The sequence below is a fragment of the Bubalus kerabau genome, chromosome 9, assembly GCF_029407905.1.
Source record: "Bubalus kerabau isolate K-KA32 ecotype Philippines breed swamp buffalo chromosome 9, PCC_UOA_SB_1v2, whole genome shotgun sequence".
NCBI classification, from domain to species: Eukaryota; Metazoa; Chordata; class Mammalia; order Artiodactyla; family Bovidae; genus Bubalus; species Bubalus kerabau.
In genome coordinates, this window is record NC_073632.1 from 29744180 (window position 1) to 29816268 (window position 72089).

Consider the following 72089-nt stretch of genomic DNA (forward strand, 5'->3'; position numbering starts at 1 on the left):
GGATTTACTCTTTGCTCTGTTAGATAAGGAATTGTTGTTTGTTTAAGTCTTTATTGAATGTGTTACAATATTACTTACATTTTATGTTTTGGGGTTTTTTTTTGGCCATGAGGCATATGGATCTCAGCTTCTCCACTAGGGATTCAACCAGCACCCCCTGCATTGGAAGGCAAAGTCTTAACCACTGGGCCACTAGGGATGTCCCAGGAGTTTTAAAATATTTGTGGCTTCACCAAAGGCTCAGCAGTAAATAATTTGCCTACAATGCAAGAGACACAGGAGATGCAGGTTTGATCTCTGCGTTGGGAAGATCCCCTAGAGGAGGAAATGGCAACCCACCCCAGTATTATTGCCTGGAGAGTCCCATAGACAGAAGAGCCTGGCGGGCTATAGTTCATGTGGGGTCACAACGTGTTGGATGTGACTGAGCATGCATGCACCTTGGATACACTGAAATAGAATTAGTTTTTCTGCTTTATTATCATTGAGGTATGGCAAGTAAAACAGATCAGATGATCAGCATGGAAAAAGTACTCGGTTATACACAGAGATGCCAAGAGAAGGGGGACATAACACAGCACTGGGGGCCACACAAGGAAGTTCCAGGTTGTTCAGAAGGTAGAGGGAAGGGGACGCTGTGGGCAGGAGCCCTTTATCGAGGTTTCTACAAGGAAGAACTGGTAAGGGAGAGTAAAGTGGCTTTCAATTGGCTAATCTGCGTAATTTTAGCAGACTCTGGAGCATAGTGGCTGTCCCTAGTTGTTGGTACCTGGTCCCGGGATAATCAGGACAGGTGGTGGTGGCCCAGAGTACAAGAGTTCATTGGAGAAGGTGACTGGGGGAGTGTGATTGGTTAGTTTACATTTGAAAGGTGTGCTCTCCTGGGTGAATTTTCATTATCTTAAGAACTGGCTGAACTCTGGGAAGGGGCAGTCCTTTCAGGGTCTCAGCAAGGCCCCAAGATGTCAAAGCATCAGAATAAAGGAAATAAAAGATATGGCTACTATATCTTCTGTTACTGATAACTTCAGTTCAGGCAGAGATTGTGCTAACTTGAGAGCAGGTTGAAGTTTTAGAAAGACCCAGTTCAGCTCTAGTTTGTTCCTATTCCTAATGTTCTTCTAGGCTTCCCTTTGGAAATTTAAGATGAGCTCAATGGTCTCCCATCCCACATGGGTTCATAGGTTGGCCATTCATGTGTGTGTAACAGACTATGTCCCTCTAGCAGGACTTGATCTCCTCAGTACTATGAAAGTCACTCAGTCATGTCCTACTCTTCATGACCCCATGGACTATACAGTCCATGGAATTCTCCAGGCCAGAATTCTGGAGTGGGTAGCCATTCCCTTCTCCAGGGGATCTTCCCAACCCAGGTCTCCTGCATTGCAGGCAGATTCTTTACCATCTAAGCCACCAGGGAAGCCCCTCAGTACTATGCTGCTGCTGCTGCTGCTAAGTCGCTTCAGTCATGTCTGACTCTGTGTGACCCCCATGGACAGCAGCCCACCAGGCTCCTCTGTCCACGGGATTCTCCAGGCAAGAATACTGGAGTGGGTTGTCATTTCCTTCTCCACCTCAGTACTGTAAGACAATGGAATACTTTGTTCTACCTGTCCAGCCAGCACTACAGACTCTTATATCACAACCAGAATTTTGCAAATAGTCTGTAGGGGAGACTAAGCTTGTATTCTGGCCTCCTCTCCTTTCCCATGTTACACCAGTCCCTTGCCAGCTTCTTTTTTCCTCAGTAAACCTTCTCTGCTAGGAAAAGCTTGGTCCTCAGTCCACCATGCAAGTTGTTGATGCTCCCAGGAACAAAGCTGCTAGCAGAAGAGCTTTTTGTTCTCTGGAATTTTATTTATCTAGTCCTCATTACTTTTATAGCTTTTCAGTACCATTAATATTAGTATTTTTGCAACTTATTTTAATTAGTTTCAATGAGAGAATAGCCTGTGACAGGCTACAATATCTCACCCAGACGCAGAAATAGGTGTAGATTATGTGTTTTTAAGGCTTCTATTGGAGAAGGCAATGGCACCCCACTCCAGTACTCTTGCCTGGAAAACCCCATGGACAGAGGAGCCTGGTAGGCTGCAGTCCATGGGGTCACTAAGAGTTGGACACGACTGAGTGACTTCACTTTCACTTTTTACTTTCATGCATTGGAGAAGGAAATGGCAACCCACTCCAGTGTTTTTGCCTGGAGAATCCCAGGGACGGGGAAGCCTGGTGGGCTGCCGTCTATGGGGTCACACAGAGTCGGATACGACTGAAGTGACTTAGCAGCAGTAGCAGCAGCAAGGCTTCTATTTCAAAGAAAGAATAAAAACAAACAAAGCAAAAAGAATAGATGAAAGTAAAGATGCAATACATTATAAGGTACATGAATTCAGAGTTATTGAGGAAAAACACACATGTTAACTAAATTTTTATTTTAATCAAATATATGTATAGGCTTTTCAAATAAGCATTCCTGGCTGTCTTACTTTGTTGGTTGAGTAACTCATGACCAACACTCTGATTTACATTCTTATCATCCTTAATTCTCATCCATGAGATAAAAGAGAAAGACTGTGAAGGACTACTGGCTTACTCCTAAGACAGAAACACAAAACTATTATCCATCTTTTCTTGGATATCATGTGGACTGTAGCAGCCATCTTACCATGAGTCAGAGGAGGAGGTCTTCAGGAGGCATGGCAGAGTGGAAATATAAAAAGAACCCAAGTCATGGGAAACTGATGGGCTACTAAGCCAAATTTGGTGTCTAACCCACCTCAGAACTTCCTGTTATATGAAGTATTTAAGCAATTGTTAAACCACTATGAAGCCCCATACTACAGTGAGTTCTAGTTAGGGGGTTCTTACAGGGATTTAAAAAAAAGTCAGTGGAAGGATGTTAGCTAAGGCGAGATAATAATCCATACTACATATTTTCATTGAATAAATTATTTTTAAGGCAGCACTAGGAGGACAGTAACTCAAGGTTATTGTCAGATTCAGATTTCACAACCTGTATTGCAATCAGTGCCATTTAAGTGACTAAAGCATTGAAATTCTGTTACTTTAGTAACTCTTCCATATAGAGTCATGGACTTGAAATCAAAACTTTTGGGTCCAAGATGAATGAGAAGAATAACAAGAAGCAATAATATTTACCACATTTATCAAATGCTTATCATGTAACAGATAATATGCTAAGCTTTGTGCATACATTATGTCACTTAATTCTTATAAGGTAGATATCATATAATGCCCATTTTTAAAAATAAAGAAATTGGCCGTTGAAAAGCTGGATTTTAGCCCCATATAAGGAACAAGCTGGATTTTGGGTAATGGAAGCATAAAGAATTTGAGCAATTCCTTCTGAAGATAACAATTATTTAAACTGGGAACAGTTATTAAAAATAACTAGTTCAGGGTTTGGAAAATTACCAAAGGTAGGCAGAAGCTTAAAAAGAATTTACTGTTGAGAAGTGTTACTGTACTGGGTAATAACTGAACTTGTGGCATCCTTACCTGGCGGGTGCTCCCCAATGACACATCCTCAAACCTGCACACAGAAAACTACACCTTGGCTAGAGTTGGCAGATGACAGAGTTAAGAGCAACAGAGTCTCTATACGTTTAAAAGTGTGTTAGTCGCTTAGTCGTGTCTGATTCTTTGTGACCCCCATGGACTGTAACCCTCTAGGCTCCTCTGTCCATGGAATTCTCCAGGCAAGAATACTGGAGTAGGTAGCCAGTTCCTTATCCAGGGGATCCTCCTGACCACATAGGTCGAACCTGGGTCTCCTGTATTATAGGCAGATTCTTTACCGTCTGAGCCACCAAGGAAGACCTCTATATATTTCAGGGGTCTATACATTTAAGGTGGAGAAGGCACTGGCACCCCACTCCAGTACTCTTGCCTGGAAAATCCCATGGATGGAGGAGCCTGGTAGTCTGCTGTCCTTGGGATTGCTAAGAGTCGGACACGACAGAGTGACTTCACTTTCACTTTTTACTTTCATGCATTGGAGAAGGAAATGGCAACCCACTCCAGTGTTCTTGCCTGGAGAATCCCAGGGGTCGGGGAGCCTGGTGGGCTGCCGTCTATGGGGTCGCACAGAGTCGGACATGACTGAAGTGACTTAGCAGCAGCAGCAGCATACATTTAAGGGGTCAATTTTGAAAGCATGAGAAAATCTATAGAAATGCTGCTATATAAATCTGCTCAAATTCATCTCTGGCTGGTAAATTATACAGGTGCAGAAGAGACATCAATGAAGACCATTCCAGACACATTTCTCCTCTAGCAACAAATACAAAGAAACTATATGAGACAAAATATAACTGTCTCCATACTGCAATTGGGGCAAACTCCGGACCCAAAAGATACAAAGAGACCAAAAAAACCCAATTGCCACTTTTGAGGCGCCTGGAGCAAATGCGCTACTGCACCTGCCCCTGCGTACACCACCACCTAAGAGGTGAGCAAAACACCTAAGCCACCCCTCCTTCCGGGACTCCTGGACACACCCCTACCCTCACCCCACTTAAGGAAAAGCTTGCCACCCCTTAGGGAGCGAGCCAAGAAGGGAACCTGTTGTTTGTTCTCACCCCCTCCCTCCCCAATAAAGTCTTGCCTGGATTTCTTGTCTGGCCTCTAGTCAGTTTCTATTGATTGGCCAAGGTCAACGATCCAGGGTAACATTACTACCCTCCTCTCAATATTAAGTATCTTTTATAAAGATGATTGAGTTTGAGCTTCCAGAAAAGGATTGCTTTGAAAGAGATATTGGGAGGGGAGCTTTGGTGTGTTTCCTGAAGAAGTAACCCAGCGATCTAACACAGAACCTGCAGCTCAAGAGCCGCCTGGGCCTGTGTCCTCAGCAAGAGTCCCTGGGGGCTGAATTAGCATGCAGCCCTCTCTGCTGCCTGTTTCCCTCTCATGTCTGCTGCTGCTGCTGCTAAGTCGCTTCAGTCATGTCCGACTCTGTGCGACCCCATAGACGGCCTCCTACCAGGCTCCGCCATCCCTGGGATTCTCCAGGCAAGAACACTGGAGTGGGTTGCCATTTCCTTCTCTAATGCATGAAAGTGAAAAGTGAAAGTGAAGTCGCTCAGTCATGTCAACTCTTAGCGACCTCATGGACTGCAACCTACCAGGCTCCTCCATCCATGGGATTTTCCAGGCAAGAGTACTGGAGTGGGGTGCCATTGCCTTCTCCGCCTCTCATGTCTAGACTCTTCAAAACCACATCCAGGAATCTATGGCTTTGGTCTTTATTGCAATATCAAGACACCTGCATGTTATGAATGATTTAACCAATAAAGTTATGTTCGGTTTAAGAGGGGGGGAAAAAAACCCACATCCAGAAAACTTGGGTTGAAAAATCTCGGGTTCTCTAGGAATTTGAAGCCCTGCAGGAGAACCAGGGCCAGGTTCCCTGCCCTGTGTAGGGCCCGCAGCCCAGCAGGAGACGCAAAACCTGCCAGGGGCTCCCACCCGCGCTGCTGTTCGCTTTAGAAGGTCCCCTGGGGAAGGAGCCGATGGTTAATTCGCTTCCATTCGTTACACGTGCTGATCCTGATCGCCTGTCTCGCTGCCTAGGGACGAGCTTCATGAGAGTCGGCCTTTTCCCAGGTGACGAGCTGCCTTTCCCTCCCTGCCTTCCTCGTGGTACCCGTGTCTGGATGTTGCGGGATCGTTCACACGTGGGCGAGCCAGACCGCCCCATCTGCCCCAGCACAGACAGCAAGTAGCCCCCGTGACTCCGAGGCTCAGCCAGGTTTTATTAATTGAACCTGAGCTTTCTCGAGAGGATTTCCTGGTTCCAGCATCCCGCGGAAGGCTGGCTCGGGACAGTCTACCCCCTACCCCTGCTCCGACCAGGGAATCCAGAGATGAGCGCCTTGGAGGGACCCCACAACCCCGTGGCAGCGACCTTCAGCATCCTGTCTTCGCCTGCGCAGCGCCCCCGGCCCGGGAGGTAGGTGTTTTTCTGTTTCCTTAATCTCGGCTGCCAGACATGACGGGGCCCAGGGCTGATGGTTTGCCCTCCGAGAGGACCTGCCAGAGAGAACCCAGAAGGGGGCGGCTCAGGCCTGGGGTGGGGCAGCCTCGGGTTTGTGGGGACCCCGCCCAGCTGGAGACAGCGGGTCATTTGTATTCCTCATGTGTTCGAGAAGGAGGCTGGCGTTTTTGGAAACACTCCCTGAGAATGTGTTCTTGAATTAAGTGCTGTCAGTTGCATGCTGGACTTTTCTACCTTACCTCCTGGCCAGCAGAGAAGTTCTTCAAGAGTGTGTGTGTTCAGTTAGAGATTTTTGGATGGGCCTCCCATCTTGGAGGCTCAGACGGTAAAGCGTCTGCCTGGAATGAGGGAGACCCGGGTTCCATGCCTGAGTTGGGAAGATCCCCTGGAGAAGGAAATGGCAACCCATTCCAGTATTCTTGCCTTGAAAATTCTTGCCTTAAAAAAAATAATTAAAAAAAAAGAAAAAAGAGAATTCTTGCCTTGAAAATGAGGAGCCTGGTGGGCTACAGTCCATGGGGTCGAAAAGAGTGGGACAGGACTAAGCGACTTCACTTTCACTTTCATCTTCAGTTCGGTCCCTTGAGATAGGTACCAGCATTATTCCTTTGGCTGAGAGAGTAGCCCTTGCTCCCACAGCCTCAGATGACCTGCCCTTGGGCAGAAAGTTGTGCTTTCTTTTGGAGAAAAGAAACTGGAAATGTAAGGTTGTTTGGGTGTTTGTGATCCTTATTTATCAGTCCTATAACATGGTGTCAACAACCTTCCATAGAACCATCTTGGGAAGGCCACTTGGGAGATGAGTGTCCTACACTCTTTCATCATTTCATTTAGTTAGAGTGGAATAGAATATAACAGAATTGTTGACTTGAATGGGTTCTTATTACCTGGAGCTTGCAGAATCAAGGAAAGAGCCTTGAATGGCTGGGCACAGAAACACCCCACGACTTGCAAGCGGCTCGCCAAAGTTGCCCGTGGCTGGTGACGCTCTGCTCACAGCTCTCAGCTGTTCTTGTAGGACCCAAGTGTTCAGGCTGGTTGTTTGGGAAATGCTCCTTATGGGAGGAAAGCTTGATCACTGCTGTCAAGCACCGTAGCACTCAGCTTGTCTGGGGTTTTCTTGTAAGAAGCGTGTGTGAGGAACTCTGTCCTAGCGTTTTCGCCCCTCTGGTGTTCCTGGTGAGCTGTTACTGCAGCCCGTAGGTCCACAGGTAAGCCGCCCTGAGCTGGCAGAGGCTCGTCTGCCCACCCTTGGTGGCCCCCATCTTCAGAATGCAGCAAAATTGATGTGGCCCTCCTGACTCTGCTCCGGCCCCACGAATATCCCGGGATGTCGGTTCACCGTGACCCGGGAGGGCAGGTGAGGCAGTCCATGGAAAAGTAGCGTAGGGGGTGGTGCTGGACCCTTGCAGGGGAGGCGTGGTTTGCAGTTAGAGTCCGTAAATGGGGCCAGGAGCACTGCAAGATACTCATGGTGCTCATCTGTCGTGGTCTCTTGTCTTCCTGGGCAGCTCAGGGGCGCCCTTCTGGGTGGTGAGTGGTTGGTGTCTAAGGGAAGCTTGCCCTGCTCCAGGCTACCATTTTTGCTCTTACTTTGAGGGACAGACGAAGTGAACTCGGGACTGGAAAATTGGTGATGTGCAGGGAATGGGTTACTGGAGCAATAAGCCCAGGTGGTCCCTGTGACCCAGTGATTATTGGGCCCAAGGTGCTGGCTTGAGAGAAGGGTGGGAGATGGAGGCTCCACTTCACTCATCTTCTGTCTTGCTGACTAAAACAGACCAAATTTTCAATGAAGTATCAGCCTTGGTTCGCCATGCCATTCCTGAGGATCCCAGGCTCTGGGATTTAGCAGGATGGCAAGAAGGGCTGGGCTGCGTGAACCTGGGCCAGGTGAGGCAGCCGTGGCCGTGCTGGCTGTGGCTGCAGGAGCTGCAGGAGCCACACCCGGACCTGCTGGGGACCTCAGAGGACCTCTCTGCACATTGACGGTCGCTACCTGCCCCCACGCCCAAGGGGACTGTGGTGGGCACTGGGGGGCCATGTCCTGGGTGCCTCTGCCTGGCCAAGTGGGAGTAGGAAAAAGGGGCCAGTGGATGTGGCCAGGGCCACCATGAAGGGAGAGAGTTGGCTGTGAGTTCAAAAGGCTTGGCCTGTGTTTACAGTCTCCTCTTGGCTTAAAGTTCCCCATGTGTGAAAGAGATGAGTTGGTGGGTATTGATTTTCCTGGCTAAGATTAGTCTTGTTTGCCTGTGGGCCTGCCTTTCAGGTGCAGTCAACTCCTGGGGTCAGGTAGGCAGCACCGGAGACGGTTGGCCATCTGTCTGTCTGTCTGTCTGTCATGTCTCACCTCCAGGGACCAGAAGTGCGGCACCCCTGTGTTTTATCCCCAAGTCAGTGACTCAGTTGTCCCTACTAGCATCTTTCAGAAAAGGCCACCAGAGACTCCTGATGCTAATTGTGCTGAAACATTTTCTGTATGTATGGAGTTCTGTAAATATGATGGGGTCACATCTAAAAAAGTCATTTTGATTTGGATATGATATTGATTTGCTGCACATGAAATGGGAATTTAGAAAAATCCAAGGACTCTAATGAATCGTAAAGACTTAATGATTCATACTGTATAGCGAGATAAACCACTGTAGCTTTTTACCATATATGCCTTTCCATCATATGACCAGTAGCTTCTGAAGAAAACCAGATGATTTCTTGCCTAAAAGAAGAGAGATCGTGAGCTCTGAGAATTACAACTGAATTCATATAAACGATCTTTGTGTATGTTCATATGAAAGCTGTCAACAGCAATGACAGCTGAACATCACAGGTGAGCTGAACACCTGTCTGGGGCCTGTGCAGGTAAGAGTGTAAAGCAAGGTTCTTGATCTCAGGACCTCATAATCTCGGTGCGCAATAAGGAAGATACGTATGAAAGTCCAACTGTAGATGAAGGTCTATACACTGTGCTGTCCTTAGTGTCTTACATCTTCATCTTGAACGCATGCATATATCTGAGCTAAAATATTCCAGTTTATTTGAAAAAATATTTGCCAGCTTCTACATCAATGAAATACCCCTGCTTTCTCTCCACCCTCCTCCTCTTCCTGAAATGTTTCTTTCTGGCTCAGGGAATTTTAATTGTCTGATTTCTTGACTAGATCTTTGTCTACTGTCTTTTTCTCTCCAACCACTTCCCCCTTTACTCCCTGCCCACACATGTGTCAGAAGATAAAATATATTTAGAAATAATAACACCTCCTCTTCAGAGAAGAGCGTAGTATGTTCTTCAAAATATATTCTTGTGTCCCAGGTTTGGTGTTGATTTTTAAATGCAGAATCATCAGCCAGCTTTCCAAAAAACCATTAGATGCTTCCATGCTTTCTTTTTTTAAATAAAACATAAATGCCATTGTGAATTGATAGCATAGCAGTTGTACATGGAAATTAGCTGTACCTGGAACTCTAAGAAGCCTGCAAGTTTAGACAAAAAGCACGTAGAGGATATCATTTCTAAATAGGCAGTTTTCAACATGGATAATTTAGACACTTCAGCATATGAAATGTGATGTAGAGAATTACTTAGACTAAACTGTAACCCAAATGCTAATCTATATCACATGACACAGTGGTATTCTGACCCAGAAGCCCATAATCCAGTTCTCTGTATCCTGGTCAACAACCAGTGCTTTATAAATTTGCATATGCATCAGAAATGGCTTTCTGTAAGTGGAAATAGTAGTCTGTTGACTAGTAAGATGAAAGTTAGAAATTAACTTCCTTGACGAAACTTCAAAATTGTGAAATGGCCAAAAATTATTTTAAAAGTGTTCTCTACCTTTAAATGACTCAGGTAAGAGAACCCAAGGAGGCCTGTGCCCTTTAGCCTTACAGATGAAAGTACTGCTGTGTCCAGCTGTGAATGCTGGAGAATTCTGTTTCCTGGAAGGCTGCAGTGGTCACAGGGACTGTTGGCCAAGTTTTCAGTAACCGGGTGATCTGTAAGGGTGGCAGAATCTTGCCTCTGGAATCTGGGCCTGCATCTTGAATGACCCTCCTTGAACTTTTCAGTGTCAAAGCACCTTTAAAAGGACTGAGAACTGAGATTTTCAGGAGCCCACAAATCAGGCTGGATGAAGTATTCCACTGACACTGGGGTCTTTCTTCTCGGCTTTAGTCACCGAGCGTGAAAGTATAGTTTGGTATGACATAATATAGTGTGGTAAATATTATTAATGATAGCTTGTACTCTGAAAGCACTCACTGTGTGCCAGGCACTGTACTATGCTGGGGTCAGCAAACTTTTTTTGTTTAAAAGGTCAGATAGTAAGTATTGTAGGCTTTATGGACCAACAGACAAAATTGAGGGTATTGTGTAGGCATTTATATAGCATTTTCCAATGCAATCATTTAAAAATGTAAAAAAGCCTTTAGCTCATGGATCATAAAAACAAACAAAAAAACAGGCTACTGGCTAGATTTGGCCCATGAACCATAGTTCACTGATCACTGTTCTAAGGGCTTTACATATATTAGCTCATTTAATCTTTTCAGCCACCTCTGAAATAGGTACTGTCATATTCCCCCCATTTTAGGGATAAATAGAAGCAAAGAGAAGTTTACTTTCTGGGATCAGTTACATTCTGTTAGTACAGTGTAAATAATAGAGCCTCAGTTCAGCTCAGTTGTGTCCGACCCTTTGCGACCCCATGAATCGCAGCACGCCAGGCCTCCCTGTCCATCACCAACTCCCAGAGTTCACTCAAACTCACGTCCATCAAGTTGGTGATGCCATCCAGCCATCTCATCCTCTGTCGTCCCCTTCTCCTCCTGCCCCCAATCCCTGCCAGCATCAGAGTCTTTTCCAATGAGTCAACTCTTCGCATGAGGTGGTCAAAGTACTGGAGTTTCAGCTGCAGCATCAGTCCTTCCAAAGAACACCCAGGACTGATCTCCTTTAGAATGGACTGGTTGGATCTCCTTGCAGTCCAAGGGACTCTCTAGAGTCTTCTCCAACACCACAGTTCAAAAGCATCAATTCTTCGGCACTCAGCCTTTTTCACAGTCCAACTCTCACATCTATACATGACCACAGGAAAAACCATAGCCTTGACTAGACGGACCTTTGTTGGCAAAGTATGTCTCTGCTTTTGAATATGCTATCTAGGTTGGTCATAAGTTTCCTTCCAAGGAGTAAGCGTCTTTTAATTTCATGGCTGCAATCACCATCTGTAGTGATTTTGGAGCCCAAAAAGATAAAGTCTGACACTGTTTCCACTGTTTCCCCATCTATTTGCCATGAAGTGATGGGACCAGATGCCGTGATCTTCGTTTTCTGAATGTTGAGCTTTAAGCCAACTTTTTCACTCTCCTCTTTCACTTTCATCAAGAGGCTTTTTAGTTCCTCTTCACTTTCTGCCATGAGGGTGGCGTCATCTGCATATCTGAGGTTATTGATATTTCTCCCGGCAATCTTGACTGCAGTTTGTGCTTCTTATAATGATTATTTTTCTCTATGTACATATTCTTCTTTGAAAAGCCCAAACACACTACAGAAAAAGACATTGATTGGGATGTCCCTCTAATGAAATAATCTGTTTCTGACACCAAAATGCCCAGTCATTGGCAAGTATGCGGGGGGCGGGGGCGGTGTCTGTTACCGGATGAAAGTTTGGACACAGAAGTCAAGCCTTTTCTCTACCTGTGCCCAGTCTTAAAAACCCTCTCCACCTCCTTACCTTCCCTAATCTTCTCAGCTGTACAAAGAGCCAAGGTCAGGCATTTGGTGACAATCAAGCCGCAGAAAACAAAGAGCGAAGAGCACAGTGTTCCCTGTCGCTGGTAGGCAGGAACTCTTACTCCCTCTGTAAAATAATGAAGCTTTTATCAAGGGCCTCCTAACACAAATAACAACTGAACATTTATGTCTCCGGATGGCACATTGCAGCCATTCATCTCTGCCTAACCTGCTGATTCATGCAGAGCGGTAGTTGAAGCTAAATTATCAGTTTGTCTTTCGACTTTGCTGATAATATCAGCCGGATACTTGGGACAACGGATGATACGCACTTATGCGTGGAAGAGAAGTTGAAGCTTGACTGTCTCTAAAAGGAAATGTCACAGATGGAAAAACGCAAAGATTGCTTTGGTCCTGAGCCTCTGGCACCAAAGAAACGCTCTTGCTGGCTAATGTTCTGAAAATGGTGGATGCTTTTACTGGCTAACGGGGCAATGATTCTCTGATACGGGTGTCATTTTTCCTGGCTCTTTAATCTGTAGCAAAGTCAAATGGAAATAGTTTTGTGTGTAGGCAGGAGTCATAGGGCCCTTACTTGAGTAATCATCACCCTGGGAACATTTCAAAACATTAATGGCTTAGAACTTTCCAATTTTCTGAGCATCCCTTATTTGGCAAGGCGAGGCAGTGAGGGTTCTGGCCAGATTATAAACGGCATTCTGGATATAAAAGGGAGTTACCACTTATTCCATATGAGGATTTCAAACTTAAACCATTTCAATTACTCAACGGCTAGTGGGACTTGAATGCCTCCGAGCAAAAAATATTAGGTATCATAACATAGCCAAAAATTCAATGTCATGTTTCTTGTCTATGAACATAATACTAAAATTACACTAAAATCATGGTTACCATCTGGGTTCAGCTGATCCACAAGATTAGCAAAAACAAAGTGTTATGTGGTAAAAGTATGTGAGTGCTAGAATCATGTTGTTGCTGTCCAGTTGCCCAGTCAAGTCTGACTCTCTGTGACCCCATGAGCTGCAGCATGCCAGGCCTCCCTGTTAGAATCATAAGAATCGTAATTTTTTAGGTCAGAAACAGCTGAATCTTGTTTAACCCACTATAAAGTAATAGATTTCTGGCTTAACATATGGAATGTTTACTATATTATTATTAAAATTAGTTTGGGAGGCTTTCTTGCATACTGCTTTTCTGTGAATTCCTTTTCTTTTTTGATTGGTTTACACTATTATATAAGTTTCAAGTGTACAACATAGTGATTAACAATTTTTAAAGGTTTTATTCCGTTTATAGTTATTGTAAAATACTGTCTGTATTCTCTGTGTTGTATAATATATCCTTGTAGTTTATTTTATACCTAAATAGTTTGCACCTCTTAATTCCTTATCCCCACCTCCCTCGCCCCACTGGTAGCCACCAGTATGTTCTCTATATCTGGGAGTCAGCTTCTTTCTATTATATTCACAAGTTTGTTGTATTTTTTTTAGATTCACATGTAAGTGATATCATATACTATTTGTCTTTCTCTAACTTATTTCACTTAGCATAATACCTTCAAAGTCCATCTGCATATGACAAAATCAGTTTCATTTTTATGGCTGAGTAGTATCCCATTGTGTGTGTGTGCATAGGTATTAGTCACTCAGTCATGTCCAACTCATTGCAACCCCATGGACTGTAGCCCACTAGGCTCCTCTGTCCATGGGATTCCCTAGGCAAGAATACTGGAGTGGGTTGCCATGCTCTCCTCCAGGAGATCTTCCTGACCCAGAGATTGAACTGGTATCTCTTATGTCTCATGCACTGGCAGGCAGATTCTTTACCACTAGCACCACCTGGGAAGCCATACACACACACACACACACACACACACACACACACACACACACATATACATATATATGTGGTAGCTCAGCTGGTAAAGAATTGGCCTGCAATGCAGGAGACCCCAGTTCAATTGCTGGGTAGGGAAGATCCCCTAGACAAGGGATAGGCTACCCAGTCCAGTATTCTTGGGCTTCCTTGGTGGCTCAGATGAATCCACCTGGATGCAGAAGACATAGGTTCAATCCCTGGGTTGGGAAGATCCCCTGGAGGAGGGCATGGCAACCCACTCCAGTGTCCTTGCCTGGAGAATTCCATGGACAGAGGAGCCCGGTGGGCTACAGTCCATGTGATTGCAAAGAGTTGGAGATGACTGATCAACTAAGTGCGCACACACACACATATATGCCAGCTTCTTCATCTGCTGATGAACACTGAGGTTGCTTCCATGCTTGGCAATTTTAACTTGAGTACTTTGACTGTAGATAGCACCCTACTGCCTAAAACGCTTAAGACCTGAAACCCCTAACACTTCTACAAGAAACCGTGCTCACTTTCTCAGTTCTGTGATATCCCTGATGTCCAGTGGCCATTTACACTGGGTTTACATACCCTCTGCTTGCTGCTGAGTAACGGGGCACGAATCACAGCTGGTGAAGGGGTAGGAATGTCTTTGCTGAGTGCCCCTGAGAGCCACAGAGACCCCATAGTCACATGGCTTCTGGAGGGAGAGTCTCTTGGACCCACAGCAGATGGAAACTTCCAGGTGGGAAGTCCACTCTACACTGTCCTGCCTGAGACATCTGTACAGAGGATGACAAAATGGGCACTAACATCTCACAATGCCGCATGCAGTTAAATGAGCTCAAGTACACTCTCATGCTAAATATGATATTGCTCAAATTATAAAGTTACATCGCTTCTTCCCTTCTGGTTGATAATAAGAACTTAAGCGAGAGTTTTAAAGTACCTACAAATGATTTTCATACCCTTTCACAACAAACAATTATTAGCTACTTCCTGTGTCCCAGACTCTGCCAGGTTCTCATATGTCATCTTTTCCTCTCCACAACTCAGTGTAAATAACAGGGCAGGGGTTAGAACCCAGGTTTTCTGAACTAGATCCAGGGGGACTCAGGTGCCACAGTGGCTTTCTGACCTTCTTTGGATGTCTTTCTCAGGGCCGTTTAGTAGACATTAGCTAATATGTTTTGTAAGAGGAACCGATTTGGTAACACAGAAAATGAGAACAGCTTGCTTTTAATTTCTTTGGGAGAGATTGTGTGAAATTAAAAGCTCCTACACCAGGCTCAATGACACTTTTCCCTTCGGCAGTTAGTGTAAGCAACCCTGAATGGGACTGTCCAGAGCGATTATTTTCTTGAGGAGGAGGAAACAAGACAAAGTTCATGATAACCCACTCCTGACAGGTCAAACTCAGCCACCCAGCTTGACTTCCCTGGGGAGAACCTGCGTCAAATTGAACACACATATTTACTTACTCAGACTTAAAGAGGAAGCAGAGCCTCCTTCCCGCAGGAGTTGCCGCCCTGCTCTGGAGAACTGGGCAATCACAACTCCAAAGCAGTGACCACAGGAGCAGTGTCATTCATTGGAATGGCAACTAGACGTTCTGATTTAGTATATTCTGATTTAATACTATGCTATAGTTTATTTGGGCTCCCCAGGTGGTGCAGTGGTCAAGAATCTGCCTGCCAGTGCCAGAGATGCAAGAGACATGGATTCAATCCCTGGGTCAGGAAGATCCCCTAGAGTAGGAAATGGCAACCCACTCCAGTATTCTTCCCTGGGAAATCCCATGGACAGAGGAGCCTGACAGGCTACAGTCCAGGAGGTTGCAAAAAGTCGGATGTGACTGAGTCCCCCAAACACACACACTATAGTTCATTTAACTGTATCATAGAAAATATGTGGAAAATAGGTCTAGAAACAGGACAGCAAATATTGCATTGATTTTTTAAAATTGGAGTATGGTTGCTTTACAATGTTTTATTTTCTGCTGTACAGCAAAGTGAATCAGCTATATGTATACATTGTTGTTGTTTTAGTTGCCAAGTCGTGTCTGACTCTTGTGACTCCATGAAACCCTCTAGGTTCCTTCTGTCCATAGGATTTCTCAGGCAAGAATACTGGAGTGGGTTGCCATGCCCTCCTCCAGGGGATCTTCCTGACCCAGCAATCGAGCCCAGGTCTCCTGCACTGCAGGCAGATTCTTTACCTTCTGAGCCACCATCTGCTACTTAACTCCCTCAGTCACACGTCAGTGAGAGCACAAGTGCAGACCTTCACCATGGTGGACTCCCAATCCCGCCCCCTCCCTGCAACTCAGCACATGGCGTTGCCTCCGACTGTCCTGGAACCTGCACCCAGCCCCACTGGAAGCCAGAAGAGATTAGTAGCCACTGGACCAAGGCAGGGGCATGGGCAGTGAAGAAACTGTCCTAGGGAAGCAGCGACATGGCAAGAAAAGGGACTGTGTGTGTGACACAGGCTCCAAGCCACCAGCACATCCTCTGTGATCCCATTAGACTTCACTTGCAAAACACAAATTCAAGGATAAGATTATGAAGGATTTCAAGACAGTGATGACAGAACATTACACCCCAAGCCTGGAGCCCTTCTGAGCAGGTAGAAAGTGCAGGGGCAACAGTGATGTCCAGGAGGTGGGTCCCAAGGGTCTGGCTGACCCTCCAAGGAGCCTCCATATAGTGAGCAGCCCCGCTATCCAGAAAGAGATTCCCAAAGCAGAAATGACGGCCAGAGAGCCACCACGCTGCCAAGAGGTAGCGCTCCTAAATTTGAATTTAGCAGGAGACAAAAGGACCACAATTATGGTGGCTCAGACAGTAAAGAGTCTGCCTGAAATACAGGAGACCCGGGTTCAATCCCTGGGTCAGGAAGATCCCCTGGAGAAAGGAATGGCTACCCACTCCAGTATTCTTGCCTGGAGAATTCCATGGACTGAGGAGCCTGGTGGGCCACAGTCCATGAGATCGGAAAGTCAGACTGAGTAACACTGACTAACACTGAAGAGGAAAATGAGTTCAGGGATCTAAAATCTTTGCCTCAGGCTCAAGAATGTCCAACTAATTATTCCGATGATCTTGTAAGTGGAAAAACTTGTTTGTTGACAAGCTAAAGGGAAGGTACTTAATGAGAGCTCTAATCAGATAATCAGCACAGAAGCCACCAAATCACGAAACCCAAACAAACAAACAAGAAAGCATTATCTTATTAGCTGGGCCAAAACACCAGATGGTCAGAGAAGCAGCTCTGGGAGCCTGGAAAATAAGATCTTAGGAGAGAAAAAGAAAAGAAAGAAAAGCAACATTGACACTCCTGAGTTAGGAATGGAACAAAATTCAGATAAGCTTAAAGAGAACACCCATGGGTCTTGCCGACTCGATGGATGTGAATTTGAGCAAACTCCGGGAGATAGTGGAGGACAGGGGAGCCTGACACGCTGTAGTCCCTGGGGTCACAAAGATATAACGTAGTGACTGAACAACAACAACAGGCATTGCATTTTCCAAAACAGAATACACATGTCACCCTCACTGGGTTATAAGCCTCAAATAGAACTATTTTGACACACATAACTAGGGCATTAGGTTGAGTCATTTGTGTGGGCTGTCATGCCTAATTTTCAAAACCACCCTCCAATTTTAAAAACCTTTTAAATTGAAGTACAGTTGATTTACAATGTCGTGTTAATTTCTGCTATAGAACAAAGTGATTCAGTTATACATATTTTACATTATTTTTTATATATTATTTTCTATTATGGTTTATCACAAGATATTAAAAATAGTTGCCTGTGCTATACAGTGGGACCTTGTTGTTTATCCTATATATAATAGTTGGCATCTGCTAATCCCAAACTCCCTCCTCCTTGGCAACCACAAATCTGTTCTCTGTCTGTGAGTCTGTTTCCATTTCATAGGTAAGTTCATTTGTGTCATATTCTAGATGCCACATTACTTTGCCAACAAAGGTCTGTCTAGTCAAGGCTATGGTTTTTCCAGTGGTCATGTATGGATGTGAGAGTTGGACTGTGAAGAAAGCTGAGTGCCGAAGAATTGATGCTTCTGAACTGTGGTGTTGGAGAAGACTCTTGAGAGTCCCTTGGACTGCAAGGAGATCCAACCAGTCCATTCTGAAGGAGATCAGCCCTGGGATTTCTTTGGAAGGAATGATGCTAAAGCTGAAACTCCAGTACTTTGGCCACCTCATGCGAAGAGTTGACTCATTGGAAAAGACTCTGATGCTGGGAGGGATTGGGGGCAGGAGGAGAAGGGGACAACAGAGGATGAGATGGCTGGATGGCATCACTGACTTGATGGATGTGAGTCTGAGTGAACTCTGGGAGTTGGTGATGGACAGGGAGGCCTGGCGTGCTGCAATTCATGGGGTCGCAAAGAGTCAGACATGCCTGAATGACTGAACTGAACTGATGAGTGATATAATATTTGCCTTTCTCTTTCTGACTTCACCTTTTAGTATGATAATCTCTAGGACCACTCATGTTGCTGCAGTTGCATTATTTCCTCCTTTTTATGGCTGAGTAGTATTCCATCGTATATACGCACCACATCTTCTTTATCCATTCATCTGTTGATGGACGTTTAGGTTGTTTCCACGCCTTGGCTGTTATGAATAGAGATGCTGTGAACATAGGGCTGCATGTATCTTTTTGAAGTATCATTTTGTCTGTATACGTGCCCAGGAGTGGGCTTGTTGGATCCTGTGGCAACTCTAGCTTTTCGAGGAATCACTGTCCTGTTTTCCATAGTGGCTGCACCAATTTACATTCCTGCCAGTAGCGTAGGAGAAAGCCACCCTTCATCAACCTCAGTTTGCAGTGGGAAACCAGGTGGCAAGAGATAGGGGTCCTTGTCCAGAGTCTCCCAGGTGGTACCCAGTCACGTGACGAAGTGGGGCAGCAGCACCTGCCTCCACGCTTCCTCAGACGCACAGTGCTGGCTGCCTCCGTTTCCCTCCAGTGGCACAGAAGGCATTGCTTAAAGCCCCATGTCCTGATGTTTTATTTGAAAACTGTAATCACTAGAGCAAAAGAACGGGTGTGACAGCTATATGAAAAGCAGCAAAACGACACAAGAGAAATCTCGCAGCTCCTCCTGTTTTCTCTCCCCCTTCTGGTATTAATCATTTCTCCCAGACATCCTATGCTTCTGGGTCCTGTTTGCAAAATAAAAATCATAACGAGGTCTTCATAGTGGGGCTTCCCTGGTGGCTCAGCTGGTAAAGAATCCACCTGCAACGTGGGAGACCTGGGTTCAACCCCTGGGTTGGGAAGATCCCCTAGAGAAGGGAAAGGCTACCCACTCCATATTCTGGAATGGAGAATTCCATGGACTGTTTAGTCCATGGGGTCACAAAGAGTCAGACACAACTGAGTGACTTTCACTTTCATCATACTGAGTCCCAAACGACTAATAGTGGTGATATGTGTACATGGCTTAGCCCTTCCCTCAATACACATTTGGCCTAAAAAGTAAATCAATGAAGACTTTATTATACATCCTCTGCTCTGTGGTAAAGACAGAATTTTTACTCTATCTTGAAATGACAAGTGAAGTATATGAATAATGAGACCCAATTCCTAAATCCTTTTTATCAGTATCTGTTCGTTTTAGTATTAATATTAGTGTTATTAATATGGAATTAATAATTCCATATTATTAATGGAATAATATGGAAAAGACTGTAGAATGTGGAAAGGCAGATGCTGTTGATCTGTTGTTTTTGTTTAGTTTGCTAGGTTGTCTAATCTTTGCAACCCCGTGGAGTGTAGTCCACCAGGCCCCTCTGTCCATGGGATTTTCCAGGCAAGAATACCTGAGTGGGTTGCCCTTTCTTTCTCCAGGAGATCTTCCCAACCAGGGGTTGAAATGCATCTTTTGCATCTCCTGCATTGGCAGGTGGACTCTTCACCACTGAGTCCCTAGGGAAGCCCTGCTTTCTCCTTGAGTGAGTGAAGTGAAGTCGCTCAGTCATGTCTGACCCTTTGCCACCCCATGGACTGTAGCCTACCAGGTTCCACCATCCATGGGATTTTCCAGGCAAGAATACTGGAGTGGGTTGCCATTTCCTTCTCCAGGAGATCTTCCCTACCCAGGGATTGAACCCGGGTCTCCCACATGGTAGGCATTGTAGGCAGATGCTTTACCATCTGAGCCACCAGGGAAGATCAGCTTTCTCTTTACTAAGACTAAAATAGGAAGAAAGCAGAGCCACGCATTAAGGTGGGTCAGAAAGAATTACAAACATAGGGCCTAATGATAATTAAATCTTGGGTTGTGCTGCAAATATCAAGAAATGTACCTAAAGTGCTTGACTTCCCAGTCTTACTCTCCTAGCTCTCAGAAAATTCTCTGAGGCTCCCCAGACCCCACATGTGGCCACCTTAGTCAATCAGTAAGGGTCTAAAGGAAGAATCCCCCCCTTCCTGGCTCCAAATGTTGCTGATTTATCCTCTCTGAAATTTATGTCTAAGATATTTCTCAGTAATCCTGATCACTTCATTGATTTATTTTCTATTTAGTAGTTTACTAGCTAAAAATGATTTAGGAATCGGGCCTCATTATTCATACACTCTACTTGTCATTTCAACATAGAGTAAAAATTCTGTCTTTACCTAACACTGTGATAAAGAGCAGAGGATGGATAACAAAGTCTTCATTGATTTACTTTTTAGGCTCAACAACACTTTCCAGCATTCTCTTAGGGAATTCATTCTCCAGTCCCTGTAAGTTGACTTCTGTGAGTTGAGACTTTGGATCCTCCCATCCAAGTACTAACCAGACCCAACCCTGCTTAACTTCCAAGATCATTTGAGATCCAGCGTGTTCAGGGTGGTATGGCCATAGACTAGACCTTGGATCCTAAAGAGGGATCCTATGTACCAGGAGGCCTTGTGAGAATCCCACCATACTCTAAGCTACACCTGCCACCCAGCCACTTCAGGAAACTCATGTCAAAGGCCTTGCAGGGGTAATCTTCCTTGATCATCAGTCACGAGAAGGAAGACCTGCCATTACCCAGACTGGGCAGAGAGGTTTATGTTTGGCAAGTAGTCCATCTGGACTGCTCTTAGTATTTTGTCACCAAAGTATAGTACTCATCAACATGTACCCATCATAGATGGTGTAGCCACAGCCTAAGAAAGGGGACTGAACCCCCTCAGTGATGAGAGTCTGAATTTCTGCTCAAGGAAACCCCAAAGACCAGCTGAGACACTAGCTGAGGGCAAAGGGAATTTTGAATGGTTAGCCAAGGAGGGAAAGAGTGAATATCATGTGTGGCCTTCAGGCTAACTGCGGTGGTGGGGGTGTCGTTTGTCTCATTTGCTATCCCCCTGTAAGTTCCCCTCAGAGGCCCACCAGAATCCTAGAGGAACTGGCCCCAGAATTCATGCAAAGTTAGTAGATTGCACCTGGAAAGGGATGTCTGTCATGTATGCAGTGGCACAGCCAGATCCCCCCTTCAAGATGGAAAGATTTATGCCCCAACAACTGACCATCAAAGTTGTTGATGGTTTGCTCTCTTTGGGAATTACCTCAACCAAAGAGGGCCCCCAGGCCAAGGTCATGTGCCCCACTGGGCAGACTGCATATAGTCTGAAGGGCCTTTCGAGCTTCAAAGTGTTCCGCAGTGTAAGGAGAGTTCTTATGTGACTGTTCCTCAGTTCAACTTCTCCTCTGGCCCAACTTTTCTTCATCTTTAACCCACAACATTAATAAACTTTCTATACACTGAGCTCCATCTCAGAATTTACTTCCCAGGGAACCTAACTCAAGGCACTCATGATTACTTAGACTAACAGTAAACTCTTTATCCAGACAACCATATTTCTTTATCTTTGAAGTGAAAGTCTGTCACTAAGTCATGTGCGACTCTGCAGCCCAGCCTTATCTGGTGGGTCAGATGGACATCCAGGAAGATGACAGACTTGATCTATTGTGTTCTACAAACAGGGGCTATCCACTGGCCAAAGGAACTAGTAGCAAGAAGTGGAGAGGTGTTCTATGAGCCAAAATGAGGAGGTGGATTGAAAACTTCCCAAGTGAGGAGCTGGAATAATAGCAGGTCTCATTTGTTGTAGTTGTTCAGTCGCTAAGTAGTGTCTGACTCTTTGTGACCCCATGAACTGCATCATGTCAGGATTCCCTTTCCTTCACTATCTCCTGGAGTTTGCTCAAATTCATGTCCATTGAGTTAGTGATGCTATCTAACCATCTCATCCTCTGTTGCCCCCTTCTCCTCCTGTCCTCAATCTTTTCCAGCATTAGGGTCTCACTGGACACCTTCAAAAAACTCATAGAGGGTTAACATTTTCCTGCCTTTCCCAGAGAAGGCATCACCCACTAGCCAGGGTGGACCATATATATTTTATTATATATATTAATTTTATATATATATAAATTATATATATATATTATATATATATATAAATATATTATAAATATATATATAAATATTATATATATTAATACATATAACAGAGGATTCCAAGTTAACAACCAGCTTAATCCACAGGGAAAAATTACTAATTTCTAATGTTTTGCTCATTTCCATGGTATAAAGATTCCCACCATGGCTGATTCTAAGCTACTGACATGACATTACTCACTGATTGTGAGGTTGAAAAAAATTAACACAGTAGCATGTGGCTCTATGGCATCTCCACGAGACATGTGCAAGACACATCAATAATATTAAAGACACGATAGATGATAGCAAAATAAGATAGGAAGGCAGCTATGCTCACCACTATACCACCAACACTCAAAATAAGATAGGAGATGGCAAGTTTTGAGTATTTATTGCCTCTTTTTTAGTATAATTTATTTTAGTATCATTTTATGTAATTTAAATTTTAATGGTGGCATTTGTAACATTTGGCCCATAAAATTCCTAAAAATTTAACAGTTGGCTTAAACAATCTGGTCCAGGCCAACTCCAGTATATCACCTGGTGTGAGAGCAGTTAAGAGCAAAGACTGTCCCTGTTTTCACCCCTATTAGCAGTCCCCAACACAGAAAGCTAGGAACAGAAGAGGAAGGTGAAGAGAAAAGTCATGTCCCTCTCCCCAGCCAGATAGATCTGGGCATAAGAAATGTCCCAGTTCCCCACTGCTGTGTAATAAACCATCCCAGGATGTAGTGGCTTTCATCTCTTGCTTCTGAGGGTCAACAGCACTCATCTGGGTAGTGGTTCTTCTGCTCCATGAGCAGGTCACTGGAGCTACAATCGCCTGCGGCCCTGACTAGGCTTTCCTGCCCATGGTGTCCCATTTACACATCTGGCCCCTCGGCAGAGACACCTAGAGAACTGGGCTCAGCGAGGACTATGGGTTATCTGGGCTCAGGACTTTTCCCTCTCCACGTGGTTTCTCCACATGACATGTTAACATACCAGATTTCCTACTTGATGGCTCAGGGCCTCCAAATATGCAAAATAAGAAGTTATAAGGCCCTCTTTTGACTCAGAACTGGCACAGCAGCCTTTTCTGCTGATTAACAGGAGTCTAAGGCCCAGCTCAGGGCTTCCCTGGTGGATCAGTGGTAAAGAACCCACCTGCTAATGCAGGGGACATGGATTCGATCCCTGGTCCAGGAAGATCCCACATACCTTGGGGCAGCTATCCCATGCACCACAAATACTGAGCCTGTGCTGTAAAACCCACGTGCTGCAAATACTGAAGCCCACATAGCCTCGAGTCCATGCTCTGCAACAAGAGAAGCCACAGCAATGAGGAGCCCACACACTGCAACTAGAGAATAGCCCCTACTTGCCCCAACCCGAGAAAGCCAGCACAGCAACAGACCCAGCAAAGACAGCCAAAATAAATTTTAAAAATTACACAAAAAAAGAAAAGGCCCAGCTCAGATCCAGTATGGGGGGACAATGAAGGGCGTGGTGCTTTAAAGCCATCTTTGGAGATCAGCCACCAGGGGATTGGGGATGTCCAGAAGGTAAGGGAGAGATGGTTTAAATCAGATTTGAAATTGGAGGTTTACATTTAAGATTGGATGAGATTGAGTTTTTTTTTTAATTTATTGAGTATAGTTGATTTATAATGTTGTCTTAATTTCTGCTGTACAGCAAAGTGATTCAGTTATATGTGTGTGTGTATACGTTCTTTTTAATATTCTTCTCCTTGTGGTTTATCACAGGATATTTTTGTTTTGTTTTGGGTTTTGGTATTTATTTACTTTTAAGAAAAGTAATTTTGACTTTCTGTTTCAAGACTATGGCAATAATCATCCATTTGAATGCCCTGCAGTAAAAAAAATAATCACATGAAAATTCAAAATGAACCATCTAATCCAGTAGCATGCTTAAGGGAAATCTAGATAGCCTGCCAACCCTAGGAAGCAGAAGAATGTCTTGTTAATAACTAAAGTTAGGTATTACAGAAGGGTTCTGACTTGGTGAATTTTCAAACTTGTAGAGCCTCATATTTGGGGGGAAATGTGTGCTCTTTTTGAGGGGGTGCTGGCTCAGTGGTAAAGAATCTGCCTGCCAATACAGGAGCCGCAGGAGACTCAGGTTTGATCCCTGGGTCAGAAAGATCTCCTGGAGAGGAAATGGCAACCCACTCCATTTGGCAATATTCATGCTAAAATAATCCCTGGGACAGAGGAGCCTGGAGAGATACAGCATGGGGTCGCAAAGAGTTGAACATAACTGAGTGATTGAACATGCACACACTCTTTTAAAAATAGAATTTACTTTTTAGAGCAGTTTTAGATTTACAGCAAAACTGAGTGCAAAGTACATGATACCCTCTGTTCCCACACATGCAAAACTTCCCTCACTATCAACATTCCCCACCAGAGTGGTACACTTGTTATAATCATTGAACTGACATTGATACGTCATTACCCCTATCAACATCCCCCACCAGAGTGGTGCTGCTACTGCTGCTGCTAAGTCGCTTCAGTCGTGTCCGACTCTGTGCGACCCCATAGACGGCAGCCCACCAGGCTCCGCCATCCCTGGGATTCTCCAGGCAAGAGTACTGGAGTGGGGTGCCGTTGCCTGATGAGCCTACATTGATACATCATTATCACCCCAAATCCATAGTTAAACACTAGGCTTCACTCTTGGTGTAGTACATTCTATAGGTTTGGAAAGATGTGTAATGACATGTATCTATCATTACAGTATACAGACTAATTCTACTGCCCTAAGAATCCTCTGTGCTCCATTCGTTCATCCCTCCTTGCCTAATCCTTGGCAACAATTGATCTTTTTACTGTCGCCATAGTTTTGCCTTTTCCAGAATGCCATATTGTTGAATTGTACAACATGTAGCCTTTTCAGATTGTCTTCTTTTGCTTATTAATGTGTATTTATGATTTTTACATGTTTTTTTCATGGCTTGATAACCCTTTTTTTTTTTAAGTGCCAAATAACATTCCATTGTCTGGATGTTCCACAGTTTATTTATCCTGTCTCTTACTGAAGGCCACCTTGGTTGTTTCCCAGTTTGGGCTGTTATGAATAAAACTGTTATATACATCCATGTGCAGGTTTTTTCTGTGGACATAAATTTTTAATTCATTTGGATAAATACCAAGGAACACGATTGCTGGATGATATATGGTAGGAGTAGGTTTATAAGACACTGCCAAACTGCCTTCCCACGTGGCTGTGGTGGTGGTGGTGTAGTCACTTCAGTTGTGTCCAACTCTTTGCAACCCTATGGACTGTAGACCATCAGGCTCCTCTGTCCATGGGATTCTCCAGGCAAGAATACTGGAATGGGTTGCCATACTTCCTCCAGGGGATCTTCCTGACCCAGGGATTGAACCCACGTCTCTTACGTCTCCTGCATTGGCAGGCGGGTTCTTTACTACTAGCATCACCTGGGACGCCCACAGAGTGGCTGTACCACTTTCGAGTTCCTGTTGCCCCACATCCTTGTCAGCACTTGGCATTAAAAGTGCCTCAGACTTTGGTCACTCTGATAGGTGTATTGATATCTCATTGTTTTAATAAATCTAATCTTTAAATTGGAAATAATAACACCTAATTCACAGTCTTAAGTATTAAATGAAATAACATGTAAAATATGTAGCACAATGCCTACCATTTTAAAAGATGCTTAATAAATATTAGTTTCCTTGTTCTCTCACTCCTTAGTTAAGCCTTGTAACTTCTTTTAACTTTTTATATTGGAGTATAGTTGACTAACAATATTGTGATATAGCAAAGTATCACAGGATAGTGATGTCTATATACTACATATACCTTACTATACTATATACTCACTATATATACTATGATTTATATATACTATATACTTACTATGATATATATATACTATATACTTACTATATTATATATACTATATACACCCTTTGCTATACCTTAAGACCTTGTTGTTTATTCTATTCAATAATTTGCATCAACTAATCCCAAACTCCCAATCCATCCCTCCCCAACCCGATTTTGAGGGTTTTTTTTTTTTTTTAAGTTTTTATTTTTGGTTGCTCTGGGTCTTCCTCGCTGCATGTGGGCTTTCTCTAGTTGTGGCAAGGGGAGGGCTACTCTTTATCACAATGCAGGCTTCTCATTGTGGCAGCTTCTCTTGTTGTGGAACACTGGCTCTAGGCATGCCGGCTTCAGTAATTGTGGCTGGAGGGCTCCAAAGTGCAGGCTCAACACCCAGGCTTAGTTGCCCCTCGGCATGGGGAATCTTCCCAAACTAGGGATGGAAACCACATCCCCTTCATTGACATGTGGATTCTTTACCGCTGGACCACCAGAAAAGTCTGAGATTGAGTTTTAATATAACTGGAAAGTGTCAGGAAATCATGGACTCAAAAAAAAAAAAAAAAATGCTGTGGGTGGGAAGTGAATATTTGACATAAAAGTTTCAGGGGGTATTTGTAATATAAGATAACTTTATACATATATCTCTACTCAGTTTAAACTTTTTTTTTTTTTTTTGCCTTTCGTACTTTCTTTGTATTTCTCAATAGTTGCTTGACCCAACATCTTTCTGTCTGCTCTATACAATGAAAATACAAACTAAATGAGAATAGAAAAAAAGCATTAAATTGTACCAACTACAAATCTGTTCCCAAATATACTTACCGTAAATAAAATACGCATTTCAGTAAGAGATCTGCACTAAAAGACTGACTGCATTCTAGGAAGCTTCAGGAAACCTAGGCGGGGCCGACATTCATGGGCGGAGCTAAGAGGCTTCGCACCAATCACAGTTTGCAGCAGGTTTCTGCTGGCCTATCTGTGAGCTACACGGAGCGCGTCATGAGCGTTACCTGTGCGGGACTGACTAGGGGAGGGGAGAAGTGGCTGTAGCCTCCACGCTGAGTTCATTCCCATCAACAGCCTATACAGTCCGGTTTCAAAGAAAGTAAACACGTTAAGGTAAACAGTAGAGAACCCCGGACACATGTTCTGGCTTCATTTATGTGGAACTCTCTGGCTACAGTGGGCGGTCGTGAAGAGGTTCTTCCTCAGAACAACGTGGTCACGGGACTCAGACGACCCAGCAGGACTGAGGGGAGCCGAGGACTGGGGAGAGGCTCCCTCTGGTTTCAGGTGGAGGCAATCTTCTCAGGCACAGCCCAGGGCCCTGCAGTCCTCTCCTCGTATCATCTGGCGCAGTGCTTAATGTAGTCTTCCACTTTATGCCGGAAGTCCTCCTTGACCCGCAAATGATGTCCCACAGTTTGGATAGTCAGTGGATCATCAAAATTCCACAGATCAGTAAGCAGAGTTTAATCCCCAAACAACAGCCTTCAATGTCCTCATGGGGGCCCAGCCAGTGCTATCGATCGAATGTTCTTTCAGTCACCTGAGACATGTCTTCGCCCGTCTCTGTGATGTTGGGGTTCCAGGTCCTGGGCAAGCATTTCCGCTTTGGGAGGCACCATGTTGCATGCATCAGAAGCTTCAGTTTCAAACTGAATTTTTCCACCCTGGTAGTAACCCTCACCTGGGGGTGACAGTTGGCTGAAAACAATGAAGCTTGTTTGGATCAGGAACATGGACTTTACATGTTCAAGGTAAATTGGCTTCAAGTTCTACAACCTCTTTCACAAGCAGCCTGTCCCTCACGGACACCTGCCGAGCGCAGTCAGAGGCTGTGGCTGACGCCTGGGACACTTTGAGACCGTCATCCCGCTTCAGCTTGCTTGCCAGCATCAGCATCACTGCCTCCTTTTTCCTGGGCACCCAGAGACAGGCGAGGTGGGCCTGGCGCCCAACACCATGCCCGGCCGGTGGGCAGCGGCGAGAGGCGGCCCCTCACACCTGCACCGGCTCCAGGTGGCAGGACCGGGAGTCCAGGATAAACTATTAAATAAACCAACTGCATAAGACACTGCAAATAATTAGTGCTTATGAACTATTAAGAAAATGTTTCAATGAACAAGTAAGATTGAGGTAAATATATAGAGCTGTTGTCTTCATGAGTCAGTGTTCACTCTCGCTTTTAAGAAGGAACATCTTAATTTCTGTTTGAACAGTGCAACCTGACAACTGGTTTACATTTATTTCATTTTTTGTCAGTTTAGTTTAAAACTCAGCATGTGAGCCCCTCCAGTTTTCCATAACTCTTTTGCAGTTTTTCCAAATGTGGAAATTGTGGAAAAATAAAGTGTTCTCTAAAACACACCCACATCCTGCTCAACTATGAACAGATTAGAAAACAATTGTCAAGAATTCACAATATCTGTTACTTTCCTAGAACGGAACATGTTGGAGTACATTTGTAAAGTATCACTGGGAATAATATACCAATAAAGCTTTTTATCTGCAGTGGTAATGTATTTGCCTAGCTCTTTAAAGTTTAAAAAAAACACCTTCAGGTATATTATTTCATTCCAGCCTTGAGCCACATTGAGGAGGAGACTTTATTGCTTCTTCATTGCAGAAAAAGAAGCCAAGACCAAGAGAATCTAAGTGATTTGCTCTAGGTCTGAATATCTAAACCCAGTCTTCGTGCTTCAAATTAAATAGGTTTGGTTTTCTAATTTAATAACCTGTTGGCATCTTTCTTCCTAAGAGATAAATCTTCCTTTCTTCAGACAGATCTAATTTGAAAGAAAAGTGTTGAAGAATATGGGAAAACATTGGATCCTAACTCCTAGAGAAGGATTATCCTAACATGGACAGTATTTCCTATGACTCAACTCTGGTATTGTCAAAACCTTGGATTTTTCTCTTGCTTCTGTGGGACGAGATCACTTTTTTCCCAGAGAGCAGTTGGTTGAGAGAGAGGGTCTCTTACTGAGGAAGGCAGATCATACAAAAGAGGCAAAACTCTGACAAAGAAGGTACTTTGGGCAGGATCCAGAGAGCACTGGTCTGTGAGCAGCCAGGTTGCTGCCGCTGCTGCTAAGTCGCTTCAGTCGTGTCTGACTCTGTGCGACCTCATAGACGGCAGCCCGCCAGGCTCCACTGTCCCTGGGATTCTCCAGGCAAGAACACTGAAGTGGGTTGCCATTTCCTTCTCCAAAGCGTGGAAGTGAAAAGTGAAAGTGAAGTCACTCAGTCTCATCCACCTCCTAGCTACCCCAAGGACTGCAGCCTACCAGGCTCCTCTGTCAATGGGATTTTCCAGGCAAGAGTACTGGAGTGGGTTGCCAGTGCCTTCTCCAGCAGCCAGGTTGAGTAAGTGTCTAATTCAAGAGTGGATTTTCCTGGTGGTTCAGATGGTAAGGAATCTGCCTGGAATGCAGGAGACAGGTTTGATCCCTGGGTTGGGAAGATCCCCTGGAGAAGGGAATAGTTACCCACTTCAGTGTTCTTGCCTAGGAAATCCCATGGACAGAGGAGCCTGGTGGATTACAGTCTGTGGGGTTGCAAAGAGTTGGACGTGACAGAGTAATGATTCAAGCATAGCTTCTTGAGCTGAGGCATGGCTGTCAGCACACATTTCTGTACGAAAGTCATTTCAGAAAAGTGCTGTGAATTACAGCCTGTTGTAAAAATTGACTTTTAGGCCAGATTTTTAATTAGCATCAAAGTTTCTTAATGGGAGATTGTGTAATAATTAAAAGCATGAGCTTTGAAGTGAAACATCTAAAGCTGAAGCTGAAACACTAAACTTTTCTTAAAATTTTATGTATTGTTTGGCCACGCCACATACCACGTGGGATCTTAGTTTTCTGACCAAGGATTAGGCTTTGCAATGGAAGTAGAGTCTTAATGGCTGCCAGGGAAGTCTCCCCTGATTTTTTAATTTATTGTATGTGTGGTCAGTCAAAAGTCACATAACTGTAAACTCAGATGTGTTCCTCAACACAAAATAATAAGGGCCCATTGGTTGGATTAAGACACTAGTGAATATTATGATAGATAATCAGTTCAGTTCAGTCACTCAGTAGCATCTGACTCTTTGCAACCCATGGACTGCAGCATGCCAGGCTTCCCTGTCCATCACCAACTCCCAGAGTTTATTCAAACTCATCTCCATTGAGTCAGTGATGCCATCCAACCATCTCATTCTCTGTCGTCCCCTTCTCCTGCCTTCAATCTTTCCCAGCATCAGGGTCTTTTCAAATGAGTCAGCTCTTCGCATCAGGTGGCCAAAGTATTGGAGTTTCAGCTTCAACATTAGTCCTTCCAATGAACACCCAGGACTGATCTCCTTTAGGATGGACTGGTTGGATCTCCTTGCAATCTGAGGGACTCTCAAGAGTCTTCTCCAACACCACAGTTCAAAAGCATCAATTCTTCAGTGCTCAGCTTTCTTTATAATCCAACTCTTACATCCATACATGACTATTGGAAAAACCATGGCCTTGACTAGACAGACCTTTGTTGGCAAAGTAATGTCTCTGCTTTTGAATATGCTATCTAGGTTGGTCATAACTTTCCTTCCAAGGAGTAAGCATCTTTTAATTTCATGGCTGCAATCAACATCTGCAGTGATTTTGGAGCCCAAAAAGATAAAGTCTGATACTGTTTCCACTGTTTCCCCATCTATTTCCCATGAAGTGATGGGACTGGATGCCATGATCTTCGTTTTCTGAATGTTGAGCTTTAAGCCAACTTTTTCACTTTCCTCTTTCATTTTCATCTTGAGAAACCTGTATGCAGGTCAGGAAGCAACAGTTAGAACTGGATATGGAACAACAGACTGGTTCCAAATAGGAAAAGGAGTACATCAAGGCTGTATATTGTCACCCTGCTTATTTAACGTATATGCAGAGTACATGGTGAGAAATGCTGGGCTGGAAGAAGCACAAGCTGGAATCACGATTGCCAGGAGAAATATCAATCACCTCAGATATGCAGATGACACCACCCTTATGGCAGAAAGTGAAGAAGAACTAAAGAGCCTCTTGATGAAAGTGAAAGAGGAGAGTGAAAAAGTTGGCTTAAAGCTCAACATTCAGAAAACGAAGATCATGGCATCTGGTCCCATCACTTCATGGCAAATAGATGGGGAAACAGTGGAAACAGTGTCAGATTTTCTTTTTCTGGGCTCCAAAATCATTGCAGATGGTGATTTCAGCCATGAAATTAAAAGATGCTTGCTCCTTGGAAGGAAAGTTATGACCAACCTAGTGACTTCACTTTCACTTTTCACTTTCATGCATTGGAGAAGGAAATGGCAACCCACTCCAGTGTTCTTGCCTCAAGAATCCCAGGGACGGGGGAGCCTGGTGGGCTGCTGTCTATGGGGTCGCACAGAGTCGGACACGACTGAAGCGACTTAGCAGCAGCAGACAGCATATTAAAAAGCAGAGGCATTACTTTGTCAACAAAGGTCTGTCTGGTCAAGGCTATGGTTTTTCCAGTGGTCATGTATGGATGTGAGAGTTGGACTATAAAGAAAGCTGAGCACTGAAGAATTGATGCTTTGGAACTGTGGTGTTGGAGAAGACTCTTGAGAGTCCCTTGGACTGCAAGGAGATCCAACCAGTCCATCCTAAAGGAGATCAGTCCTGGGTGTTTATTGGAAGGACTGATGCTGAAGCTGAAACTCCAATACTTTGGCCACCTGATGCAAAGAGCTGAGTCATTGGAAAAGACTCTGATGCTGGGAAAGATTGAGGGCAGGAGGAGAAGAGGAAGACAGAGGATGAGATGATTGGATGGCATCACTGACACAATGGACACGGGTTTGGGTGGACTCTGGGAGTTGGTGATGGACAGGGAGGCCTCGCATGCTACAGGTCATGGGGTCACAAAGAGTCAGACATGACTGAGCAACTGAACTGAACTGATGGGACCAGATGCCATGATCTTTGTTTTCTGAATGTTGAGCTTTAAGCCGAGTTTTTCATTCTCCTCTTTCACTTTCATCAAGAGGCTCTTTAGTTCTTCGCTTTCTGCCATTAGGGTGGTGTAATCTGCATATCTGAGGTTATTGATATTTCTCCCAGCAATTTTGATTCCAACTTGTGCTTCAACCAGCCCAGTGTTTCTGATGGATACAGTGTGGATGAATATTACAACGTGGTTTATAATAAGTGTAAATGATAGGTTCCATTCAAAGTTGTAACTCTGTATCCAAAATTTTTTTTCACTTTTCCATCAGTTAACTTTTCGAGCCTGTCTTCAGGCAACTTACTTACCTTTGACTGTTTGCATAGATGTTCCAAGGTCTAAACACAGCCTTTTGCAAAAACACAGGAAGCAGTTACCTGCATGATATGAAAATCACTCCAGGTTTACTTACTACTCTTGTTTGCTCCTGTTAGGAAAAGGAACTTTGGTTTTATCGTCTGCAACAAGGTTAAAAATGAAAATGCTATCTCTTCTCACCGAGTCACAGAAGGCAAAACAAATGACTAACAGTAAGGTATAAAGCATTGATATAAAATTTTGTGAGGATAGATTTCATGAGATGCTGGGGATCAAAGAGAAACACAGGCTCTATAAAAACTTGAAATAATGGATTCATTATAGGGAGAGAGAAGAATGACTTACTACATTTATGTCTGTGGGTTTTTAAAAATTATTTATTTACCTGCCTACCTACTACCTGTGCCAGGTCTTAGTTGCAGTGGGATCTTTGGTCTTTGCTGCAGCATTCAAACTCTTAGTTGTGGCACATGGGATCTAGTTCCCTGACCAGGGATCAAACCTGGGCACCCGGCATTGAGAGCACAGAGTCTTACCCACTGAAGGACCAGGGAAGTCGATATGTGTGTTTTAATGTGAAGAGAATCCATCAAAATTATCGCAATAAAACTTTAGTTCGGGGTCAGTACCCTCACTGATGGGAATGTGATGTCGAAAAATTTCTCCACTTATTAAGCCCTGGGTGCCAGGGACTGTTCTTATTGCAAGGAAAACAACAATAAAGAATACACAGTTCCTGACCTCAAGGGCTTTTCCTCTAAAGGAAAGGATGAATTATCCAACAAATAATCATTATGAATAAGGGGAAACCCGGAGATAAATGTTATTTTGTGTGTTTTGAAGCATCAAACTTTGATTGATTTTTAATCTTTTCAAATTAGGGCAAATAATAATTTAGTATTTTTTCCTGTGTATTTTGATCCCATGTTATTAAGTGTTTGAGACAGTTGTGTTTTTTAGATGATACTTGATCTCAATTCAAGCACTAAACTTGCTGAACCTTTTCCTGAAAATTGGCTTCATTTCCCCTTCATTTTCTGCTAAGGGTTTACATCACTGCAAGAGGAGTAATTTCCTTTACAGAGGAGCCATAAAATATACACAGATACAAATCAACCCTCTTTTTTATTTTATTAACTCTTTATCCACCCAGATGCAGTAATTTCTTCTACAAAAACAGAATAATCAGAAACTACTATGAAATGTTAGGTTTTTGTTACTAGAGAGTAATTAGAAGCACAAGCAACTATAGTACACATTTTCTAGATGAAATTGATTGTTGAAACCTATGTTCCAGTGAGGGGGGTGCTCTAGATTTTTTAAAAGATAAAATAAATGAAAGAAATCAATAACAACCACAACACATAACTAGATGTTGTTAGAGAATGTTGTGAACCATGATCTCTGGTCCACCTTTGTGGATCACTTTATTCATGATGTGTTGGTGAGTCATTCATCTTTCTGTGAAATCGTATTTGTTGTACTGGTTCCATATTTACTGATCACTTATTACACAGAGCACCATCCCTGAGGGTGAGAGACTCTCATCATCTCTCTATCTTTGTAAATTTACAGCACAAACTCCAGGAGGCTGGGAGGTGAGGGCAGATAATCCAGTATTAGTGTGGGAGTAACCTTGACCTTGACCACCTTACCAGCTGAGATGAACTCTGAAGTGAGTTATGTAGGAGAGGAAAAAGTGGCCAAAGCATGAGAAAAGATACTTACCTTAGCAGAAAAGATTAAGGGTAGACATCATAGGGTTAATCAAAGAGATTTAATGTTAATGGGGAGAGAGTGGTGGTCAGCTTTAAAAGGGAGCCCAGACTCCCCCTTCCTGCTACAACATGACTTTACCCAGTAGGTTACAGGGTTAGATATTAACACAGCCCCCTGCAGAGGGTAGAGAACTCACCACTACCAAGGAAGCACATGAGGCCCTACACTCTGCCCATAGAGGATCTGTTCTCATTTTGACCCTTCCACTCCTGAGACTGACAGTCACTTCTCTTTTTCACATTTTTTAATATAAATTTATTTATTTTAATTGGAGGCTAATTACTTTACAATATTGTATTGGTTTTGCCACACATCAACATGAATCTGCCACGGGTGTACATGTGTTCCCCATCCTTCACCCCCCTCCCACCTCCCTCCCCATACCATCCCTCTAGGTCATCCCAGTGCACCAGCCCCAAGCATCCTATATCATGCATCGAACCTGGACTGGCGATTTATTTCATATATGATATTATACATGTTTCAATGCCATTCTCCCAAATCATCCCACGCTCTCCCTCTCCCACAGAGTCTTCTATACATCTGTGTCTCTTTTGCTGTCTCGCATACAGGGTTATCGTTACCATCTTTCTAAATTCCATATATATGCATTAGTATACTATATTGGTGTTTTTCTTTCTGGCTTACTTCACTGTATAATAGGCTCCAGTTTCATCCACCTCATTAGAACTGATTAAAATTTATTTTTTTAATGGCTGAGTAATACTCCACTGTGTATATGTACCACAGCTTTCTTATCCATTCATCTGCTGATGGACATCTAGGTTGCTTCCATGACCTGGCTATTATAAACAGTGCTGCGATGAACATTGGGGTACACGTGTCTCTTTCAATTCTGGTTTCCTCAGTATGTATGCCCAGCAATGGGATTGCTGGGTCTTTTTCACATTTTAAAATTAGTTTGATTTTTCTTATTGAAGCATAGTTGATTTACAATGTTGTGTTTGTACTGTACAGCAAAGTGGCTTACTTATATATACAAATATATATTTATATATGCTTCTCTATATATGTATATTTATATATATGTATATATGTACAAAAAAGGTCTTAATGACCCAGATAACCACAATGGTGTGACCACTAATTTAGAGCCAGACATCCTGAAGTGTGAAGTCAAGTGGGCCTTAGGAAGCATCACTGCAAACAAAGCTAGTCAAGGTGATAGAATCCCAGTTGAGCTATTTCAAATCCTAAAAGGTGATGCTGTGAAATTGCTGCACTCAATATGCCAACAAATTTGGAAAACTCAGCAGTGGCCACAGGACTGGAAAAGTTCAGTTTTCATTCTGATCCCAAAGAAGGACAATGCCAAAGAATGTTCAAATTACTCCACAACTGCACTCATTTCACATGCTCACAAGGCTCAAAATCCTTCAAGCTAGGCTTCAACAGTATGTGAACCAAGAACTTCCTGATGTACAAGCTGGATTTAGAAAAGGCAGAGAAACCGGAGAACAACTTGCCAACATCTGTTGGGCCATAGTAAAAGCAAGGGAATTCCAGAAAATCATCTGCTTCATTGCCTACACTAAAGCCTTTGACTGTGTGGATCACAACAAACTGTGGAAAATTCTTAGAGATGGAAATACAAGACCACCTTACCTACCTCCTGAGAAACCTGTATGCAAGTCAAGAAGCAACAATTAGAAACAGACATGGAAAAATGGACTGGTTCAAAATTGGAAAAGGAGTATGTCAACGCTATATATTGTCGCCCTGCTTATTTAACTTATATGCAGAATACAATCATGTGAAATGCCAGGCTGGATGAAGCACAAGCTGGAATCAAGACTGCCAAGAGAAATATCTATAACCTCAGATATGCAGATGACACCACCCTAATGACAGAAAGTGAAGAACTAAAAAGCCTCTTGATGAAGGTGAAAGAAGAGAGTGAAAAACCCAGCTTAGAACTCAAGATTTGAAAAACTAAGATCATGGCATCCAGTCCCATTACTTCATGGTAAATTGATGGCTTAAAAATGGAAACAGTGACAGACTTTATTTTCTTGGGTTCCAAAATGACTAGATGGTGAATGCAGCCATGAAATTGAAAGATGCTTGCTCCTTGGAAGAAAAGTTATGACAAAACTGGAAAATCTGTTAAAAAGTAGAGACATTACTTTGCTGACAAAGGTTTATATAGTCAAAGCTATGGTTTTTCCAGTAGTCATATATGGATGTGAAAGTTGGACTTCATAAAGAAGGCTGAGTGCTGGAGAATTGATGCTTTTGAACTGTGGTGCTGGAAGAGACTCTTGAGAGTCCCTTGGACTGCAAGAAGATCAAACCAGTCAATCCTAAAGGAGATAAATCCTGAATATTCGTTGGAAGGACTGATGCTGAAGCTCCAGTACTTTGGCCAGCTGATGCCAAGAGCCGACTTATTGGAAAAGACCCTGATGCTGGGAAAGATTGAAGGCAGGAGGGGAATGGGTGACAGGGGATGACATGGAGAGATGACATCACTGACTCAATCAACATGAGTTTGAGCAAACTCCGAGAGAGGGCGAAGGACAGGGAAGCCTTCCCAGGTTATGAAGCCAGGGAGCTTCAGGGCAGAGCTGGAAAAAAGGCATCAGAACTGTTCTGGGCTGACTTTTGAGGAAGGCCATGGGCCAGTCTGGTAAGAGGGCTGACAGAAGAGGATTTTGAAATCATCATCATCCCTCTTCAAGGATTGCCTTAGCTGAGAAAGCTGTCCTGCTCAAAGTTGTACCACCTTCTGAGGTCAGCTCACATTCACAGCAATATATCCCAGCTCAGAAAAACCTCAGAGTCATCCCTGCAGAAGATAGTATTAATAGAGTTCAGTTTCTCCCTCTGCCCAGTCCTACTTCCTTCATAATCCTTTGGTAGCACAATATCAATCCTTAAATGAAGGTCCTGCTCATTTTTATGAAGTGCAAACCTGTCTTGGCTTATAAGCTACGCAGAAACAGGCAACAGACTAGATTTGGCCCATGGCTGTCATTTGACAATCTTTGTTCTATAGCCACTTTCATAAATTAAGTCAGTTTGGGTATGAGCTTATATCATATGATGCTCATTTCCCAAAGTTAAAATAATTAAGCTAAAATGGTTATATTTAAGTCATGGATGGATAAATCAATAATGCCACCAACTCGAAAATAATAAGCAAAGCCATTTCCAAGGAAAAAAACACCCCAACCCTCTCCATGCTGTATTTTTCCATGAAATAAAAGGAGGACTTTGTCAGTTTGAGCACCAAACATTCTTGAAGTGACGTGTATGTCACTTGACAAAGGAAAACATTGTCAATGCTTAAATGTGAAAATTTGGTGCTGTGATAAAGAGTGGTTTTCTACAATTTTCTCACTTTGAGCTTCATGGAATCTAGCAGCCATAAAGATGGAAAGAAGGCACAATGTCACATTCATTTGGGATTGACATTGGAAAGAAGCTCTCTGGCAACGATTCACTGAACCCATTCATCAAGAGACCTAGAATCTGCTCAGGGGCAATTGTGACCTCAGGCCAGCCATGCCAGCCACCACCCTGTTCTTCAGCCACTCTAGCAACTAAAGTGGACATTACGCCCTGGAGGGCTTCCATGTTCCATCTCTGGGCTGCAGAAGAAACCAGCATCAGGGATTGTCCCCTTAAAGGGTAGATACTCAAGAATGTTCATGGAATGAATTTGAGTGAGTGAACACATGAGGAGCTCAGAACAGATCCTCCAGTGGACTATGCGCAGGCTTCAGCATCAAACTGTGAACAGGACATATTTTCCTAATGGCTTACTTGATGTTAGTACCTAGTCAGAGGTGACCTTGTATGAAAATAGATTCTTCAGTTTTCACAGTTTAATTAACTTCATATTAAAAACTGATTTTTTTTTCCCCATAGAATACAGGACTCAGACTCCTGCATTCTAAATGAGAATTAAAATTTCCTGGAGGAGAGTGTCTCAAATAGGCCCCTGGTGTGATTCATGATTTCCTTTTGTTGCCTTCTGTCTCATAGGTGTAATCTTTTTAGAGGCATTCTCTGTTAATCCCATAATGATATCTGAAAGAAAATCAGTGAGGATAGAGGAGGTCTGACTTTTCCAACCCTAAACTCTCTCAGTTAGAGCTAGAAATAACTTCGGGAAACCATCACCTCAAAGACTATGGTTAAACTAAAAATAACACGATACAATTTGAAGGGGGTGGCTGACTGTGGTTCAGACAAGAGCTTTGCCTTTATTGCAGGTTCTCAGGCAGAGGTCACTATGAAGTCAAGCATTGTGGTTTCTGACAAGTCTTCTCCAACTCTGCAGAGATCCTGGGCATGATCCCTCTTCAAGCCTCCTTTGACTTTCTGTCCTTCTAAAACATCCTCAGAAAAAAATGAAAAAATAAAACATCCTCAGATTTTCTGGGGTGCCTGATCTGGCCCCTTCTTCATTCAAGGCTAAAAGATGGAGCATCAGGGTGGAAGGGGGAACCAGAAAGGATGAAGAGTAATAATGGTACCTAAACTACTTTCTCTGTGTCCCAGGTGGCTCAGCGGTAAAGAATCCGCCTGCCAATGCAGGAGACACGGGTTCAATCTCTAGGTCAGAAAGATCCCCTGGAGAAGGGAATAGCAACCCACTCCAGTATTCTTGCTTGGGAAATCCCATGAACAGAGGAGCCTGGGGGGCTACTGTCCATGGGGTTTCATAAGAGTCGGACACGACTTAGTGACTAAACAACAACAAAAAGCTACTTTCTCACCAGGGCTCGTGACTTCCCACAGCTGGCATAGAAGGAAAAGGTGGTGGAATTCATCCTTTTCCACACTAATCTGTCAGCGGAGCATACTGGAGTCTGAGCCATGTCACCTCAGCCCAGGCTGGATGTGAACACTACAGCTGAGCAGTGTTTCATCCTGCTTGGTGATTTAGTTATTTCCTTATTACTTAACTCAAACTCATTTTTTAAAAAAGAGAAAAATCTGTAAAATTGACACACAAGCTTCATGGTCATAACGGTCCTTGATACTGCCCTTACACACTTCACTTGGAGAATCTCAAAGAAGCATTGAGTCACCAATCTTTATGGGAAAGGGGATATGATTTGAAATTGTGATATGGCCTGGTCATTCAATGTGTAAAGTCAAAATATAGAAGTAATGGTGAAACACAGGAGAAAGTTGAGTTACAGAGTAATCCAGAAGGTTGAGGAACACAAGTCAGAGGCGTCTGCTGTCTTCTTTCTATGTCCTCAAGGGAGCACCGTTGCTCTTGCGAGACCCTGCTATGCCGTGCTGTTTTCATGCTTTCTCGTAGCTCAGGGTGTCCATGTGATATACTTGTATTCAGTGGAATGTAAGCAATGGTTAATATTTCCTGAGAAACCCTGTTTAAATTCAACAGCCTGAACCTTTTCCCCTGTACCTTCCCCCTTTCTTTCTTAAAGGCAACATGTCCGGAGGCGTGTGTGTGTTTGTGTGCGCACGCGCACACGCGCTCAGTCATGTCTAACTCTTTGTGACCCCGTGGGCCGTGGGCTGCTAGGCTCCACTGTCCGTGGGACGTTCCAGGCAAAACTACTGGAGTGGGTTGCCATTTCCTCCTCTAATTTTTGGAGGTCAAGGAGCCGAGTTAGCACCTTGAGGGAGAGAGGCCCAGCTAAGGGCGGCAAGGCAGAAAGACAGAATCCCTGGACCAGCCCCGGGCTGCTTCCTCTGACTTCTGTGTTTCAGCGACTGTTATTTGGATAATTTAAGCCAAACAGCATCCCTCACTGGCACACTTATAAGGTGAGGGCTCCTGAGGACCCCTTAACTGAGCAAAGTCACGGTTCAAGTTCACATCTGCTTCACAGGAGACCACTCTCGCTCCACATTTTTGTCTTTGCTTCTGCTTCATCAGTGGAGTCCTGGAACATGGGGGTGTTTTCCTGTGGCTGAAGTTCCTAAATGTGATTCCCTTCACTGTGTTAAGTGACAGACTTATTCAGGTGTATAGCAAAGTGATCCCCCCACTCCAGTACTCTTGCCTGGAAAATCCCATGGACAGAGAAGCCTGGGGGGCTACAGTCCATGGGGTCGCTAAGAGTCTGACACGACTGAGCGACTTCATTTTCACTTTTCACTTTCATGCCTTGGAGAAGGAAATGGCAACCCACTCCAGTGTTCTTGCCTGGAGAATCCCAGGGATGGCGGAGCCTGGTGGGCTGCCGTCTATGGGGTCGCACAGAGTTGGACACAACTGAAGCGACTTAGCAGCAGTAGCAGCAAAGTGATTCAGTGAATATATATATAATATGTATATTATGTATATTATATATATTTATATATATAATTAAACACATACACATACTGCTATATAGTAGGTCCTTGTAGTTATTTATTTTATATATAGTAGTCTGTATCTGTTAGTCCCAAACTCCTAATCTATCCCTCCTGCCCTTTCCCCTTTGTTACTCATATGTTCTATCTGTGAGTCTATTTCTGTTTTGTAAATAAGTTCATTTGTATAATTTTTTTTTAGATTCCACATATAAATGATACCATATGGTATTTGTCTTTATCTGACTTCACCGAGTATGATAATCTCTAGGTCCATCCATGTTACTGCAAATAGCCTTATTTCATTCCTTTTAATGGATGAGTAATACTCCATTGTGTTTTATGGATGAGTAATATATATGTGTATATTATATACACACACACACACACCACATCTTGTTTATCCATGTATCTGTCAGTGGACACTTAAGTTGCTTCCATGTTTCACTATTGCAAATAATGCTGCCATGAATATTGGGGTGCATGTATCTTTTCAAATTAGAGGGTTTTTTTCTGGATATATGTCCAGGAATGGAATTGCTAGATCATATGGTAGCTCTGTTTTTAGTTCTTTAAGAAACCTCCGGATGGTTCTCCAAAGTGGCTGCTGTACCCAGTTGACATTCCCACCAACAATGTAGGAGGCTTCTCTTTACTCCAATCCCTCTCCAGCATTTATTATTTGAAGACTTCTTGATGATAACCATTCTCACTGGTATGAAGTGATACCTCGTTATAGTTCTGATGGGCATTTCTCTAATAATTAGCAGTGTGGAGCATCTCTTTATGTGCCTATTGACCATTCTGTATGTCTTCTTTGGAGAAGTGTCTGTTTAGGTCTTATGCCTATTTCTTGCTTGTGATGTTTGTTTTGTTGTTGTTGAGCTGAGCTCTTTGTATATTTTGGAAATTAAGCCCTTGTCAGCTGTGTAGTTTGCAAATATTTTCTCCCATTCTATAGGTTATCTTTTCATGTTGGCTAAAGCTGAAACTCCAGTACTTTGGCCACCTCATGTGAAGAGTTGACTCATTGGAAAAGACTCTGATGCTGGGAGGGATTGGGGGCAGGAGGAGAAGGGGACGACAGAGGATGAGATGGCTGGATGGCATCACCGACTCGATGGACGTGAGTCTGAGTGAACTCCGGGAGTTGGTGATGGACAGGGAGGCCTGGCGTGCTGCAATTCATGGGGTCGCAAAGAGTCGGACACGACTGAGCGACTGATCTGAACTGATGGCTTACTTTGCTGTGCAAATGCTTGATTAGCTCCCATTTGTTTATTTTTGCTTTTATTTCTTTTGCCTTGGGAGACTGACCAAAGAAAACATTGGTACAATTTATGTCAGAGGAGGTTTTGCCTGTGTTCTCATCCAAGAGTTGCATGGGGTCATGTCTTCTGTTTAAGTCTTTAAGGCATTTGAGTTTGCTTTTGTGTTGGGCATGTTCTAACCATACACATACACAAACTCACTGATTTACATGCAATTTACTGTTTTTTAAAGATTTTTTTTCTTTTAAAATGAGGTTATGTTTTATTTATTTGGGAAGATTTTTCTTATCAAGGGGAAAATCTATTTTCAGTATGATATCAAAAGCTCAGTGCCATTCAGCAAATAGAATTAAATATCAAAAAAGGCAGTATCAACAGTTACCAGCCCTCGTGGACTTACATTTCCCTATTTTCTCTCATAATTAGTTGCAAAGGAGTAATATTTTATACAAGTCTCTTTACATTACACTAATAGTCCATGTTTATAGATTTTATTGTATTTGTGTTGGGAATACTTATATGTTATGTTCCTGAACAGTATTGAAGATGAGTTGAGTACCCATTTGACACTAAATTTTCTGTTATATTTTATCCAATCGTAAAAAGTACACATGGTTTATTTATTTGTTTTACAGTTTTGTTTCATTTGAGCTCTGTATTGCTGTTATTTTTATGTTTCTCTAATAGAATGTATTGTAGAAACATGGATTTGAAGTGAGATTTTTAGAAAAGTGTAACATCTTCCTTTAGAATAATATAAAGTACTTCTCAAGTGATCATACATCACCTCAACACCATTAGGTTGTTAGAAGTAGTGACCATTTAAATTCAGCTGTTAATATATTTTTTGAAAGATATTAATTATAGGTTCCTTTATCAGCTATGCTACTGTGCTAAAAATCTTACAGCATCTATCTAATGTTGCTGTTGTTTAGTCACTAAGTCATGTCCGACTCTTTGTGGCCCCATGGACTGTAGTCTACCGGGTTCCTCTGTCCGTGGGATTTCTCAGGCAAGAATATTGGAGTGGGTTGCCATTTCTTTCTCTAGGGGATCTTCCCGACCAGGAATCGAACCTGTGTCTCCAATATTTGCATATGGGTTCTTTATCACTGAGCCACCAGGGAGGCCCATCTAATGTTATTATATTCTTAAAAACAGATACAGCATCTAACCACAGTGTCCTTGTGAATACTGAGTGTAGGTACCTGGGATTTGACACAACTTCTTTGAAAAAGTTGTGTTTAACCCTAGCTCAGCCCTTTTCATCAGTCATCCACTTCCTCTAATAATGGTATCTGTTAACATGCAGACAATTTATTGTCATCCCAGAATATGCCTTAGCACATGAGTGTTTCTTCACATGATTTACTAATCAAAAAGAGTTGAAATATTCAGTTTGACTGAATTACTTTCCAAGTAACATATAGAGACTCCAACTAACTCACTCACTCCTCGGGACTTTTCCTCTTCTACAGTTTGCACATATTCAGGGGGCCCATGCTTCTGAAGTAAGGTGCTGAAGTGTTTTTAACTGGATTAGCTTCTTCATTTCTATGCATTTTATTCTAAGATTCTTTACTGTGACAATGTTGAGTGTGCCTGTCTTGTATCACAAAGCTTGTTATATAAATGTAGCTATATTTCCCTTTTAAAAATTATTTCTGCACTTGTTCAATCACTGCTGCTGCTGCTAAGTCGCTTCAGTCATGTCCGACTCTGTGCGACCCCATAGACGGCATCCCACCAGGCTCCCCCGTCCCTGGGATTCTCCAGGCAAGAACACTGGAGTGGGTTGCCATTTCCTTCTCCAACACATGAAAGTGAAAAGTGAAAGTGAAGTCACTCAGTCGTGTCCAACTCTTAGCGACCCCATGGACTGTAGCCCACCAGGCTCCTCCATCCATGGGATTCTCCAGGCAAGAGCACTGGAGTGGGGCGCCATTGCCTTCTCCACTAAGTCATGTCAACTCTTTGTGACTGCATGGACTACAGCATGCCAGGCTTCCCTGTCCTTCACTATTTCCTGGAGTTTGCTCAAATTCATGTCCATTGAGTTGATGATGCCATCTAACCATCTCATCCTCTGTCATCCCCTTCTCCTTTTGCCTTCAATCTTTCCCAGCATCAAGGTCTTTTCTAAGGAGTCAGTTCTTCACATCAGGTGGCCAAAGAATTGTAGCTTCAGCTTCAGCATCACTCCTTCCAATGAATAGTCGGGGTTGATTTCTTTTAGGATTGATTGGTTTGATATCCTTGCAGTTCAAGGGACTCTCAAGTGTCTTCTCCAGCACCCACAATTTGAATATTTCTAAAATCATTCTTGTGGTGACATGCAGAAGTAATAAAACCACAAAACCAAATCAGAAAGTAAATTCACAAGTACTTAACCACTTAGACTCAGGCCTATGACACTGTCCAGGAAGGCAAGCTCCGGGGGAGAAAAAAATAACCATTTGCTGTTTTTTGAAGACCAGCCAACCACAGGTCTTTGGTTCTGAGTTCTCCTTGTGGTTTAGTTATGGATTTGCTCTATTACCAAGACTGATAATTTCTGAAGTGGTGACTTTTAAGTCTTTTTAGATGTTAGGAATCTCTTTAAGGAGAAAAGACCTTTCTATTCTATGGCATTCTATTACAGTAGTCCTGAGGAAAATAATAAGGAATTGAATTACAGTCATGGAACAAAACAGCTGAGAAAGAGAATAGAGGATATTAGAGGATTTGGTGTTAGAAAGAATCTTACTGAGAAAATGCTGAAGAACTCCTAGGTTCCTGACATGTATACCAAATGAGATATATTATTAATAATAATTCAACAGGATAAAGACATAATGGACACATATATTGGTATATTATCTATAAGGAGACATTTATAAATAACCAAAATGTTCAATAAGAGGGAAATGAGTTAGTAAACTGTGGTTGAGAATGAAAACTATCATTTCATAATCTGACTACATGTGAGAACTTAGGGAAACCAACAAAATTCTGTCATGGAACCGAGGTCAGCTTTCTTCCTGAGCTCACCGGATTGTTTCACCTGCCTGTTGTTAATATTGTTGAAACCAGGGTTGCCAGGCCTGACAGAGTTTCTGGGCATCTGGGAAGGATGCCCAGGTGAGGCATGATTTACCCAAGGTTAGAGAGCTCAGGTGAACAGTTACTGAAAAGCAGTCCCTTCAAGCCAAAGCATCACTCCAGGATGTCCGGGCATGGAGAGGGCGGCAGAGCCCGAGGAAGTCCGATCAGCTGAGCCCAGAAGGGTTGGGAGGTAGATGTAAAGAGACTCCCTGAGGACTCAGAGCTGGTATGAACCAGTTTCCCAGTGGAGAAAATGGGATCGGGAATTCACCAAGCACCCACATGCTGTTTTCATACTTCTGTACAACCCATTTCCTGTGGGCACAACCCCACCAGCAGAGCTGTGGGAGTGGCATGTTGCGGAAGACAGCATAGCTTTATCTCAACCCTGTGCCAGCCCCGAGATTCCACTTTCCATGGCACTGAAAGAAAGAGATTAGCAAGGACCCAGAGAAACTGGAGTTGCTGGTTCTTTATGTAACCACATTCTTTTTATACTGTATTCCACCCAATAAGCATGTACAAAGAGTACATTTAGCAACAAAATAAGGACTTCTAGGATGGTGACGTGTGTGCCAAGAGCACTGTGGTATAATCTTCGTGTGGCTATTGTACCTTTGGGTTTTAAGGCTCTTAAGAAATCCACATTTGCCTGCTGCAGGAAGCAGGATGTGGTGAGCGGTGCTGGCTTTCTCTTCAATGGGAGAGGCCCTGGGGAGCTCAGAAAGAGTCCTGGATTCACAGGCAGGAGACCCGTCAATTGACTAGTTGAATGACCTCAGGAAAGGCCTTCAATCTGAGCCTCAGCTTCCTCCTCTGTCATATTAGATGGATGGTGCCTTTCTCATCTTTTGGAATTGTTGTGACCACCGTGAGATACTTCAGTTCAGTGGCTGAGTCACGTCTGACTTGCCGCAGCCCCATGGACTGCAGCACACCAGGCCTCCCTGTCCATCACCAATGCCCAGACTTTACTCAAACTCATGTCCATTGAGTCGGTAATTCCATCCAGCCATCTCATCCTCTGTTGTCCCCTTTTCCTCTTGCCTTCAATCTTTCCCAGAATCAGGGTCTTTTCCAATGAGTCAGCTCTTCGCATCAAGTGGCCAAAGTATTGGAGTTTCATCTTCAACAGCAGTCCTTCCAGTGAACATTCAGGACTGATTTCCTTTAGGATGGGCTGGTTGGATCTCCTTGCAGTCCAAGGGACTCTTGAGAATCTTTTCCAACACCACAATTCAAAATCACCAGTTCTTCAGTGCTCAGCTTTCTTTATAGTCCAACTCTTACATCCATACGTGACTACTGGAAAAACCACAGCCTTGACTAGACAGACCTTTGTTGGCAAAGTAATGTCTCTGGCTTTATAATATGCTGTCTAGGTTGGTCATAACTTTTCTTCCAAGGAGTAAGCATCTTTTAATTTCATGGCTTCAGCCACCATCTGCAGTGATTTTGGAGCCCCCAAAAATAAAGTCTGCCACTGTTTCCACTGTTTCCCCATCTACTTGCCATGAAGTGCTGGGACTGGATGCCATGATCTTTGCTTTCTGAATGTTGAGCTTTAAGCCAACTTTTTCATTCTCCTCTTTCATTTTAATCAAGAGGCTCTTTAGTTCTTCTTCACTTTCTGCCATAAGGGTGGTGTCATCTGCATATCTTAGGTTATTGACTTTTCTCCCAGCAAACTTGATTCCAGTTTCTGCTTCATCCAGCCCAGTGTTTCTCATGATGTATTCTGCATATAAATTAAATAAGTAGTGTGATAATATACAGCCTTGACATACTCCTTTTCCTATTTGGAATCAGTCTGTTGTTCCATGTCCAGTTCTAACTGCTGCTTCTTGGCCTGCATACAGATTTCTCAAGAGGCAGGTCAGGTGGTCTGGTATTCCCATCTCTTTCAGGATTTTCCACAGTTTATTGTGATCCACAGTCAAAGGCTTTGGCATAGTCAATAAAGCAGAAATAGATGTTTTTCTGGAACTCTCTTGCTTTTTAATGATCCAGCAGATGTTGGCAACTTAATCTCTGGTTCCTCTGCCTTTTCTAAAACCAGCTTGAACATCTGGAAATTCATGATTCACATATTGTTGAAGCCTGGCTTGGAGAATTTCGAGCATTATTTTGCTAGCGTGTGAGATGAGTGCAATTGTCCAGTAGTTTGAGCATTCCTTGGCATTGCCTTTCTTTGGGATTGGAATGAAAACTGACCTTTTCCAGTCCTGTGGCCACTGCTGAGTTTTCCAGATTTCCTGACATATTGAGTGCAGCACTTTCACAGCATCATCTTCCAGAATTTGAAATAGCTCAACTGGAATTCCATCACCTCCACTAGCTTTGTGCCAACTTGACTTCACATTCCCAGATGTCTGGCTCTGGGTGGGTGATCACACCATCATGATTATCTGGGATATGAAGATCTTTTTTATACAGTTCTTCTGTGTATTCTTGACACTTCTTCTTAATATCTTCTGCTTCTGTTAGGTTCATATCATTTCTGTCCTTTACTGAGCCCATCTTTGCATGAAATGTTCCCTTGGTATCTCTAATTTTCTTGAAGAGATCTCTAGTCTTTCCCATTCTATTGTTTTCCTCTATTTCTTTGCACCCATCATTGAGGAAGGCTTTCTTAACTCTCCTTGCTAGTCTTTGGAACTCTACATTCAAATGGGTATATCTTTCCTTTTCTCCTTTGCCTTTCACTTCTTTTCTCAGCTATTTGTAAGGCCTCCTCAGACAGCCATTTTGCTTTTTTGCATTTCTTTTCTATGGGGATGGTCTTGTTCCCTGTCTCCTGTACAATATCACAAACCTCCGTCCATAGTTCATCAGGCGCTCTATCTATCAGATCTAGTCCCTTAAATCTATTTCTCACTTCCACTGTATAATTGTTAGGGATTTGATTTAGGTTATACCTGAGTGGTCTAGTGTTTTTCCCTACTTTCTTCAACTTAAGTCTGAATTTGGCAATAAGGAGTTCATGATCTGAGTCACAGTCAGTTTCTGGTCTTGTTTTTGCTGACTGTATAGAGCTTCTCCATCTTTGGCTGCAAAGAATATAATCAATCTGATTTCGGTGTTGACCATCTGGTGATGTCCATGTGTAGAGTCTTCTCTTGTGTGAGATACTTAAAATCTTTAATTTTCTATAAAAAATGGGTATGAATATCTGTAAAGGGCTACCTAAGCTAGTATTGAAATAATGTACTGAAACCTGTTCCTAGCTATTACAGAAACTCCTAAACACCCCAGATGCATCCTGGAGTTTCTTTAAATATAACATTGAAACACTGAGGATTTTTAAACCTATCAGTATAGCTATCCTCTCTTCTGAGTTCGAGACATCTGAATGTCATTTAAGCCTCAGACTCAGAATAGCAAAACTTAGAGTCTGTCCCTCCTCCTGTTTTCTCTTGCTTAACGAATGACATCACCATCCATCCAATGACACAAACCAGAAACTGTCATGCCATTCCCCCAGCTCTATCGCACCCCACCATTTACTCCTAAATTCTGTTGACACACATGTCTGTATCTGCTTCCATCACCATTACCTTAGTTCTTTTCTCGATTCCTAAGACTTATTGTCTTATTTCTGTTTATGCCTCCTATAGCCACTTACCTTTGCTGTTGTCAACAGCATCTTTCTGAAGGTTAAGTCCAGTTCCAGCGTGCTACGTGTGTGCTGAGTCACTTCAGTCATGTCCGACTCTTTGTGACCCCTTGGACTGTAGCCCACCAGGCTCCCCTGTCCTTGGGTGTTCTCCAGGCAAGACTACTGGAGTGAGTTGCCATGCCCTCCTCCAGAGGATCTTCCTGACCCAGAGATTAAACCCCCATCTCTTACATCTCCTGCACAGGCAGGTGGGTTCTTTACCACTTGCACCACCTGGGAAGCCCCCCAGTTACAACACTCCTAAAATTTTTCAGTGTCTTGCCATGCTTCTGAGTATACACCCAACCTGTTAGCAAGCTCACTAAGCTGTTCATGATTGGCCCCATCTCATCTGCAGAGTTCTGTTTATGTTCTGTGCACTCACACCCACACATGCAAATACACGTATTCACACACACTGCTCCAAAATACAGACACAGTGCCCTGTGTCTCTCCAAGGGTGCAGCCATCACCCCATCTCTGTGTTGTCCTTGCTGTTTCTGGAGTAATTTCCCTGTTGAGCTTACTCTTAAGAATCTTCAAGGCTCAATTTAAATGCTGTGTCTTCCAACATACCTGAAATGATTTCCACGTCACACCACACATACCCACACCTACCCACTCACCCCTTCCATTTCTGTGGCCATAGTCTCCCATAGGCTTCTCAGTTTATAATGGTTTCTTTTCTGATTTTGTTACCACATGAGCTCCTTGAAGGGAAGTATGGAAATTTCCCTTGTTTTCTCTCCAACAACTTGTTTGGTGCCTGGCATTCTCCTGATCCTGACCGATATGAGGAGACCCAGAAGGAATATTCTTTGGGATCCCTGCCGAGACAGAAAGAGCATCTCTTTAATCAGGGACAACCCTGATGTTGTCCAGCAGGTGGAAAACAAGAGCTCAACGGTCAAGTCATAGGTTCTAAGAATGTTCTACACCAGCGGTACTTTGAAGGAGAGTTCACGGCCATCTGATTTTTCTTCAGATGTGACACGACACAGAAAGCAGAAAAGGGCTCCTTTTATTAATAGTAAGATACGGGCCAGAAGAGAATCAATGGGATAGTATTCCCAAGGCTCAGGGCAAAGTGAATGCTTCAAGTAGGAATGGAAAGTCCAAGGGAGTCAACAGGGCCAGAGAAAGACCGCACCCCTGTGGAGTCAGGCCCTCAACCTTTCTACTTGTCCCAGGAAAACTTCTCCCAGTACCCAGATCTCACACTTGCAAATACATATATTCACACACTCTGCTCCAGAATACAGACAAGGGTATTCCCTTGACACATTCTCACCCTTGACGCATCCTTGGGGGAGGGCAGAGGACAAGAGTGGCACCTTCCCTAGATATCTACTCCTTGACCACTATTCATTCCTTCTTCAAAAGCAGTTGCACACTTCATTAAAATAGTGTTTAAATTAGTGTTTATCTTATCTTGATGTGTCCAGGCACTACCCAGAAAGCCCAGGGGAGGTGCTCCCTCCTCATCAGGTCTTGTGTCTTAGGGCCATCCTTCCCTTCAAGCGTTCTCTGCTCGCCGCTCCATACACGCCTCAGGCCCACACGTGCAAATACAGACACACGCACAATCCACCACTCATATGAGAATCCTGGTGTCAGAAATAGCTTAAAAATCCTGTGGCAAGTCGATGGCCATTCTCCCATATTATCTTAGCAAAACGCATAGGTAACAACAAGTGTGTATCAAACAACAACAAAAAGAAGGATGTGAGGGAAATTTGCTCAGATGTGGGGGCTGTGGTGTGTTTTTCATTTATTCTGTCAGTTATAATCAGATGGATAGAAGGATGGAGACACACAGCAACACACATCTTTGAGTAGTGAGTGCCACCCTTGCCATTCTCTGGCTGCCAAAGATGAAATAATATGTTATCTGTAGCCTGAGTTTTCCTTGTCAATATTTTAGCAGATTCTTAACAGTCTGACCAGTGATATTTCTGGCTTTACTCCAGCATTCATCCATCTTCATTTTCTTAACAAGATGACTCCAGAAGAAGGAAAAGCCAAAGGGGGTTAAAGATGCTGATATTACTTGTTGAAAATCCATAATTTAAAAAATATTTTAATTTATAATAATTTGGTTGGGAAGCACCCAAATTAGTTCCAATTATGTTAAGGGATTAGGAAAAGAATCAAGAATGTGAGAATCATGGTGATTATGTCTCTTTGTTTTTGCATTTATATAAAACATGAACATAGAGTTGCCAGATTTAGCAAATAAAAGTAGAGAATGTCCGGTTAAATTTGAATTTCAGAGAACAATGAGTAATTTTTTAATGTGTGTCCCAAAGATTGCATGGGACATAATTTATAGCAAAAATTCTTCATTATTTATCTGAAATTCAGATTTAACTAGATATCTTCATTTTATCTGGCAACCTTACGTGTATTACGTGTGATAATAAATAGTTACAAGAAAAAAGAAATATTGACATTTTAAAATATTTGATCACAGTGTAGTTGGTTTACAATGTTGTACTAAGTTCTACTTATAAAATAAGTTCTACTTAACAGGTGATTCAGTTATATGTATATATATATACACATTCACACATTCTTTTTCGTATTCTTTCCCATTACGGTTTGTCACATGATATGGAACATAGTTCCTTGTGCTATACTGTAAGACCTTGTTTTTTTATCCAATTTATATCTACTAGTTTGCATCTGCTTTCCCCAAACTCCCCATCTCTCCCTCCGTCACCTCACCTCCCCCTTGGGAAGCACGAATCTGTTCTCCATCTTTGAGTCTGTTTCTGCTTCGTATAATCGAGCCTTTGTGTCATATTTTAGACTCTACATGTAAGTGATACCATATGGTATTTGTAGTTCTCTGACTTCATTTAGTATAATCTCTAGGTCCATCTATCCATGTTGCTGCAGATGGCATTTTTTCACTCTTTTGTATGACTGAGTAGAATTCCTGTGTGTGTGTGTGTGTGTGTGTGTGTGTGCACACGCGCATCATCTCATCTTCTTTGTCCATTCATCTGTTGATGGACATTTAGGTTGTTTCTGTGTCTTGGCCTTTGTCAGTAGCGCTGCTGTGAATGTAGGGGTGCATGTATCTTTTTGAATTAGTTTTGGCTGGATATATGCCCAGGAGTGGGATTGCTAGATCATATGATAACACTATTTTTAGGTTTTTGAGGAACCTCAATACTGTTCTTCATAGTGGTTTCAACAATTTACATCCTCAGCAACAGTGTAGGGGGATTCCCTTTCTTTCACACCCTCACCAGCATTTGTTATGTGTAGATTTTTTTTTTAATGATGGCCGTTATGACTGCTATGAGGTAATACCTCTTTGTAGTCTTGATTTGCATTTCTCTAATAATTAACAATGTTAAGCATCTTTTCATGTGACTATTGGCCATCTGTATGTCTTCTTTGGAGAAATGTGTATTTAGGTCTTCTGCCCATTTTTCAATTGGGTTATTTGATTCTTTTGTTGTTGAGTTGTATGAACTGTTAATACATTTTTGAAATTAAGCCCTTGTCAGTAACATTGTTTACAAATATTTTCTCCCAATTCATTGGTTTTCTTTTCATTTTGTTAATGGTTTCCTTTCCTGTGAAAAAGCTTATAAGTTTGATTAGGTCCCATTTGTTTGTATTTGCTTTTATTTCTTTTGCCTTGGGAGACTGACCAAAGAAAACATTGGTGCAGTTTATATAAGAGAAGGTTTTACCTATGTTTTTTTCTAAAAGTTTTGTGGAGTCATGTCTTCTAAGTCTTTTAGCCATTTTGAGTTTATTTTTGTGTATGGTGTGAGGGTGTGTTCAAACTTCACTGATTTACATGCAGCTGTCCAACTTTCCCAACACTGCTTGCTGAAGAAAATGTCTTTATTATATATTCTTGCCTCGTTTGTTGAAAATTGATTGACTGTAGGTGTCTGGGTTTACTTCTAGGTTCTCTGTGCTGTTCCATTTATCCAAATGTCTGCTTTTGTGCCTGTACCACACTGTGTTTTGGGTTTTTTTCACACTGTTTGGTTACTGTAGCTTTGTAGTATTGTCCGAAGTTTGGGAGGGTTATGCCTCTTGCTTTGTTCTTTGGCAATTCTGGGTCTTCTATGGTTCCATATAAATTTTAGGTTTATTTGCCCTAATTCTGTGAAAAATGTCATGGGTAATTTGATAGAGATTGCATTAAATCTGTAATAGTATGGGTAGTGTGGCCATTTTAACAAGATTAATTCTTCCAATCCAAGAGCATGGGGTATCTATCACTTTCTTTAAATAATCTTCCATTTCCTTTATTAATTTTTATAGCTCTCAGCATATAAGTCTTTCACCTCCTTGTTCAGGTTTACTCCCAAGTATTTTATTTATTTATTTATTTAGCTCCAGGTGTGGGTGGGAACTTTTCCCATAATAAGAATATTAGATAGCTCTATACATACAACTCTATATTTATAACTATAACTGTTCATCATGGAACACTCCTACAGTTGAAGGTCCTTGGCCTAGGTGGGCACAGGAAAGCAGGAGGGTGGCATTCAAAGTGAAAAAGAATAGCAAGGGTTTTTCTTAATCAACAAAGCTTGCAAATTAGACAAAGTATAAATTTAAATTTCCTAGTATATGATCCAACAGTTCTTGTGTGTGAACTTGCATTTATTCCACCCTTTCATTGAATTCAATCACTGTCCTACTGTGTAGGTGGACATCAAAGAAACAAAACAAAATTCACACCCATAGAGAATGCTCTTCTGACTTCAGTATCACAGACCACAGATCCATTGAGGCTTTGTTAGCCTTTCAGAATTGTGACTATTTGAGTAAACTTACTTTATCATTAATAATCAAAACCTAAAGTTATTTTTTCCATGACTTAACAAATACCATCAAGGAACTTGCATTAATATTCCATTGAAGTCACATTCATATACCAAATTTGTCTTGATTATATTCCTTTTTAAATTACCTTCACTTCAAGGAATGATTTGTTGAAATTTGATAGTCTCTGTGGTTTTATAAATCATCCTAGGAAATGGTTCCTCACAAATTTGCTGTGATTTTTAATAAGTTTACATGATTAATGCCTATTAAAGGTTATTAAGAACTCAACATGATAAATATTAAATGTCCATTGTGGTAATTATTGGCTCTTATTCAAAGTCATTTCTGCAATGAGAGTAAGTGAAAGATCTCTGAAGGGAAACAAAAAATATCAAAGATGGGTCTTCCTTTTCATAAAAGCCATGAGCTTCAACTTTTGATTTTCACTGAACAGTTTTCTAACCCCAGTAGAAGGATATGTATGGAGTAGAGCTTAGCAGAGTCAACAGGCAGCCTGTTTGGGTGTTTGGAGCTTTCTCTCTTAATTTGGTTTATATTTTCTGTGTTCAGGCTTCATTATTCCAAAACTTAAGTAGGGATCTAGAGGCAAAAATGAGAAGGGAGGGCATTCGTTGCCTGTAAATTCTCTTAGGTGATGAAAAGCCAACCTTGTGTGTCAAGGATATGAGAGAAACAACACTGGCTTTTTTTTTTTTTACTTTTATTGAATTATAGTTGATTTAATAGTTAGTATTAATTTCTGCTGTATGGCAAAGTGATTGAGTTATATATGTACATTCTTCTTTAATATTCTTTTCCATCATGGTTTATCACAGGATATTGAATATAGCTCCTTGTGTTATACATATACAGTAGGACTGTGTTATTATCTGTTTTGTATTCAGTAGTTTGCATCTGCTAATCCCAAACTCCCAATCCATCCCTCCCCTCCCCTCTGCCTTGGCAACCACAGGCCTGTTCTCTGTGTCTACGAGTCTGTTTCTGCCTTATAGATAGGTTCATTTGTGTCATATTTTAGATTTCACATAGAAGTGATATCATATGGTATTTGTCTTTCTGACTTCACTTAATATGATCTCTCAGTCCATCCATGTTGCTGCAAAGGGCATTATTTCATTCCTTTTTATGGCTGAGCAATTGTCTACTTTATACACACACACACACACACAAATATATATATAAAACATCTCCTTTATCCATTTATATGTTGATGGGCATTTAGGTTGTTCCCATGTCTTGCCCATTGTAAATAGGGCTGTGAACATTGATAATATGTGCCTATCTTTAGAATTATATGTCTGGATATATGCCCAGGGGCTTGCTGGATCATAGGGCAATTCTATCTTTAGTTTTTTAAGGAACCTTCAGACTGTTATCCATAGGGGCTGCACCAGTTTATATTCCCACCAACAGTGTAGGAGGGTTCCCTTTTCTCTACACCCTCTCCAGCATTTCTTATTTGTAGACTTTTAATAATGTCCATTCTGACAACAATACTGGCTCATTAATAAAATAAAAGTACAGGCCTGCTTGTCTTCCCTTGATTTTTGAAAGTCCTGTCCTTCTAAAGGTCAGAGTGGTAAGCAGACAGCCAGTTTGCTTTAAGAGGCTGCAGACAAACAATGGAATTGCTCAGGCCACCTGCCAAGTCAGCAAGCAGGAGGAAACCAAACAGCCAGAAAAGAAAGACAGGGAGTGGAGGTTTCAAGATGGTGGTGGTTGGGTGGTTGACCGAAAGGCCAAGGTGAAGGCCCTTACGAAGTCAAACGGGCCGAGAATCATCCCCTCCCCACTTCTCACAGCCCCAGGAGCCCAGCAGAAGCGTTTTAGGTTTTATTTTTTAAACAAGCAAATAAATCAAACAACTTGTCAACATGGGGCGGAGATCCACGTCATCCACCAAAAGTGGAAAGTTTATGAACCCTACAGACCAAGCCAGAAAAGAAGCTCGGAAAAGAGAATTAAAGAAGAACAAAAAGCAGTGCATGATGGTATAAGCTGCAGTTTTAAAGATGAAGGATCCCAAACCAATTATCCGGGACATGGAAAAATTGGGTGAAATGGAGTTTAACCCAGTGCAGCAGCCACAGTTAAATGAGAAAGTGCTGAAAGACAAGGCGTAAAAAGCTACGTGAAACATTTGAACGTATTCTATGACTCTATGCGAAAGAGAATCCAGATATTTACAAAGAATTGAGAAAGTTAGAGGTAGACTATGAACAGAAGAGGGCTCAACTTAGCCAGTGTTTTGATGCTGTCAAGAATGCCCAGCATGTGGAAGTGGAGAGTATTCCTCTGCCAGATATGCCGCATGCTCCTTCCAACATCTTGATCCAGGACCTTCCACTTCCTGGGGCCCAGCCACCCTCCATCCTTAAAAAGACCTCAGCCTATGGACCTCCAACTCGGGCAGTTTCTATACTTCCTCTTCTTGGACATGGCGTTCCACGTTTGCCCCCTGGCAGGAAACCTCCACGTCCTCCCCTGGGCCCACCTCCTCCTCAAGTCTTACAAATGTATGGCCGCAAAGTGGGCTTTGCCCTAGATCTTCCGACTCGTAGGCGAGATGAAGACATGTTATATAGTCCTGAACTTGCTCAGCGGGGTCATGACGACGACGTTTCTAGCACCAGTGAAGATGATGGCTATCCTGAAGACATGGGCCAGGATAAGCATGACGACAGTACTGATGACAGCGACGGTGACAGATCAGATGGAGAAAGTGAAGGGGATGAATTTGTGCACCGTGATGACACTGAGAGAGAAAACAATGAAGAAAACATGTCAGGTCTGAGCGTACGGTTTGCAGATATGCCTGGAAAATCCAGGAGGAAGAAGAAGAAGAACATGAAGGAGCTGACTCCTCTCCAAGCCATGATGCTTCGAATGGCAGGTCAGGAAATCCCTGAGGAGGGACGAGAAGTTGAGGAATTTTCAGAGGAAGATGATGAAGATTCGGATGATTCTGAAGCAGAAAAGCAATCACAGAAACAGCATAAGGGGGCATCTCTCTCTGATGGCACATCTGCAGCTTCCCAGCAGCAAGCCCCTCCACAGTCTGTTCCTCCATCTGACATATAAGCACCCCCCATGCCAGGACCACCTCCGCTTGGACCGCCACCTGCTCCACCTTTACGGCCACCTGGACCACCTACAGGCCTTCCTCCTGGACCACCTCCAGGAGCTCCTCCATTCCTGAGACCACCTGGAATGCCAGGACTCTGAGGGCCTCTGCCCCGCCTTTTACCTCCAGGCCCACCACCCGGTCGACCCCCTGGCCCTCCTGGCCCACCCCCAGGTCTGCCTCCTGGCCCTCCTCCTCGGGGACCCCCACCACGGCTACCTCCCCCGGCACCTCCTGGTATTCTTCCACCCCATCCTGGCATGATGCGCCCACCTCTGGTGCCTCCTCTTGGACCTGCCCCACCAGGGCTCTTCCCACCAGCTCCCTTACCAAACCCTGGGGTTCTAAGGGCTCCCCTCAACTTGATCCAGCAACCCAAGGTGGATGACACAAGCGCAGCCACCATCGAGAAGAAAGCCACGGCAACCATCAGTGCCAAGCCACAGATCACTAATCCCAAGGCGGAGATCACACGATTCGTGCCGACCGCACTGTGGGTGCGCCGGGAGAATAAAGGGGCTGCTGCTGCTCCGCAGAGAAAGTCAGAGGATGATTCTGCTGTGCCTCTTGCCAAAACAGCACCCAAATCTGGCCCATCTATTCCCGTGTTGGTGCAGACTAAGGATGATGTCTATGAGGCTTTCATGAAAGAGATGGAAGGGCTGCTGTGAGAGCTTTGGATACTAGATCAGGCTTCTGTTCACATCAGTGGTTCATGGACAAAGAGGCTCTTACTCAGCTTAGGTAGAAGAGTTGCTTTCACTGTCAGGGCATTTCAAGGAATATCTTAAAGTTTAGCCTTGTTCAGAATTTACTGCATATAAAAGAGAGGGTATTTCGTGCAAAATAAATTGGTTATTGAAGCAGTGCTGCTAATAACATCCATCCCCTTTCATACCACCATTTTCATCAGATTTCTTCCCCTACTCCAATTCCTTGGAAACTTGTGATCAAGGGGAACTTTGTTATATGTTTTGGCTCTCTTATTGTGTGCTGTGGGCACTGGAGTAGAGATTTCTGGGAAAACCAGTTTATTTCACCCCCATCTTGCCTTTCATGTTTGAGTTATTTTTAATATTTTCTTGTAAATATTTTGTAATATTGTAGTGAAATGGATCACAATGTCATTTCCTAACACAAAGCGATATATGTGGGAAGAAAATGTACAATTCTTTGATTAAAATTCCCACTGATCTAAACTTTGAGTGTTCCATGGAATAAATAAATAAATGTTCTACACCAGGGGAAAAAAAAAAAAAAAGAAAGACAGGGATTATTGTTGCTGCTCATTTAGTAACATCCAAGGTGGTGATAGGTACAACAGTGTGGAGCACGTTGTCAGAAAGTATAAACTGAGTCCAGTCCTTCCTCACAATTTATCCAACATCTTACGCCAAGTTTGCCAGGGTTCAGTCCACTGAAGGAAACTGGTGATCACACCTCTTTCATTCAGAAGATAATGTATAACTTAGATCCAACCAGGAAGTGTCAAAGACAAAAGCCTCAGAGAAGACTTATTTTCAGAATCTTTGTTCATAGGGTTGTATTAGGCATGCGTTCGAATAATAATATCCTGAAAAGAACATGACAGGAGGGGCAGAAGAAGGAGCTGCCCTGGGGCCTGGGACCTGGAGCACAGACACTGCAGTTGGATGCCCTGCAGCTCCACGTTTCTCTTTCTCCTGAGTATGCAAAACAGGAATCTAGTCCAAGGCCCCAAAGTTCGGAGTTTTTTTTTGTTCAGAGTGAGTTTTTGTCCAGTTTCTGTGTTTCTTTTCTGGGAAGGTGATTTCAGGAAAACTCTTTCTTTTCCCAGTATTACTCATTTCCAAGAGTCTGAGATTGGACACTGGATGTTGTTTTATAATGAACATGAAACCAGAACCAGCTCAGCATCATGACACAGAAAAATCATAAGCTCCTTGGGAGAAATTTGAGAAATGGGTTGTAAAATCAAAAGAATCAAAAGTTCTTTTCTAAGACATGCTTGGGAACTCAGAATGCATTTTTCCGTAGGAAATTTTAGACCAGTCCACCGCAGCCAGTGGCACTCATCACAAAGGCAAGAGAGTGCTATACTAACAACATTCTAGAACCTGATCAGCACTGCTGAGAGGACACATCACAAGTCTCAAGTAGGCCCATCACAAGTCTCAACCATGGCCCTCTTGCTTTCCCTATTTAGTGGCAAGATCTTCTACTATCTTCCAACCCCCATTTGGCTCCAGTGAGCCCCACAGGAGGTTTCCGCCCAGCATGAGGCAAGGCCACCCCAGCAAAGGCCTTTCAAGGACCTTGCAAGGCCCACAGGGCCTGCATGGTAGGGCTTGGCTGAGGAGAAGCTTCCAGCGGAGGAGGAGGATGAGAGCCTCCAGATTCGAGAATTACAGAGCCGTGCTCCAGTGAGAATGGGATTCTGAAGGAAGTTTTCACTGAGTCTGGTGGGGCAGGAAAGGAGCTTAGAGGGGGAGTGGTATAAAGAACCAAATGGTGAAGGGAGGCAGAGCCTGATAGGAAGAGATTTTAAGGGAAGTAATTTTCCTGGTAATGGTTTCATCAGCGGGTCCTTTGAAAGCCCCAGGAGAAGAGCAGCAGTGGAGATTTTCTGTTGTCATCGTCACTGGTGAAGGCCCCTTTAAATGAACCTGACTTATCTGCGGTTCAGCCCCCCATCTCGCCTGGGCCCCAAGTCCTACCTCAGACCGTGTTCACATGACCATATCCTTGACCTCCTCTTCCGTGACTGGGACATCCTGTTTCAACACAGTGTCAGGATTTATCCTCCAGCACCAGAGGGCAAGTCAGAGACGCTTCTGCTTTTGGAACTGATTAGGTTCCGGTCTGTTTGTAAGAACACATTCTAGGACCAAACCCTTATATCTCTGTGGCCAGGACAATGCAAAAGTTGCTCTGCTTTTCCTTCTTCCTCTCAAATACTAAAGACCCACTATGTGCTAGACTGACTTTGGTCTTGAAGGAACAAGAATGAATACTATGAATGGCACTTGGGTGGAACGGTTGGCGACAACACACTTCAACACAAAGTGGTAAATATTATGGAATCATTTGGAATCCAAGCCATTGGCACAAAAGGAGGAAATGAGTAATTCTTCCCATCCATGTGTTAAAGAGGCCTAAAACAGTGCAGGCCAGAGTGGGAGCCTCTCAGGAAGCCACAGTGAGTGCAAACAGTTGTAACCACCTCTGAGGAACCAAAGGAGTGAGTCTTGGTTATCCTGTAGTCATCAAGATCAAAGCAATCCCACTCTGCTTGGGTTCTTTGACATCTAATTAACAGATTCACCCAGATGCTTGCTCACTCATGCTGCCTCTTAGCCATGTGGCTTTTCTTCCCACTTCCAACCTACAGACATTTTGGGGAATCCCCATGTGAAGGAAACCTAGAGAGCGGAAAACCAGAGCAGTAATGGCCAGAATCTGTTGGGCTGAAGCCTGACAACTCCACTGTCTGAGATTTGTTTTCTCATTGGCTCTGATTCCACCAGTTAGGGTATGGATGAATCGGGCAACTTATTTTAACCTCCTTGTGAGTCAACTTCCTCAGCTTCAAAAGGCGGATTTCCCAACCTTGTGGATTTGTTATGAGAGCGAAATGATACAATGCACAGAAAACGCAAGGCACACTGCCTGGCAGAAAATGGGCCCGGAAGAGCTGGCAACCACTAGTTCTGTTTGCCTCTTCTCTCTAGAGGCTGCCCCAGGCCAATAAACAGGAAGGCTGCTTCCCCTGTGGTTCTCAGAGGTTTCACCTCTCACAACCCACATTCCAGGGCCTGCAGTGGGCCCTGCTGTGGACCCCAGGGAGACACGTGCGTCTATGAGATTACCAGTCAAGATGTGGTCCCCCAGAGCCTGATGCCAGGAAATCTCACTAGATGGTTTCTCCCTTCGCCCTCCCTTCTAGGGTTTCCGCTGTCTGGACATCCGTCATTGCCATATGCTGCCACCCTCGGGGCAATGCTCCCTGTAGGTCCCCTGCCTGCCGGCCAGAGCCTGGGACACTGCTTTCCTTTCCATTTCCCACAGTGATCTAGGGTTTGGTCCAGAAGGAACGGAGAAGTCGGGTGGGGGACAGGCAGTTGTGTACGAGGCCTGGCTGTCTTTTGATCAGATGCTGCGTCATCTGATGCCCCTGTGGGAAAACTTTCCTCTGCCACATCTGGATCCACAGGGCCATGGGATGAAGCTTTGGGGAGGAGCAGTGTGTGAAGATAGTAGTTCCTAGAGTATTTTCCCCTCCCTGTATCTTCTGTTTCCTTTCCCCACTTCCAACGTGGTGGCAGGCTCAGATCTTATAGTCTCGGGGCAGCAGGTGGTATCCCTGAGCGTGTTTGGAAGATGGAGCAGGAGAGACGCAGCCTGCAAGCCTCTCTGAGTCGTGCTTTCTAGAAGTTCCTTTAAGGAAACACACCCAGGCTCTGAAAGAAGTGAGAGGAAGAGACTATAAAGAGAATGTCTTGAAGAAATAAGGTTGCCCAAGCTTCCCTCTTGCTCTGATTTTGCCTCCAAACTGGAAACAGAGACCCCAGACGGGAGTTGAGGGCAAGGCCTGGGGTGTATATGCTGGTTTTCTTTTGTTACATCACCTGTCCCCACAAAGCTGGCAGCTTAAAATACCACTCACGGTTTTGGTTCTGTAGTACCAGCCGGTCTCACTTACAAGCTACAATTCTGTCCTGTAGGTCCAATCTGGTGGAGCTGGATCTCTGCTCAGAGTATCACAAGACTGAAGTCAGGGTGTCAGCCAGGCTGGGAGAAATCCACTCCAAGCTCACTTGGATTGGAAGAACTCAGTTTCCTGGCGCTCGTGGGGCTGAGGCCCATGCTCCCCTGCTGGCCGCCAGTCAGGGCCACTCTCCATTCTCCCTTCAGGCCAACAGTGGTGTGTTGAATCCTTCCCGTGCTTTGAATCCTTGACATCCTCCTCCATAAGCAGGAAAAATGCTCCGCTTGTAAAAGACTTAGGTAATTAGGTCAGGTCCACGTGAATGCTCTCCCTAATGTAAGGTCAACTGATTCAGAACTTCAGTTACACCTGCAAAATCTCTACACAGCAGTACCCAGACTACTGTTTGTTGATCACTAAGGGAAGGCGTGTGTACCCCTGGAGCCAGGAATCGTGGAGGCTGTCATAGAATTCCACCTCCTGTACTTCTGGAGCAAGCAACTGAAACTTGCTTCCTTGCAGAACCATTAAGGCAGCAGAAGGAAAGAGGGGGTAATGCCGTCCAGGGATACAGGATCACAGGGACCCCTGCAGAGATTCTCACACAGTCCAGGTTTGACATGAGACTAACAGGACAATGTTAACTCCCCAGTCATGAAGCCACCACGTGGAAATGGACAGTGGACATGTGAGAAGTGACCAGTTGTAATCATGCTCTCAAAAGCATGCACTTAGACACAGCATTAGAAATGAAATTGACTCACAGAAATCAGTGACAGTGATATTTCTTTCACAGCCACAGGATAGCAGTGGGAGACCTCAGTACCTCCAATACTACCTCTAGTACCTGATACGTTTTTTCTTGACTGAATGAGTGAACAAAGGAATGAAACTAGTAATGAATAGTTGGCAAAAGTTCACAAGAGCCACCAGCTTCATGAATCAAGTAATGGGAAAGGAAAAAATGTGTCAGGGAAGCTCTTCAAAAAAAGTGTTTGGTGAAAAGTTATTAAGTATTATGTTAAAAAATAATTCTTTAATCAAGATTACTGGGAAAATGCTAGATCACAATGGTAAGCCAGTTTCTTTCCTGCAGGATTTTTTTTTTTTTACATCTTTTACAATGCCAGTGTACATTATTATATAATAACATATGTGGGACAGTATATGTATCATTTTCAAAATTCATTTGAAAACAGAGAGCCCCCTTTGTTCCTGACAGTGTATTGGTGAGAATGAGCTGGGTCATGCCATTGTTACAAAATCTCAGTGGTTTACAACAATGTTTCTCTTCTCTTTCACTTTACATGACAACTGCTAGGTGGCCGTAGATCTTTTCAACATCTTCTTCACTCTTGGATGAAGACTAAGAGGGCAGCTCCCATATATGCCACTGCTGGTCTCATGGTGGAAATCAAAAGAAAACTGTAGAATCTTGCCATGGTCTTAAGATCTTGCTGGAAGTGGCACCCATTTTATTGGCGGAAGCAAGTCTCACATGGCCAAGTCTCATATAAATAGACTATATATAACCCTCCTATGGGGAGCATTTAGCAATACTGTTTGTGTGTGGAACACACTTTTTAAAAGCCCCACATTAGGGATGGAGAACTTGACAGTCACTCTGGGCTGGGGGCACCCGTATTGCCAATGACAGAGGAAGGAGTCAGAACCACAGGGCAGAGTGAGATTAGACCACAGACAAATCTTGGCTTTCACCCCAAATCTATTATACTTGCAGTTTGTGCTTTTCTGTCAACTTGAGAAAAACAGTAAACAAAAGCAAAAGGTATAATTAGCTGAACTTTCACTGCTTTAGCTTAATATGCCTAGATATTTTTAAAAGAAGAAAAACATTAAATCTTCCACTATCTTTGGCCTAAAAATTCTGATTGTTGGCCATATCCAAGAGAAGATTGAAGCCTGCCTGCTCCTCTTGAAAGGGAACAGAGCTTATTTGGTTTTCCTTATGCTATGAATGATACGGAGCTCCATGAGTAGGAAATTAGCACAGGCCACCCGAGGCTCATCTTTCCTGACAGGGCTGTGAGCAGGTCCGATTGGCGCTGCCAATGTGTCACTGCAGATAGGTCCAGATGACTTGATGAAAAACAAACAGTTGTGTCTAAATGACTACCTAACTCTGGGCTATATCTGAGCGGATAACAAAGCTGGTGAAAGGCTTCAAAATCCCAATGAGAGAACATGGTATTCTGCTACCAAAATAAGGAAGAAGATTTAAGAGAAAAAGGCACAAATCCAAGGTTGATGATTGGGGCTTTTATTTTCTTTTTCTACTTGTTGCCCTTACCTTCTCTTCTTTTGAGTTTGGCAGGGGACTGAGAGAACTTACCCAAATTGAGAAAAAAATAAAAACAATAAGTATGGTCATTACCAGCTGGGATCAGTAATTAGCCAATAGGTATAGTCAAACTTCGGGCTTCCCAGGTGGCACAGTAGAAAAGACTCTGCCAGCCAGTGCAGAAGATGCAAGAGATGTGAGTTTGATCCCTGGATCAGGAAGATCCCCTGGAGCAGGAAATGGCAACCCACTCCAGTATTTTTTCCTGGGAAACCCCACAGAGAGAGGAGCCTGGCGGGCTACAGTCCATGGGGTCGCAAAGAGTCAGACACGACTGAGCACTCAGAGTCAAACTTCATTCTCCTGGCTGCATCCTGAAAGCACATCAAATTTTTATAGATAATCCCAGTAACAGTTTCATCCCAGTGAATCCATATCTGACATTTCCAGAGTAGGGATTACTCAGTGAGCTCCACTTCTGTAAGAAATACCTTTACACTCTTGCCCTGAGTTGCTGACCTGTTCAATACAGTTAGAGAACCACTTTCAAGATCAGCTTTAAAATGGGATCACATCTACTGGACTCGCTCACCTGTCACTGCCTCTACCATTCACTCTGGTCCCTTCATTAAACTTTTCTAATGATGTGAAAACAAACTTTTAATATACACTCACCACACAGACATATACCATGTACAGTTATATGTCTTAAGTTAAAACTTACTTTAAAACCAAACAGTTATACATTAGTAGCTAGAAAGACCATGATTGAAATCTTCTGTTCTAACAAAGCTTCTTTAAGGTGGTTTTAATTGATGCCCTATCAAAAAGCCTAGAACTGACCCACTGAGTGTTCTATAAATGTGTGGGTTTACCCTTTCCTGGGTCATGTGTTTTGAACAGCGTAACTATTAAGGCTTGTATTTTCATCCCTGCTCCCAAGCTACTTGGCTTCACAGACAATACAATTGAGCTGAATTTGATTTTGAATGAAACTAGTCCTTGTTCTCAGCTACATGTCATCAGGATTTGCAGCCAGTACCCCAGGTGGATATAATGGGCTTTTTCTTTACACACAAAAGTTGTGTTTCAAGTCTTTTAAGTGGTTTTATGCAAAATAAGTTAGTTTGTACTGCCTAAAATGAGGACAAATCCATCAGAGTGTTTACAAAACAATAATCTACACTCTTCTCCTCCACAGGGGTTTTTTGTTTGTTTGTATTTTGGCCTTGCCACACAGCATGTGGAATCTTAGTTCCCAACCAGGGATCAAACCTGCACCCCCTGCAGTGGAAGTGCAGTCTTAACCACTGGACCACCAGGGGCGTCCCCACATGTCTTTATAAGAGTTTGATTAAATTATTTTGTTAGGTAAAACCTATCATTAAGATGTAATAAGAACCCCCTACATAACTTATAACTAGAAGTCAGGGCTAATCACCTTGAAACACTGAACAATTTCTCAACTTGGTGCTTATTATTAAACTGTCCAGAGAAATGGAATATGATATTTTATTTTCTTCTCAGCTATGAAGAATATATACTATAGTTATAGCTTTGATTTTTAAGTGTTATAAGTTATTTTTCCAACTTTTCATAGTACCAGAGAACTAGAGGAAATTTGAAGAAAGAAGAAAATGGTCAGGACTCCTGTCAGTGAAGACCACAGATGTGAACTAACTTGATTATGGCAAATTACCCCCTGTTGGAGAGAAAAGAGTATGTCGTTGGCTTATAAATATTTCAGGTGGAAAGTTTTAAATTTCCCTTTTGTAAAAGCCAGCTTTAAGAGAACCTGAATCCCGTTGCCTGAACCCAAAACTTTTCCCTTTTCCCTTTCCCCTCCATGACCCCTTCCCACTCCATCTGCATAAAACTTTCAAAAAATATAAAGCGTCCCTTTTAGAATCCAATAGACAAGAAATTCACCATGAAGGATTTTACACCTTGGGGAATGTAAAAGGTCATTTTCCATGAGCCTAACAAAGAAAATTTCTGTCCTGCCGAGAAGTCATGACCACATTTGATGACAGGTTTTCCTTACATCTTGATGATATTCACTCACACTCAACCAAGAAAACAGAACAGATGTTTCTCCGATTTCATAGCACAAATCCACAAACCTTTTTTTATTTTTCTCTATTTTGGCTGTGCCGGGTCTCAGCTGGGGCATGCTGGATGTTTAGTTGTGGCATGTGGGATCCAGTTCCCCAGCCGGGCATTGAACCTGGGCCCCCCAGCATTGGACCACCGGAGAAATTCCCACAAGCCTTCTCTTACCCACTCATGTTCTTTGTCCTCCCCTTTGCTGAGGGAAGAGGTGCTTCTGCTCCTACTCAGCATCTCCTCTGACCCTCTGGAACCATCTCTCTCTCATTTCTACCAGGAGGCCCTCCACCCTTGCACTTCTTCCCCCCATCCTTTATTTTTCATTCTCTGAATCCCCCAGCATATGGACATGCTTATGTGTTTCATTCTCAAAAAACCAACGAGTACAATTAAAACATTCCTTCGGCCCCACAGCACCCTCTCCTCCTGACTCACTGCTCTTCTCATCTTCGCAGCAAAACTCAAAATGTATGTCTACACACTGTCTTCACCCCCAAACCCCCTTCTCCCCTCCCCTGACTGCACTTAACAGGGTTACTGATGAGCTGTATGTTGCCATTTCCAAGGTCATGTACCTGCTGCCCTCATGTAACCTGAACTCCCAAGAGCTGTCAAACAGGGGACCACTCCCTCATTCTTCAAACACATTTCCCCCTTGATAGTTCCACACCTTCCTTAGTTTCCTCCTATGTTCCTGCCCACTGCTTTTCTCTCTCTCATGCTCCTCCGTTTCCTTGGCCCAGGCTCTAAGGTTGCAATGCCTCGGATTTAGTCCTCCTTCTCAGCACTTATTCCCTGAGATGAAATACTATTTGTGTGCTAGTGACTTCAGAGTCCTCAATTAGGACTCATACTGCAAATAACCAAAAATCAAACTCTGTCTTAAGTAATAAAGGGGGGTTATTGGTTCCCATAACTGAAAAGTTCAGATGCAAGATAGTTTTCGTGGCTTCAGCAACATTATCAGGAATTTCTTTTCAAGTGTCTGTCCCACCTCCAATGTTATTGGCTTCATTTCAAGCTGATGTCCTTCGTGTTGAGAAAATGGCTACAGCAGTTACAGATATTAATCACAAATCATGCTGCCAAAATGAGAGAGGTTGATTTCTAGTTCCTTTCTTCATGCTCTCAGAAGGACAGGAAACATTCTTTCTTAGAAGATCCCAGAAGTGTGACTCCACATGTCCCATGGGCCCCAATTTTTCACAGACATACTTCTAATCTATTTCCTTTGGATAAGGTAATGCCACGTGCAGGGTGGTTTCAATCTAAGTTACCTAAATCAATAACAATGACATAGGAGAGGATTATCTTGATGAAGATAAAACAGTCATGAATCCATGTCAGATTTCAGGTGAGGAGTCAATTCCCTCCCAATAATATGGGTGCCACACAGTGGTGATGGGAAAGAAAGCATCGGGGGAGGTACCCCATACTGTTTCCAAAATTATGCTTTATCTCTGATTTTTTTTCTGTGCTCCAGACTTAAATATCCAACTATCTGTTTTGACGACATCTTGTGATATAATCAAATGAGCACTCTTGACTCTCTGTTACCCCCATCTGCCCTCACCAAGTCTGGTTTCTCCAACAAGGACCTCCTTGAATAGCACAGGGAATGTTCAATGTTATGTGGCAGTCTGGATGGGAGGGGAGTTTAGGGGAGAATGGACACATGTATATGTATGGCTGAGTTGCTCCATGGTACACCTAAAACTATCACAACATTGTTAATAAGCTATACTCCAATATAAAGTTTTAAAAAATTAAAAAAGAAATCCAGTTTCTTATCTAATATTCTGTTGTCAATAAACGGAACCACTATCACTTTGCAAAAGACCAAGATTTAGAGATTTCTTTTGTCTTCTTCTTGTCCTGATGCTCATAATCTAATCCACCACCAAGTCCTATTGGTTCTATGTCCCAGTTATATACTGCAGCTATTCATTTCCCCGTCTCCCTCCACTGTCACCTTCTAGGTTCATGTCATCACTGTCTCTTGCCTAAACTATCGCAATCACCAATCAAATGTCCTGATTTCCTTCTTGCCCTCCTATAATCCATTCTCTACACAGCCTCCAGAGTGGTCTTTCAAAAAAATCTGATCATTGCCTTGCAAAGGCTCTTAAATGTCACTGCCATTTTAAAATCCCTTTAGTGATTTCTTAATCTATTTTTTTTAAAGTATTTATTTATTTGGCTATGCCAGGTCTTAGTTACCACACGTGGGATCTAGTTCCCTGACCAGGGATAGAACCTGGGCGCCCTGCATTGGGAGCTCAGAGTCTTAGCCACTGGACCACCAGGGAAGTCCCCCTCTCAGCCTGTTTAGGTGGAAACCTCAACTCTTTATATGAAGGCCCTCCCTCATCTAGCTCAGGCCCACCTCTCCATCATTATCTCATTCCACTTCCTCTGTTCTCTTGTTCCAGAGACAGGCTTTTTTCACGTGCTACACATGGTCAGTTTGGATTTTCTTTCACTGTTGAAGTCTTAGATCTCAACAGCCCGTTCTTTGATCAAACTTCTTATCCTTCCTGTCTCCTACCTCCTACTGCAGTCACTCCTCCTTATGTTCTCCAGGCCCTGAGTCTTTCCCCGATCCACAGTGTAGCCATCCCTCCACCTGTGCTTGCTTCCTGCCCAGCCAAGACAACATTGAGAAATTAGACAATCACACATTAGCACCATTGTCTGATCTGACCTTTGGCCTTGGCTCTACCCGACACATTCTTCAACAATCTTCCTCGTGTCTCAAGCCAGATCTTCTTTCATTCCCTTTAAATTGTCATCAATCTTCAGTGTCATCCCCTCTCTCATTATCTAGCTTCTTTAAAAAAAAAAAAGATGTTTTTATTTATTTGGCTGCACAGGGTCTTAGTTGCTGCATGTGGAATCTAGTTCCCTGACCAAGGATTGACCCCTGAAAAGGCCCACATCTAGCTCTTAAATCACACACACAGAAAGCTCCCTCAGCCTCCTGCCCTTTTACCCACAAAATAAGATTTCTATTTTTAATTGTTTCTATCTTATCTCACAGAAAGAGATTTTTTTAGTTTGGATGGTGTCTGCTGTAAGTCCCAAAGTATTAAAATGAATAGAGTTTAAGCAGGAGGGAAATATAAACCTTCACATAACAAGCAGTCTGAAGTTTCAGGGTAGGTTCAGTAGCTGATGCCATCATGGGCCTGTCTCCTTCCCGTCTCTCCACACTGCAGTCCTCATCAATTGGCCTTCATCTTTAGGTATCACTTCCTCACTCCACATAGTCCAAAGGCAGAAAGGTTAGTAGTGAGATCTCTTCGTATACCTGTTGACTTGAAAAATACTCACAACCTAAAAGTTGAGATGCTTTATTTGATAGGAATTTTTAGGACTTCAAGCTCAGGAGGCAGCATCTCAAGTAACCCTGAGAGAACTGCTCTGAGGAGGTGAGGCAGGGAGCCAGGTTCTATAGAAGTTTTAGGTAGGCTGAGTGGCCAAAGATTATTGTAAATTAAAGGAAAACCAGATATCTCAAGTTAAAGGGTTTAGTGTTTTTCTATGTATAGGAAGATATACAAGAGCCTGGGCTCACTGAAATCATTCCTTTGTTATGCACCTCAGCTCCCTGGGGCCAGTATCCTGCGTATTTTCTTATCCTGAGCTTCCTGTCCTCAGGGCTCACCCTAGGGAGTGGCTGCAGTTTCTGATGGCTGCTCGATGGCAGTCCTTTCCTTCCTGAGTTTCCTCAGGCCTCACTGGTTCCTGTTGGAGAGTTGCAATTGATGATGGCTATGATATCCTTTGTTTATTGATACGGCAAGCAATGTTCCATTTATCATCTCTTTCATCAAAAGTGGAAATCTTCCCCAGGAGCAACCAGGTATACTGTATCCAAGGTCCATAACTAGCAATGATCACACGCATAGTATGCTATAAACGTTTATAACTGCTAGCTCTCCATGAAAATGCAAATAATCCCCAGTAATTTACCTTCAGTCAAGACCTTTTTTTCCTTTTAATTCCAGATCTCCACAGCTGACCATCTTTTATACACTGACATAGTAAGATCTCCCAAGCATCTCTAAAGCTACTGCCACTGCTTTGCTGGTAAAGCCCATGGCTGACATCAGTTATCCTGATGAGATGGTTTAGAGTCATTTTATATCCTTCCATTTCCTCTACCTGTATTCCAAGGAAAGCCCAGCTTTGGGAGTCTCTCCTAAACATCTCCCAAATCCTTACTCAGGGGCAGGGACCATATTCAAGAACTCATCACCTCTTTCTGCACCATTGCAGTAGCTCCAAGTGTTCTCCATGTCTCTGGATTTTCCTACACACCTTTAATCTATCCTATCCAACTTTTCTAGATGTCTTTCTGTTGCTTCAAAGTTCTTTAGTGGCTCTATATTTTCCAAAGGGTAAACTTGAGCCTCCTCTGATTTATGCACGGACCACCATGATCTGGACTCCAAGAGCCTGTCCTTTCTCATCTTCTATCTCCCCCTCCTTCCCTTCTTATTCTAATCTTACCCTTTCACCATAATGACCTATTTGTGCCAAACACATCATACTCGCTCCTGCTTCCATTCCTTTGCACATTCTGTTCTTTCAAATGTACTTTTTTTGGTTCTATACCCAGAAAACTCTCCATGGTCCTCATGCTCATGCAGCTGTGTCCAACCCTTTGCAACCCCATGGATTGTGACCCGTCTGGGTCCTCTGTCCATGGGATTTTCCAGGCAAGAATACTGGAGTGGGTTGCCTTTTCCTGCTCCAGGGGATCCTCCCGATCCACATCTCTTGTTGTCTCCTGCATCAGCAGATGAATTCTTTACCACTTGTGCCACCTAGGAAGCCCAGAAAAGACTCAGGAAGTCTCTGTGCCACTGTGAAGTCTTCTCTGAGTAAATCAGAGAAAATAGTGGTTTCTCCTCTCTTCTGACTGCCTTTTGCATATATCATTATGAACAGAATTCTCATTATATTTTAATTCTTGGTTTGTAAACTTTTTAAGGATAAAGACGGTTTTATCCTTGGACCCTCTCTGCCCAGAATAGTGCCTAGCACACAATAAGTATTAAATAAAAACTTTTTGAATAACAAACAAATATATTAATACTGAATCTCTAGGATAATAATTGGTACTGTTCAAAAGAAAACAGAGGCTGGTTTAGTAAAGCATCACAGTAATGAGTCCCAGATCAAGATCACCAGGCTTGTAAAGATCAGATAATTCTTCTCATCTCCTTGTCAGCCAGCCATCAACTTTTTCCCAACAATATGGCAAGATTGGTATAAATGTGTCTACTATGCAAAAAATAAACGTCATGGTCTATTGATAATAGGACTTTATATACAGTGGAAAACACATAAAAACATACACTTTTGAGATAAAATCAGATATGCAAGACTTCTAGAAGCTAATTCATCCATTTCCTCTCATCTAAGTTGATATGAGGCCAATTATATTAGAATATATCTTGTATTCCTAATTTTTTACATACCCTGCAACCTTCCAACACAAAAGTTTTGCATTCTACATTTTTGAACCTTCATCCTGAAGGTATTGCTACTTCTCTACTATTGTGTCTTGCTTTTTGTAACAATCTAGTGCTTGGAGAGCAGATTTAGGAAAAAATATGACTACTATTGGGTTATGTTTTGCTTGAGAGGCAAGGCTAAGATTGGCCCAGATGGTCACTGGATGTGGGTCTGGAGGTTGAGTTTATCCATTTCTGTTGCTATCCATAGTAAATGATGTCACCAATTTCACTGTCAGTGATTTCAGGAATGACAGGGTTTGGGTGAGATTTTTTTCTATCTTATAGATGTTTCTTTCTTTGTACCCTAAAACGAATTTTAGGTTATGTTTCCTAAGTAAAATCAGAATCCTTTTGTGTGTAAACAGTAACAGTGACTCAAGATAATTTCCTACAAAGTGATGGATTGACTTTCTCCATAATTTTCTCAAAAAGTACACATCAAAAATCATATAGTTATTAAATTCAGTCTTAATTAAATAGAGAACAAGTCTTTAAATTATTTGGAATTCAGAAAGAATGAAAGTATGGATGCATTGATGGAATAAATAAAGAACAAGAGTTGAATCCTGAACATTTCTTTAGAGTATCTTCAGGAATCCTTTAAAAGGTCTTGGATTGATCAGAAATAAAGTAATTGATAGGCTATTTTAAAACTATTGATTGCTGGGTCTTTCCTATTGATTGCTGGTCGTGTGGTTAAGACTTTGCACTCCCAAAGCAGTAGTCCCAGGTTCAATTCCTTAGTCAGGGAACTAGATCCTGCATGCTGCAGCTAACACCTGATGTAGCCAAATAAATTTAGGACAAATTATTGATTGCTAACCTACTTAGTGAAAAGTTACTTGCCTTACTAGTTACTATTTTGGCTTACTTTACCTGAGCTGCTGCTGCTGCTAAGTCGCTTCAGTTGTGTCCAACTCTGTGCAACCCCATAGACGGCAGCCCACCAGGCTCCCCTGTTCCTGGGATTCTCCAGGCAAGAACACTGGAGTGGGTTGCCATTTCCTTCTCCAATGCATGAAAGTGAAAAGTGAAAGTGAAGTCGCTCAGTCGTGTCCAACCCTCAGTGACCCCATGGACTGCAGCCTACCAGGCTCCTCCATCCATGGGATTTTCCAGGCAAGAGTACTGGAGTGGGGTGCCATTGCCTTCTCCGTTACCTGAGCTAGGGTCACCTAAAAATTGTTTC

General features: G+C 43.0%; 2 pseudogenes; one reads left to right on the plus strand and one right to left on the minus strand.

The window, feature by feature from the left end:
* Positions 1 to 4885: 4885 nt before the first annotated feature.
* LOC129619664 (WW domain-binding protein 11-like) lies at positions 4886 to 57539 on the plus strand (annotated as a pseudogene).
* Positions 27278 to 28419, minus strand: LOC129619665 (NEDD8-conjugating enzyme UBE2F-like; annotated as a pseudogene).
* Positions 57540 to 72089: the final 14550 nt, after the last annotated feature.